The sequence below is a fragment of the Nyctereutes procyonoides genome, unplaced genomic scaffold (genome assembly GCF_905146905.1).
Source record: "Nyctereutes procyonoides isolate TBG_1078 unplaced genomic scaffold, NYPRO_anot_genome, whole genome shotgun sequence".
In the NCBI taxonomy this organism is placed as follows: domain Eukaryota; kingdom Metazoa; phylum Chordata; class Mammalia; order Carnivora; family Canidae; genus Nyctereutes; species Nyctereutes procyonoides.
Genome location: NW_026575121.1, coordinates 13,669,391 through 13,741,479, shown reverse-complemented (window position 1 = coordinate 13,741,479; position 72,089 = coordinate 13,669,391).

Sequence of the window (72,089 nt, the reverse complement as noted above, 5' to 3'; positions counted from 1 at the left end):
AAAATTAAAAAAAAAAAAACCCTCTGTGTTCAAAGCTTTTCTGCCAAATGGGCAGAGACAAGTCTTTTAAAATGACTCTTAAGAGGAGTTAGAGTTTAATTTAGGAGCATCTTAAAAACAACAATAGCAGGGATCCCTGGGTGGCGCAGCGGTTTGGCGCCTGCCTTTGGCCCAGGGCGCGATCTTGGAGACCCGGGATCGAATCCCACATCGGGCTCCCGGGGCATGGAGCCTGCTTCTCCCTCTGCCTGTGTCTCTGCCTCTCTCTCTCTCATTCTATGTGACTATCATAAATAAATAAAAATTAAAAAAAAAAAAACAACAATAGCAGCAACAACATCAAATGCCATCTAACAATAACTGCAATATTAAAAGTTTTATTAAGGGCTACAAATGCTAACACCTATGGAAATAACAAACATTGGATTTAGAATCCAGTGGAAATAGGACAGAAGAGCCAATGGAAATTCTGTGTGGTCTAAAGGAGGTAAAATAAATTACATAAAAATTAAAAGAGAATAATTTGATATTTTCTGTAACATGAGCAGTTTATCTCTTGGACCAAATAAATTCTTTTCTTTGGGACCAATCATACCACCTGGCTCTGCAGTAACTCATATAAATCAATGATGCAAATTCTACATATGTATCATATATATATGTATAAGATATGCAAATTCTATATATGTATCATATATATATATGTATCAGATATATATATCTTATAATTGAAAATTGACCTGTAAAACATTAATAACATAGCTATAGCTACAGAGTTGAATGCAGTATTTATAGATAATATAAACAATAAAATCACCTCATATCCTGTACAAATACAATTTTCTACTATTATTTCAATTAAAGTAGGTATTAATTAAAACTTGAATGCTTTCCCTTATTTCTTGTAGAGAGAGAGAGAGAGAGAGAGTGCATAGAGGGAGGGGTAAAGAGAGAAGGAGAGAGAATCTTAACCAGGCCTTACACTCGGCATGGAACTGCATGCAGTGCTTGATCTCAGGACCTTGAGATCATGACCTGAGCTGAAATCAAGATTCAGATGCTAAGCTGACGGAGCCACTCAGGCACTCCAAGTTGTATGCCTTCTAAATGTTCATATTTATACCCCCTGAATTTTATTTGTGCTTTTTTCCTATATTCAGACACCGCATCACATAGTAAATATTTATTTTCTTTGCCAAATATTCTTTTTTTAAAAAGTTTTTATTTATTTATTTGAGAGAGAGTGAGAGAGTGCATGGGCCGGGGGAGAGGGGGAGGTAGAGAGAGAAGCAGGCTCCTCCCTGAGCAGGGAGCATCACGTAGAGATTGATCCCAGGACCCCGAGATCATAACCGCAGCCAAAGGCTGATGCTTAAAACTGAGCCCCCCAGGTGCCCCTATTCGTCAAATATTCTCTATGACTATAATATTCTGATATTTTTCAACATACTGAAATCGAAAGGTTTTTGTGTCCTAAAATACTGCAAGGCTTGTATGGTATTTATACATGGGAAGAGCTAAATCGGTAGATGACTGAACTCTGGTGCATTTTCCTTCCATTGTGATTGCTTTCTCTATAAATGACTAACATGCTGTTTTTACTTTCTCTTTTTCTCTCATTCCTTTCCTTCAACCCATCCCCACGCCCTAAATTAGGTTAAAATGGTGTAATGAAAGTCACGCCCATGAAAACTTGGTAGAGAATGCCATTAGTAGTTAACTAATTAATCATATTCCTGAGTTTATAGGTCAAATATCTCAATTACCTTAAACTCTCCAAATTCAGTGCAGGTACCCGAGATCAAGCAGTTCTCATTCTATTTCAGTTGACATCTGCTAATCCCTGATTTCTGAAAAAAAAAAAAAAAAAAAAAAAAAAAAAACATAAAACCTAGTTGAGGGATTAATTGTAGTAATGGAAATAGTTGATACTATTGCAATGGCATAAATTGCTTCAAGAAATCCCCCCCCCCAAAAAATAAAATAATAAAATAAAAAAAAAGAAATCCCCAAATGGTCAGGTGACAGAAGGAAAAAATGAATCTGATCATTATTATGGTCACCTACACGTTAGACCACGTTCAGAGCTGATTTACCACATCATTTGAGAACTGTGCCAATTTTTTGGTTGTCTTTTGTTTTGGGCTCTATTCGTAAATATGCAGTCTGTCTAACTGCCAACAAACAGACGCTCCTTGCGTTTCATGACTTTAACACCCTGGGATAGAAGTAGGGTTCTGTCAGGTAAAATAAATGTAGCAATAAACAGCAGAATCTACACCTTTTTAGCAGCGACATGTTGCCACATTAAGCATTCCGGAGCCACCCTCTCCTCACTCAATGAGAATTGCAGTTGAGTTTAACATACCAAAACCCTTTGACTGCCAGAGGCATTCGAATTTGCTCTGCTGAAAATACTTTCAGAATCCACAGGGGGTCTAATTTGGGATGAGTTCCCCCCCATGGTTGATTAATACCTTGGCTCCTCACATACTGCAAGGCTTACATGGTGTTTGTACTAGCCATTCCCCCAAAAAAACAAAAACAAAAACAAAACAAAAACAAAAAACAATGCAGAACCCGCAGAGAAGTTTTGCTTTGGATTACTACATCCAGTGTACAATAGTGGTAGTGACATAGCTTCCTAACATTTCAGCAACAAAAATCTACCATGGGGCACTCTTCCATCACAAGCAAATGAGATTACTTGGTTTTCCAGTCAGTCCATAGTTAGTTTGTGCTGTTGTTTTTGCTGTCGTTTCCTTGGGGAGAGGTAAGAGAGTCCCTGAGAGAAGCTTCTGGGAGAAGTACTCACTAGAGGATAACATCTGCACTACCAGCCATATAACCATTTTATACAGAGAATTAGAATTCCTCTGTTGTGGTTTGATCATAAACTGTAATTGCAATATTCCTTGAACGGAGCTTTCAACTATATCTTGTCCCAGAAATGAAATTTAATAAGTACGACTCTAAAGTGGTGTGTGCAATGTGTTGTGTATTTTGTGTTTCAGTATGAGTACAGAGACTCATATGTAGACATCTTACTGTGCTTGCTTCTAAGAAAATCAAGTTAAAAATAGTGAATATGCTTTCCTGTCAAAAAGAAAAATTAAGCTTATTTTAGGAAAAGAGCCTCACATATTATAAGAATATAATAAATTCCTCATTAAGTATACCAAGTCTCTATAAAAAGTGAATGTTTCGTTGGTTGCTTTTTCATTTAATTGTAATTCATTTGTTCTGAAGGAAGAAAAGCTTATGTGTAGTTTGGAAAGGCTTGAAGTATTAAAGAAAGATAGGAGATTTCTTTAATGTCCTTACTTTTTGCTTTAACACCACTCTCTGTGTTAAATCATGTGATTCTCTTAACTTCCTAGTTGCAAAATGGAAGTCATGGTTTTCACAAGAGGAAATTTATACCTTTTCATGTTAGCTGATCAGTTGAATGGATCCTAAAAATACTATATGTGGATTATTTCATTAGTCAGTTTAGGGTTGTAAAGGAGGTAATTAATTACCTCTCTATTGTAGGAAGAAAACTCTCCCTGTATTTAAAACATGAAAGATAAAGACTATAGGGGCACCTGGGTGGCTCAGTGGTTGAGCATCTGCCTTTGGCTGAGGTCATGATTCTGGAGTCATGGGATTGAATCGACATCAGGCTCCTCGCCGGGGAGCCTGTTTCTCCCTCAACCTGTGTCTCTGCCTCTCTCTCTGTGTCTCTCCTGACTAAGTAAATAAAGATCTTTAAAATAAAGATAAAGACTGTAGTGTATAAAGATGACTTAAAAGTTGATAGAAAAGTGTGTACAGAAACAATAACAATAATGTGTCATTTATTTAGCACCAGTTAGGCTTCAAACACTTTACTTACCTATTCTTTCATGCTGTAATTTATTCCAATAGAGATAAAGAACAAAGCCAAATGAAATCCACTGTCTCAATATGGTCTAATGCAAACACAGCCACATAAACAATTGATTTTAACCACTGAAGTATTGTAGCTGAACATAAAAAAAAAAAAGGACCGTTGGAGTCAAACCATAATTTGAACCCAAACTCTCTCAGATCAAATCCAAATTTAAAAACTATACCATGCCAACATTCCATAATACAAATAAAAATAAAGAATAATATTGTAGCTATTGTTGGATATCATTCGATTTGATTTCAAGTATTCCTTAATGAAAGTCTCCTTTTCTTTATCAAGAGTGCTATTTTAACAGAACTACCTCTGCAGGTGGTAAATACACCCCTTCCAGTTTTATAAGACACACTTGATTAAAAATGGTTTTTAATTCTAAGAAGCTTTGAACTAATTTAAATTTTGCTAAATAATACAGCTGGGTTTATACTAATTTTACTGAAGCTTATCAGGTCCTTAATATAATTCTTATTCTTTCCTCTAGATCCTTTTTTTAAAAAAAAGATTTCTTTTCTGAGTGTTTGCTGATAAACATCTCAGTGAACCATTCTTTTCACAAGGAAATGAGATTAACTCAAGAAAAATTTCATAGAATTTTTTCTCACTTTGGTTTCTTAAAATGGAATATTCCTTTTTTTAGCCTGCTGAGGGGATAATTAACTAATAATTCAGAATGGAATAATTATAACTTGATGGTTTCGAAATATCACCTCCGATACAGCGCCGTCCTGCCAACATGTGTACTCATCCATAGCCTTTTCTGTGTTTCCTACAGCAATTATTCCAAATTTTTACTCTGTACATTTTCCTCACTCACCTTGGCCCAGAGCAAATAAACAGAACAAATATACTGCTCGAAGTTTTAACTTCCATCGGTGCCCTGAGATCAAATTTATCTGTTTCTGAAACTTTCTTTACATTCCTTTTGCCTCGGACTCCCTCCTTATCTATTATTTTCTCTTTTGGTTTCTCTTCACTTCCAGACTCTTTGAAAATAACAAAAACAAGAACAAAAAGTTTCCATTTCCCCAAATCAATTCACATCTTTTGACTGACAGTCCAGAATTCTCTGGAAGTCTTCCACGCAAAGGCGTAAGTTTTCATTTAATGTGACCTCCTGTTAGTTCTTGCCATTGCTACTGATATACCCACTGTTTTTATGAAATTCTCCTCTCCCTAGCATCATAGGAGCTTACTCTTCTGTTTTTTTTTTTTATTATTATGAATGCAACTACTTAGGGTTCTCAACGGATCTCTCTCCTACCATACAATAAATTGTGGTTCTGTCTGTTGCACTTTGGCCAATTTCTTTTTCCAGATGTCTTCCTGGGTGGAGTCATCTTTAGAATCATCTGGTCTTGTGATTTCCAGTCGCGGATGATTTACCACATCTATATTCTTCCTCTGTTCTGAAATCCATTATCTTCAGTGTATCTCATGGATGACTTGAAATTGACATGACTCAACCTAAATGAAGTAGCTTGTTCTTCTAAGTCTTACTCCTCCTGTGCTGTCTTGGTTAAAGATTGTCATCATTTACTTAATTTTACAAGAAATAACTAGAGTCAACCTCTGCTGCTCTCTTTCCCTAAATCTCTACTACTTGTCCTACAATTGATCCAATAATATGTACTATTATTTTATCAGCTAAATAGATTTTGGGATATAGCTTAGGTTTGTCATCTAGACATTGTCTAGACATTGACTTCAATTTAGATTTCAGAACAAGTAGTCAAGAATAAAGCAAAATAAGAAACATAAACTTGGAAGAAAATTAAATGATTCATTTGTCTTTTAAAGAATTAATATGAAGTTACATAAAAATATTTCATTAATCACAAGTTATTTTTACAATTTTATATGAAGTTACAGAGACATATAATTAAAAAAAGAACTAAAATATTAGAATCCACTTTCAATCCATCTATTTTCATTACTTTTACTGGATTCTTTTTTATGTTCAGATTCTCATCACAGTGTACCTTATGTCCTAATTGATCCACCTGCGTTAGAGATTTTCCATTCTGTTTTTTCCCTTCTGCTTTTCATTTTTGTTTCATTCAGGTTTAGTTTCTAAAAGTCAGAATTGCATAATCAACTACACTCTACTGAATACATGCGCAAAGAAAATTGAGCTTTTGTACTTGATCTGTAACTGACTCAATCTTGTAAGTCCTACCGAATATGTAACAAGAAAAAAAAAACCTGTTTTTAAATCAGTTTTGAAAATTTAGTTTCATAATAATTTAAGTAGTCTATTTTACACGTTTACTATTTTTAGGGAAAAAGTGATTGGCTTTTTAAATTTTAGTCCTGCAAACCCTTCTGTCTTTCCTCTTTTCCTGTCCCAAATAGGTGTGTCACAATATGGAGGCAGATATGGTGTAGCTGACCTAGTGACCTCTGCTCTTGTGAGTCTACTAACCCCTGTCTCTCTTTCCTCAGAGTTTATGTAGTTATTGGTGGTGCTTCCTGGTAGACTCAGCTCTACCTTAGTGACACATGTAGATTTCTCAGGTATGTTCTTCTTCTGAATCCCAGGATCCATCTGCACGCCAACCAGTCTTGACTTTGGGGTCAAGTTTCCCTTTGAAATAATAGGCACCAGGTAGGCTACTGGCCTTGATGTCAACTATCTTCTCTGTTTTCTCAATGGAGCACCAAGAAGTTCTTCTGCAGGCTATACAGTCCACCTGGGAGCTCAGGCAAGGAAAGTCAAAACTGGATTCCAACGAATCATGATGTATGCACCACTGTACTGGGATGAGGCCATCTTCAGAGCTGGTATGGGCAATAGCCAAGAAGGTGATCTCCCCCTAGAGTCCCACACTGTGGAAGAAAGTAACTTCTATTTTTGACACAACATTCCCTAACGGAATCATTGAGTGTAAGATAATTTACAGTTTTATTCTGAAGGACTAATGGACATGTTCTAAGCATCTAGATCTGCTTCTCATTACTTCTAATACAATCCTCCAGGAAGAAAGGGGCTAACTTTTCTAAGTTTTATTTCCTACCTGTCCAGGAATTCCCTTATCTAAAAGTTTATTATCAAGTTTGCCAGTTCAAATTATATTTGATTAAAAAATGATAATGAAATTTAGCTTGCTTACTTTTTTTGTTACAGAAGGTAATGATTTCCTCTCCCAGGATACTAAATTTCATATCTTCTGGAGATAGGTGCCTGCAGAAGAATGTTATTTAATAGGTTATAGTGTAAACTCTGACAGTTGGTTTTTCTTTTTTGTAATGCAGGCGCCTGACACAAGCTTTGATTTCCTAACCATTCACTTCAAAGAAGTATCCACATCAAAGACAGCTATATCAAATAACACCTTGCCAGTCACATGACTAGATAAAAAGCCAGCCTCCCTGCCCCCTTCCTCCCTCCCCTTGCTAACCTTTTTTGTTTTATAGAACTTAGTTGATTTCAATCACTGACCATTTATTTGGTCCCCTTGTTTTTCTCCTTCAGTGCTTAAATCCCACTTTTAAAATTTCAATTTACCAATAGTGAGCCTGAGAAAACGTAGCCTCCCCCTTACTGCCTTATACCTCAATAAAAGCAGAACCTCAGGTTTATTCTCCTTTCTCTTTCTCTACCCAAGAACTCACTATGTGACCCACTGTGTATCCTCTAGAACCTGTAAATAATAAAATCTTGTTTCCAAGTGTACTAATATCTATTGCTGCAGATATATTCCAATCATAAGAACCACCAGGGCTGATCCAGCTATACAGTTATCGATAGGCTGAGATCAGCACAAAACAAGGGTAAAGTGAAAGATCGAGTGAATATTTGCAAATTATTTTCCCCATAATACTTTCTTAATAAAACTTGATGATACTATGTTTTTTTTTTACACAGGTGTTAAAATAGGGCTTGGGAAACTACAGCCCATTTGTTGCTTTTGTAAATAAAGTTTTATTACAACAGAAGCGCATCTATCCATTTGCATATTGCATGTGGCTGTTTCACACTACAGTGGTAAAATTGAGTAGCTGTGAATGAAATCATATGTCCCACAAAGCCTAAAATATTTACTATCCAGCCCTTTTAAAAAAAGTTTATTGAGCTCATGCTAAGTAGAGACTAAAATTTAAAAAGTCTTTTGTAGACTGTTTCCAGATGATCAATCCAAAGCCATCACTTGTCCACATTCTTAATAAATTTCTTCATAAAAACCATTTTACATTTTTTCCTGAACAGACTGTAGTCCTTCACACCTGTATAATGGTTTCTTTTATTGCACTTTTGGCCTAAAATATCTTTGAAGTCCATTCATACATCATTGACATCTGTGAAGTCTTCTAGGTCCATAGTCCGTTGTTTCTTGTTCTTTGCTTTTTTTTCACCTCAGGGATGTCATTCTAAGACTTATCACAATACTTCATCATTCCAAAATAATTCATCTCCCTCTATACTATGACCTCCTGCTAAATAGAGAGTCTAATTTACCTTATCACTTCTTGGTAGGCCCTGGTCCTTAGACAACAAAATAAACCTTGGCTTAATTAATTAAATATTTTAAAATAATAATGACTTATAATAATAATGACATATAATGATATATATATCTATTCATTACACAAATATTTTTTTTAAAATAAAAAATAAATATTTATGTTTATTTGCTCAACATTGTGTTAATAAACTAATTCAACAAATATATTTCAAATGTCCATCATAGGTCAGGCATAATATTAAATTTCTTCAAGCTTTTTCAATACAATTAAGGTATTTTATTGATTAATACACACATTTATTTTTAATGCTGGAATGTAACATTTAGCCTGTCCCTAATCCTCATGATTTAACACATTTCTTTTGATAGATCATTAAAGTAATAAACTTTGGTGAATTGTAATGTTTAAATTAGAATGTCCTCTTTTCATGACTTTGTTCTGATTTCATTATTCTTCATAAAATTCATAGGAACCCTTAAAAAAAGGGCTGAGTTAAGAAAACAACAATAATAATGGCAGTTTGAAATTTTTTTCTCTATTTTAATTTAATGTATATAAAATAATATTAAGAACACAAATTTTCCCAGCTTGATTGTTGTTCTTTTCTTAATAAATTAAGTTTATCATAAGCAAGCATAGTTTTATGAAAGTATATTTTTTCCTAAATGTAGTTATAGAGTGTCTACTATTTGCCAACATGGTACCCAGTTCAGGAGATTTAAAGAAAAAATGATAGCCTGAAGAGATGCACTAAACAGAGTTGTAAACATGGATAGAGTAATAAGCACTCAGATCACAGATAGTCTCCTTACAAACATGTGGATTTGCTAATATGCTTTAATGAGCTTTTGAGTTTTTACACTACAAAGCACTAGGAGTTTCAAATCTTCCTTATGATGGTATCATATACATCTACCACTGATCTATTTCTAATCCCCACTTAATGTTAATTACTAGAATTGGGTCACCAACAAGCAAAATGTTCAGTTCTACTTTGATGACAATTCACTTACTTCAAAGTAATTCCACTAATATTAATGCTGTCCTTCAGAATACTACTTATTATTTAACTAACATACTGAGATAATAATAATTAATAACATATTCAGCATTTGCTATGTGGCTTACATGCCATACCTCAGTTAAATCTCAATTATATGGTATTCTTAGGGGCATGCAAAATTTTCAAACCTAGGTTTGCAGGGCCCCACCAGGGAAGCCTGGTGCCTGGGCTGCCACCTGGAGCTCCTAAAGCTGGCAGACACTGGGGAGAGAAGGATGGGATCAGAGGGAGGTGCCCTGTGGTTGTGTTCATGTGAGTATACTGGAAGTCTAGTGTTGCAAAATCCACCTGGAGCCCCTGGAACTAATGGTTGACAGAGTGAGCTGGGGGCCTGCTGGGAGCCTGGTGTTAAAGGAGCTGCCTGTGGCCTTTGGAATGTGCAGGTACAAGGTAAGATAGAAGACTGGGTTCTCTGGAGTCTGTGGGAAGCCTTGTGCCACAGGATCCACCCTGAGCCACTGAAGCATGCCAAGTGCCAAGGTGAGCAGGACATGGGCTAGAAGGATCCTGTAAAGAGTCACCTAGGCTCGCAAGAGTTGGCCTGATACTAGGTGGTCCAACTCTGGAGTGGTCCAACTCTGGGGTGGCCTGGTGTTGGGGTGGGCTGGCTTTGGGGTCCACAGTGAGGTTGAGCTCACTTTTTTCACCTCCCTCATGGAAGATGTCCTTCCACCTTGAACTAATTCAGCTTGAGGGAGGGGTAGTGGAGATAGTGTGCATTTATCTTTCCTACCTTCCTCAATATATTTTTTTCTTATTTTTATGCTTCACTCGGGTGCTGTAATCCCTCACCTGTAATTTTTGGCTCTTGTGAAGGTATATTCATATGCATATATTGTTCAAAGTTATGTTTCTGGGGAATGGGAAGATGAGTAGTAGATATTCCTATGCCACCATTTGATGTATCATGCTCATGTCTCAAATTTGGACTTTAGACTTTAGAGTTGATGCCAGAAAGAGTTAAGATTTCTGATGCTGTTGGGATGGAATGAACAAAGTGTATCTGTGAGAAGGACATGAAGTTTTCAGGGCAAAGGGATGGAATATTATGGACCGAATGTTAGTGTGCACCCAAAATATATATGGTGAATGCCTAACACCAAGTGTGATGGTATTTGGAGGTGTGGCCTTTGGGAGGTAATTAGGTTTAGATAAGTTCAGGAGGAGAGGACATCCATAATGGGATTAATGTCCTTATAATAAAAGAAAGAAATCAGAGGTTGCTGTCACTGCTTTATGAAAACACAGAAAGAAGACAACCATATGCAAGCCAAGAAGAGGATCCTCACCAGAACACAAACAATGCTGGCACCTGACCTCAGATTTCTAGCTTCCAGAACTTTGAGAAATAAACTTTATGTTGTTAAAACCACCTATTCTGTGGTATTTTTCCATTAAAACCTGAGCAGACTAAAACATTATACTCTTTCATTATTGCCCTTTAAGCTTCACCCAATGATAAGTAGAGTCAAATTTATTCTCTCAAATAACAATATGAAAACTAGAGAACACATAATAGAAATTATACTAGCATCCAAACATAAGTAGATGCTTTAGGGGAAGAAAGATCACAAGGGAAATATATGTTAGAAATATTTTTGTTACTAATAAAATTCAGGACATGTTGAAGGAGGAGGAGAAGAATAAAGATATCATGGAAAAATTAGTAAAATAATAAATTGAATTCATCATTGTCCCCCTAAGAAGAAAGGCAAAAGAAAACCAATAATAACAGAGATAAAATATAGATTCAGATAACTGAATCTACACCATTGGGTAGGAAAAATGTAAGAGATTATAAATTTTACTGGAGAAGAGAGAGAATGCTGAACAGGAACAAAATTTGAAGAAACTGGAAAAAATAAGAACATTCTGTGTGAAGATGCTTCTATAAATCAAGGTTTACTTTGTGTTAAAGAAAGTTAATTGAGAATCCATCGTCAGGTAGAAATATACTGAACTAAAATATATTCCCTCATATTGTCATGTAAAAATAGATCAATCTAAAGAGTTTGGAAGTAAAAATGTATCAAATAAATACTAGACAATTTGCTTTTCTTGTAGGGATTGTGGTGGTAGTAGAGTAGTAAAGAGATTTAAAAATGTAAATGGATTCAGCGAGTGTGTCACAGTATACTTACCTGTCAAACAAAACACAGATCTTCCTCAGTCTATGATGGGGTTACGTCCCAGTAAATATTGTAAGCTGAAAATACATTTAATACATCTAACCTACCAATCATCATTGCTTAGCCTCACTGACCTTAAATGTGCTTAGAACACTTATATTAGTCTACAGTTGGGCAAAATCATCTAACACAAGGCCTATTTTATAATAAAGCACTAAATATGATATTTATTGAATATTGTACTGAAAGTGAAAATAGAATGACTATTCATATACAAAACAATTGAAATTGCATTAGCCTGTTTACCCTCATGATTTATCACATGACTGGTAGTTTCAGCTGGGTGCTGCTGCCCAGTGTCACAAGAGAGCATTGTATCACATATCACTAGCCCAGGGAAAGATCAAAATTCAAAATTTAAAGTACAGTTTCCACTGAAACCACATTGCTTTCACACCATAATAAAATTTAAAAAAATGGTAAGTTGAATCACCATGTTGGAGACCATCTGTACTCAAAGACTCAACTAATGAAAACAAGGGTCAAAATTAACCATCCACAAAGGAGAATTTGTGGTGTGAAACAGACAAAGCCAAACAAAAATAGGAAAGAGAAAATAATAGTGATAGAATTAAAAATCAGTAAATAATCAGAATTAAAAACAATTTCTTTTATCAACATTAAATGTAAACTCATAGTTAATTTGAGGAAAAGAAATAAAACCAATGAACAAATCTAAAATAAAAATTTTATAGAATTGCAATTGAACTATTTAGTACACATATTTTCAGAAAGCATCTGAAAAATCAGAATAAATAGAAGATTTTTAGAAAATGAAAATAATCCGTAGGTCTTACAGAAGAAGTGGAGAATGAAACTAGAACTATAGCTCTGCATATAATAAACTAATTTATCTAGTAATTATAAAACATAAATCACCAGAGTCAGATATTTTTTAGGATAAACTCTTTACATTTTAAAATTCCTTACACTTTAAATTTGTTAAGAGTTATTTAAAAATATTGTAAAGGTATTCTAACGCATAGACTAGAATACAAAATTTCTAAGTCATTTTATAAAGGTACGAAATCTCTGCTATCAAAATTTCACAAGAGTTGTACACAAAAACCCCCCATTAAACACAAATGTCATGTTTGAACATTAAAGGGAACATCCTAAGGGCACCTTGGTGGCTCCGTTGGTTAAGTGTTCCACTCTTGACATCGTCTCAGGTCATGATCTCGGGATCTTAGAATGGAGCCCCCCATCAGGCTCCACCCCCTAAGATTCTCTCCCTCCACCTCTACCCCTCCACCCACTCTCTCTCTCTCAAAAAAATAATAAAATAAAGGAAGCATCTTAGTTATATATATATATATATATATGTATAACATATATGTAAGATATATATATTGAACAAAACTAGTAAAAAAATCCAGCAATATATTATCACATGGCAATTTTTTACGTGAATTCTTTTTTTTAATTTTTTTAAAATTTTTATTTATTTATGATAGTCACAGAGAGAGAGAGAGACAGAGGCAGAGACACAGGCAGAGGGAGAAGCAGGCTCCATGCACCGGGAGCCCGACGTGGGATTCGATCCCGGGTCTCCAGGATCGCGCCCTGGGCCAAAGGCAGGCGCCAAACCGCTGCGCCACGCAGGGATCCCTTTTATGTGAATTCTTAGAAGGGATAATGTAATCAGTCTGTTAAGGTTTCAATATATAAACATAATTCATTTAATCATGGGTCAAAAGGAAAAATATAATTATATAGTAGATGATAAAAGTTTGATAAAAATTACCAAAAAATTATCAAAAAAGTTTGATAAAAATTAAGTATATAACTGATAAATGTCATTAATAAAATATGAACAGAAGAATAAGTGTTCATGTCATAATGATATCTACCGTCATTCCCATTTAATTTTAAGAATTTTTTCTGATTTTTTTAATAATCTTGAATTTTCATCCAGTGTAATAAGATAAGAAATAAAATAATACAACTACAATGGGGGAAAATCCTATCATTCCTTTTTTTTTTTTAAGACCACGTATTCTATCTAGAAAGGGCAAAACATTGATTCAAATATCCTCAGGAATAAATGATAGATCAGTAACATGATAGTTTTAAAATAAGAATTTAAAAATCAATGATTTCTCCCATATTTAACAATAACTTGTCAGGTAGAGTAATAGAACAGGACCTTTTTTTTTCACAATTAGCCAAAAATGTGCATTTAAAATGATTGATTATCCAGAAATCTAAATCCCAGGTGGATGAGAGCAAAGGAAAAATTTTAATTGGGTTTTCCCAAAGATGGTTCATTTTTTAAAGTCCTATGTTTGTAATAATGGAAGAATAATTTAATGAAGTGCTCAGTAAGTGATATAGCTGTGATCTGCTCTGTATGGATGAGCAGGTGGTCAGGTCTTTCAGCTCAATTCACATAACAACATGGGCGGTGTGGGTTGTAATTAATGGATGGTAAATGGCTCTGTCAGAAGCTACTTCATGTTGCTAAAAAATGTCACACATTTTCCACAGACATAGCTTTTGAATTTTTGACTAGAGAAACTCCAGATTTATAGACTGAAGTACAAATGCTAAAAACTAAGTTGTAGATAAGTTGATAAGATCATAAATGCATATTTTCAAAAGTGGTATTATTTATTCCTCGTTGTGATTTTCATGCAGATTCTGCCAAAATAAATGTAGCCAAAAACTTATTTTGTATCAGACTTAATGTTGGGATTTTTGGCAAACAAGATGCACTACTGGATTTTTAAATTTTTAATGACAGTGAATTTTACAAAGTCTGAGTCTTTGTACAACAGTGGAGGATATGCATTATTTCTGCCGAAGTCCATACATTCTCATTTTTCATGGAACATGCTATATTTTCCGTTTTCAAATAAACCAAATTATTTTAAATGATGCAAAAATGGGCAGCCCTGGTGGCTCAGCGGTTGAGCGCTGTCGCCTTCAGCACAGGGCTTGATCCTGGAAACCCGTGAACGAGTCCCACGTCGGGCTCCCTGTGTGGAGCCTGCTTCTCCCTCTGCCTGTGTCTCTGCCCCTCTCTCTCTCTCTGTCTCTCATGAATAAATAAGATCTTAAAAAAATAAATGGATGCAAAAATGACAGAATGGTGCTAATCTATTTTTTTCATTGAACAGTATGGTTGTATAAGGGAGGGTGGCCCACTGACTTTCCTTGGTGCTGCCACAGAGTAAAGGCATACAGATTTGGGGGGGATAATTTACAAATAGAAAAGCAGCAGAGAACATGCTGTCCTCAGAATTCTCATTCTTTCACGGTATGGAGGAGCACAGAGCTGTTTTGTACGTGTCATAGCCAAGGTTTCCGAAGGGGGTGGGGAATTCATCCAAAAGCCTTGGCATGGGACCAGAGACCATCACACGAAAGGGCAGGAAAAAACACACCCTCAACACATTAAATATTGACAAGTTAGCAACCTAATATGAGCTAGGGGAAACCTAGCTTCTATACCACAGGATTTCTGGTCTAAGAACAGTGCTAAGAGTGTGAATATTGAAAATCAAGACTGAATACCTAGGTTCTGGGAATAGGTCTGCCAAGAAGGAATGGCGAAGGAGTTCAGCTCATTTTTTGAAGTGCTTTAATAATTTAATATCCATTGTTACTCCAAGAATGATATATTGGTTGAATTTCAGTCTTGTCTTATATATTCTATTAGGTACCATATATTTATAAGGGGGAATTCCCTTTTTCACCATTTTAATGTGATGCTGTAATGGAATAGGAGGTTGGAAGTCTTGGAGCGGGTGATTGTATTTCATGCATTAGAAGAATGGAAATAATTTGTGGGCAGTGGGCCAGCTATGGTGGATTAAAGAGAGCCACAACTTCTTTGCCACTTTTTTGCCCCAGGCAGTTGCATCTAGTTTATTTCCCTTAAATCCTGGCTGGTCTGTGACCTGCTTTGATGGAGAGAATATACAATTCTATTCCAGTCCACGCCTTTAAGAAGCTGAAAGTTTTGGGATGCCTGGATAGCTCAGTAGGTTGAGCATCCAGCTCTCAGTTTATGGCTCAGGTCATGATCTTGGGTCATGGAATTGAATCCCGTGTGTGTGTGTGTGTGTGTGTGTGTGTGTGTGTAGAGGGGGGTGTTTTGTACTCAGCCCGGAGTCAGCTTGTGACTCTCTCCCCTCTGCCCCTATCCCTACTCACACACACAACCAATCTCTCCCTAAAATAAATAAATAAATCCTTAAAAAAAGAAGAAGCTGGAAGTTTCAGCCTCTGTCTCTTGGACCCCTGATGTGGCTTTCATGAGGTTTGAAAACCCTGAAAAAAAATGATATGGAGAGGCCCAGAGATTCACTAGAGTAGGAACTTTGCACCCATCCACATTTGAATTATGGGTATGTGAATTATTAGGTATGTGTATTGTTAGGCATTAGGTATGTAAATAAAACGGTCTTGGAACCTTCAGAGCAGCCCAGCGTCAAATATTAACAAGTTACTCAAATCCATATGGAGCAGAATTTCCTAACCGAGCCCTCTCCACATTCTTGACCTCCCGACATCGTAGAATATAATAAAATGTTTGTCTTTTTAAGTCACTAAGTTTTGGGGTACTTTGTTATTCTCTAATAAGACAATTAATTGATTCTTTAATCACACAAAAATGAGATATTCATTCAAAGGTAATTGTGTTCTAGAACAATAAAATCCTATTTCTTTCAATTGATGGAAATGTCTTACATAAAAAAAAATCACGTGAAATCCAAATAAAACAATATTGTAAAAGAAAATTCATGAAGAACTACAAGGCCAGATAATAAAATATGTTCTATGCTTTAAATAATTTAGGAGAGTACAATACTGGTGCTACAAAAGGCAACCAGAGCAATAGAATTAAACCAAAAATGTAGAAAATGATTTGTTTACATAATTGATTTTATGAAAAATTTGTCATTGGTGCATAATTCTTTCACAAAGTATCCTGTATCACTCTGTGCATGTGATAAGCATTTCTAAATTTAACAAAACTGAAACCCAAAAGAATAGAATAAGATGTGACTGGATATTAGCTTGGAGTTTTCATAATTATTTAAAAAGCATATTTATTCCTGCATTTTAACTTTCTAAGCTGCAAATTCTTTGTGGGCAGAAACCATATTTGTCTTTTTTAAAAATGTCACAGTGATTATCATAGTTTCATATTTTTCATGAAAAATTTCATACCTTCTTCTAAATATGAACATTTCTTCCAAAATGTACTAATGTAATGATTTAGCAATAATCTTGGGTTTTATTATTAAAACTTAGACAACTAGTGTGAGAAAAATTTGCATGCCATCCATTTTTGTTCCCCTAAAAAAATCTTGCTTCCTAGAAATCAAAGTGCAGAAAGCTGTTCTTCCAGTTAGTACATTGTCATAGGGTAAAAATGTATAGTTTCTCTCCCATGAGCAAGGGCTCATGATATTGTCAATTGACATTTAGCAGCATTTACCTCTTGACTGCTAGTTCTTCATTTTGCATAATACATTTTTTCTTACTCAAAAACTGAAGCATGGGGAAGTTTCAGTTGGCGCACCCCTATGGGATGACAGTATGATCGACACCTGTGTAATAGATGCAGACTTACAGAGATGGCCATACTTTCACATTCTGACATTTTCCCACACCTCAGACATACATGCTGAAGTGCTGAACAATTACAGAAGAAAAAAACAATGCATCATGATAAAAAAAAAAGTAGTTTAGGAATAGATAACACTAAGTAGAGTTGCCACATAGTATTCCATTCACTGTAATGACAGTTCTATTCTTTCAGGGTAGGTACCTGAAATTTCAGCTAGTGAACAAGGCAATATATGCATTTTGGAAAAAAGTTGTACTTCTAGGCAATATTATAAAACATGGTTTAAATCATAGAGATTGGCTATATAGCATTTCTACTTGAAGTTTTTCTTATTTCCCAGACATACTGGAAATAAAATTGTGTTTTCTCCAAATTCTCACTGCATAATATTCTTTGTTTCCTGCATAATATTCTTAGGTGCTGTAATGTGAATGTTAGTTGTTTGAGTTTACATTTTATTAAATTCATTCTAGCACCACTACTACCCTTTACCTCCTCACACATATAACAACAAAGTTAGGGATGGAGCTAAGCACAAACCTCACAGACACTGAACAACCACTGAAGAAACAAATACTATTGAGCAAAGTGGTAGGAGTCAGTTCAATAAGGTAGAAGTATATGCAGCAGTACTAGCTAATATGTAATATGTATGTATTATGGTAAAATAAGAGAATGTTTAAAAATTATATATTCTGTGGCTTATTAGTTTCTTAACTACCACTAACACTGGAGCCCACTAATTCACTTACACGATTAGAAGTATTTATTGAGTATCTTCTATCCACAGTTACTCAATAAATGATAGGCCACAATATAGTGAGAACGTAGACCCACTAGACCCAGAAGATTTGTATATTCAAACCTGTTGTTTTACAGATGCTATAGATCATATATGTTTTTATTTTTTAATTTTTTGATCATATATGTTTTTAAAAAGGATATAGAGGGATGCCTGGGTGACTCACTGGTTGAGCATCTGCCTTCAGCTCAGGGCATGGTCCCGGAGTCCTGGATCCTGTTCCACATCAGGCTCCCTGCAAGGAGCATGCTTCTCCTACTGCCTGTGTCTCAGCCTTTCTCTGTGTGTTTTTCATAAATAACTAAATAAAATCTTTAATAAATAAATCAATAAATAGGATATAGAAAGATAGGGATGGAGGGATTTAATCTAATTAATCCTCTCTGCAGAGATTTCCTTGACAATATTCATGAGGTGGACCTTGGGAAAAGGGTCAATAGGAACATGTATATGAAATGAAAGGTGTTCAAGAAATCACAGGCCACCAGAAAAGACAATATTTAACACAATTATGGTAAAAATCAAGGAGCATTGGGTTCAATGTCTTGTGATAAGGCTGTAATATGAACTGAAGTCAGGTGGTGGAAATCTGGAAATTTTCATTTTTAACCTGTATTAAATTTAATTTCTTAGAGGTGTGATGCTTTCAGATTTAGGTTTCGGAAAGAGATGTTGATAAAACCACAACAGATTGTTGAGAATTATGGGGTCCAGTTAGGGAATTATTGTACAATCCAGAACAGAGATAACAAGCATAAAATTTAAAGCCCTGGGAAGTGGAGTTATGAGAAGGGAAGGATTATTGAGAATGTGAAATATTCAAATTTAAGCAATTGAGCAAATCATGTAAAGCTATTAACTAAGAGGTGGTACTCAAGTCTGCAGGCAAAAATGCTGAAGTTTCTTTGAGACATGTTGAGATTAGGGTAACTGCATACTCTGTGTAAGTGCAAAATGGACTTTGGGAGCTAAACCATACATATTTGGAAATCAGCTACAAAAACATGAGCGTGGAAGTCATGTGACAGGATGGAAATGACATGAAGAGTTTGAGGACTGAGGAGTGAACATGGACATAGCTAACTTGAGATGTTAGTGGAGAGAGAAGACTTAACTGAAGGAACCAAGCATTCTTTCTCTGAAGGACTCAGAGACACACTTTAAGATCTGCTCTACAGAGACCAGGAAAGAGGCAAAATGTGGGTGATGGTAAGGGGTGGAGGACACGGAACAGGTTAACTCACAAAAGAGCCAGTGGGCTGAACATCAGAAAAGTCATTTGGTCATCCTTCAAAGGCAACTTTATCAGAGCTTTGAAATGAAAATCAAATGTCAGAAGGTAGAAGAGAAAAGGAGTAAACAGGAAGCAACAGAAGTTGATTTTAGGCTACTCATCCAAGGAAGCCTGAATTTATGAAAACAGGGAAGAGAGTCAAAGTGTGATGCACAAACTGACCTGAAAATACACCTCCCCAATGAAAGGAAAACTCGACTCTATTCTTACGTCAAGGAGTTAGCTAATGAACATGAATTTAACGATTGCTTTGATTTATTATAAAATAAAATTAACCTAAATTGACGTGTGCTTATTTTAAAGTCTACACCTTGCTCTTACTTTCCTATTGTTATTTGGATCTGTTGTAAGTGCGGGGAAAAAAAAAAAAACTAACTCTAGGCGAATCTATATTTTGTAGGTCATATAAAACATTATTAAGCTGTTGTGATGATTTCCGACTTCCTTTAGAAAACACATCGTAATTACGTAATTTGGGTGGGCTGATGGGATGACAACATTGTTTGGTCAATAACCAGGAATAATTGTCCAACTCAGTCCTCATGTATCTTTTCATGATAGGCATTAATTTTCATTCTATGCAGAGGGACAAAGAGGCTGTTTAATAGTAACTTCATCATCTTGGAATAAGAATAAATCTACTTTTTGTCATTGTTTTTAGCCACTTTGTGGTCTTCTATATTACTTCACAGATGTTATCTATAGCAATATATTTCTCATTACCATATTAAATGGGTTTCACAAAGACACAGTCATCCATCGCCACCTCCCAGCATTAATGCTGGGAGTTTAATGCTGCCTAAAGCACCCGAGTCACTTGCCAGATACGGAGTTGTGAGAGACTGAATATTTCAATACTGTTCATTGTGTCTTCTTTTTCTGCACTCAGGTTGTATATTTATTTGTAAGGAAGACATTCTTCCACAGTGCATATAATATGCATCACAGAAGAACTAGATGGCCCTGTAGGATTTGTAGTGTGAGGTATCCACCCATGTAATTATGACTTTTCCTTAATGTTATTCCCATTATTCAGAAGATTGCTTTTGTTGGACTGAATGATAGCCACCGGTGCAGTGAAACTTTATATTAGCTTTCTTAGGATTTCTACACCTCAATGCATGCCTGAGCTGTAGGTTTAGCTTGTTCTATTGTACTGCAGCATATTTGCCATTCCGTGGCTTCTCACTGTTTTGATCATTTTGAAGTATAATGCTTTTCTCCCAGCTAGGACATTTCTTATAATGTTCCATCATCAACACAGTTTCTTGTACTCTCAGAGAAAGTAGCGTGTCTCTATCTTAAATAAATACACACACACACACACATACACACGGAACTATAAAATAATTTTTAAAGCAGGGTCAACCACAGGAGTTTTGTCCATTGTTTCTGCTACGTTGCTCAAAGAAGCACCAGAGATAGTATGTGAGGGTCAATATTTGGGACGTCTTGAGGTCTTCTCTGTTACAGTGTCACACAGAATTAAACCTTTGATATTTTGTGATGAAGAAGATGATGCAATCTTCAGAGAATAAGGTGAGCAGATATTGGTGAAGCAAGGTTGAACAATCACTAAATTTTAAAATTGGAAAACTTCATTCTGATAATCCTATTGGTATAAAAATGTAAGAATTAGAATCTGCAAGAATTTCATAGAAATGATCTTTTTTTTTTCTCCCTTAAGAAGGATGATGGTTCTACTTTGTCTTAACCATGAGCAAATGAAATATCCTCTTTAGGATAATTTTGATTAATTACAGATGACCATTGTTTTAATGTTTGTTCTTGGTAAACATCTGCAAAACATTTATCATCACCTGCTGCACTTAAGGTCTTTAAGGGGAACCCAAAGAAGTAAATGTGTTTGATTTGACATTCTAATTATATTGTAATTAAATGTTGGGTTTGGGCTGGCTAAACTGTAAATCTCAGGTAAAAGTAGCCTACGGAAAGGAATACAACTTAAATGAAAGTGCTTTTATTTTCTTAAACTACACTGGAGAGAATATGTCCTTCATATACATAAGATGGCAATTAGATTGTCCTAATTGTTCAATTTAAACATGAGAGAGTACACTATAACTTCTATTTTGCTTTACTTATCTTTTTAGTCAAAAAATTTACAAATATTCTATTTTCTGAAGATCTGACTAACCATGACTAATATTACAGGTATAAAAATATGTGTTATAAATTATTTTTAAAAGATTATTTATTTATTTATTTATTTATTTATTTATTTATTTATTTAAAGACAGAGAGAGTAGGAATTGGGGAGGTAGAGACAGAGGGAGAGGGAGGAGCAGACTCCCTGCTGAGCAGGGAATCCAAAGATACGAGGCTTCATCCAAAGACCCTGTCATCATGACCTGAACAACAGGCAGCTGCTTAACTTACTGAGCCACCCAGTTGCCCCTGTGTTAAAATTCTTCATAAGAAATAAGTAGTTAGGGGCTCCTGGGTGGCTCAGTGGTTGAGTGTCTGCCTTTGACTCAGGGCATGATCCAGGGGTCCTGAGATTGAGTCCCACATCAGGCTCCCTGTGGGGAGCCTGCTTCTCCCTCTGCCTGTGTCTCTGCCTCTCTCTGTGTGTCTCTCATGAATAAATAAATAGAAATCTTTAAAAAAGAAGTAGTTAAAAATTAAGGATGTACACTCTTGTATGGCTGAAATATTTCATTATCATAAAGAAGTGAAAGGAAAATAAGGTATAGAAGAAGTCAAATAAACATCATATTTATAGGGACAATATGATAACAGCATAATGTTTATAGGAATTTAAAGTGGAAAGAGAAAATCACTAGGAACCAGGATGTGTTTTCTAAAAATGAATCACATTTATAATAGATCAGTACTTCTTACTATATATTACATGTAACAATTCCTTTCTATATTTGTGATTTGTAAATTTTTATCAAGCTAATGGTCGATAATTCCAAAGAATAAAACAGACACATTTTTTGTGTGATTTTAGATGTGTGTTTGATAATAACATGCTGAATATTTGTTCATGTTTATCAAATATTTGTAGATCTGTTTTGGTGAAATTCTGTATCATATTTATCTATTTATAAATTGGAGTTTATTGACATATGTAGAATTTAGGTGGAATTTTTTATATTATAAAGGAATTGGCACTGTTCTTGCTATTTTTACTATGAATATTTTTTCTTTTAAACTATGTATATTTTCTTTTTTTTAAAACTATGTATATTTTCTGAATATTGTTTGCCTTTTCAGTTTGTTTGGTTTGATTGTTTTAAATTAGGTAAGAGTAAGACCTGTCAATATTTTTCTTCCTGGTATTTTCTATCAGTTCAAAGAATTTAAGTTCTTTTTCCATTCACAATTTATAAACATTTAATTTCATTTTTAGTTTTTTTATAGCTTGATTATTACCAAATGTTTCTTATCATAGCTCTTGGTTATCTTACGTGCATTTACAATAGTCTTATTGTATCTGAGGGGGATACATTCTAAGATCTTCAGATGATGCCTGAATTAGCAGATAGCACTAAACCCTTATATGCTATATTTATGCACATACAAACGTTAGCTATGATAAAGTTTAATTTACAAATTAGTCACATTAAGATTAATAACAAAAACTAATAACATAGTAGAACAATTATAACAACATACTGTGGTAAAAGTTATTTGAATGTGGCCTCTTGCTCTCTCTCAAAATGTCCTGTTGTACTGTATTCACCCTACTTCTTGTGATGATAGAAGATAATAAAATACCTGTGTGATGAGATGAAGTGAGGTGAATGATGTGGGCACTGGGACATTGCTCTAGGCTACTATTGAACCTCTGACCATTCACCACCTGCTTCCGGACAGTGGTTGACCACAGATAACTAAAACCTCATAAAGCAAAACCACAGGTAAGTGTGTGTGTGTGTGTGGGGGGCACTTCTCTACTTCTCTTCATTCCTTTGCCATTAAAGCAGTTTAAAATATTGCACTTACCCCATTCTTCTCCTGGGCTCCAGTTTTGCATCTTTCAATCCATTCTCCAAGTTTCAAACTAACAGGTCTGTTCATTTTATCCTGATCTTTAAAAGTCTTTTCTGGTTTCTAGAGCATAAGCAAACTCCATCTTATGGCCTTTATGGTTGCTTGCTGAACTTTGAAACTGTTTCCCAGCACCTCCCTGCTTACACATTTCTCTTCACCCAAGTGGAATGTCTTTTACTTTCATGAATGCAGTAAGTCTTTCTTTTGTGGCTTTTTACACCTTCTTCCTGATAAATGTTGTTTTCATATTTTCCTTGACTTCTTATCCATGTTAGTTTTTTTTTTCCATTCATTCAACCAATATTCATCCAGGGGTATTTTGATCAAAATGGAATTAGTGTCTAAACTTCAGAACTTATATTCTATCTGTGGAGACAAAGTAAAAAAGAAGGAAAGAAAGAAAGGCACACATGTAGATATATGGTTATAATTTGCAACAAATTTTATTAAAAAAATAGGATCCAATGAAATACAATAACAAAGGATAAGTAATGTTTATTAGAAGGACAAAAACAGCATTTGAAAAAGTTATCAGCTAAATTTAGAATTGAGGGATTAGTAGGAGTTAACCAGGATAAAAGAAGAGTAAGAGTATGCCTGTGATTCAACTAATCCTTCAGATATCGCTATTTCTAAGAAATTCTGTAGCTGCCTAAGTAGCTTAAGCTCTGTGCTCACAGAAAACCTTCATCTCTTCTTATCATAGCTGGTTCTTATCATAGGTGGTTATTAAATAATAACAGCAATGTGCTCTTCTATGTGACTCATGGATTTACTACTTTTTTTTCTATTTCTGGCTAAAGCTACCACCCTGTGCAGTCTGATTATTATATACGTATATATATGTATATGTGATATATGTATGTATTTACATACATTATGAATATATGTGTGATATATATATATATATATATATATATATATATATATATATCTCCATATCAATTCACACCTGGAAGCCTATCACATTCTCCTGGAAACCTATTTCAAAACCATATGATTTTGTACAAGAACAGGGTAATATGTTTTCAATTCTAATAGGCTCAACTAACAATGGTCAACGATTTCTTTCCCAGAAAATACCTAACCGTAATTCTTCCAAACTTGCATCTTTGTATGGTTTGAGAGTTTTGTTACCATCCACAGCATTTAATACAGAAGCATTTATGCAGATGACCTTCTTGAATTCTGAATGGTTATATGTAAGCTTCCTTATTTATCACTGATCATTGCTAAAGGCCAGAGACATCATGTTCCCTGCGTTCACTGCAACTCCTGGCTAGCCCCCTGCTGATCTCATGTTGAATGGATATATTTATACCACCTTAATAAAGGTTTGGTTATGTAGATGTAATCTTTCATAAAGCCACTCTCTAAACTCCTTGCTACAAGCATCTTCCGATATTGCATTTGCTGTTTTCTGGGCCCAGCTTGCTTTTTCTCCCAAAATACGAATGGTTCAATCCATCACTGTATTCAAGTGTCTGCTTAAATGTCGCCTCCTCAGTAAGACTTTGCCTGACCACACTATTTTCTGCAATACTCTCTGTCACCATCTATTTCCTTTATTTTTTTTTATATGAGTAATCCTAATACTCCAAAGTTGATAGGATAAGGTCAATAGGTAAAAATCAACATATTTTTATACCTGCTGCTCATCCCTTGATAAAGATGTTATATTCTACATGCTTAACTCAGAAAATGCTGTCACTTGTCCAATGAGAGTTTCAACTGTTCCTCCTTTGGATTCATAATTACCTTTATTTATATCTCTCCTGAGTCCTTTCAAACACAACATTGTCCCACATTCAGATCCTCTAAATAGTTCATTGCCCAACTATTAGAAGGTAATGCCCTCCACCAGATTACCCACTTTCTCTGATATAATGACCCTACTGGCCAAGTGAAGCTTTTACCCTTTCCTTCTCCACAATAGAATGCCTGCTAGTATTCATTTCCTTAAATCAAACTGATTCTTGACTAGGCAATTCAAAGTTTTTTGTAGTTGGGGACCAGTATATATCACTCTATCTTTGTTCAGTATTCTTTAATTGACATGAATTCTAATATTTCAGGCTTTTTTAGTATTGCCACACTCAGATATGAATACAGACTCTCAAAGGAGGGTATAGTATCATATATAATGTTTACTTAATATCATCTCTTAAGTCATTGATCACGGGCCTGTAGGTCTCCTGGATTGTTTGCTACCTTTCAAATCTCCTATGCTGTTCATCTCACTTCCCATTCCAGAAGACAGAAAACATTGCTCCTAGTGCATAATTTTTCCTTCTTCATCCCATTTCATTCCTCAGGCATCACTGAATCTTTAAAATACAACTTTATAAACTTGGAGCTCTGGTGTCTCTTTCCCAGTCTTTCGACTGTGACTTCGGTAATCCTCTCCGAAAACTTCTTTATTTCTCTCTGACAGTTTGAGTGAACAAACTGCATATAGAAGAATAAGCCCACAGATGCCCTCTTGTCTGTTTTGAATTCAAGCAGGTTGAGATTTAGAGCTAACTTTTGACCCTCAACATCTTTCTGAGACTTTGTGCTTATCACAAGGTTAGCAAGATATACATAATTATGGGTAATTTGTCCAAAAAGGCAATGGAGAGAAACACAGGAAATCAATTGTTAGTAAAATTAAGGACTGAAATTTATTGTCACCTGAAGTCCATTGCCAAGGAAGCCTTTTCTCTTCTCTTTTTGGGTTGATGTGCCATCAGGCAAGATAAATCTTTCAGCATATCTTGTCAATCCAAAAAAAAAAGTCTGAAAATCTCCAATTTCAATTGTTATTAATGCCTGTGTAAGACATTAGTTCAGAAGTAAGATGCTCTTTCAGTCATTCTATCCTATGGTTATAGCTGTATGTAGTTTGTATATGCATATAGGTGTGTGTGTGTGTGTGTGTGTGTGTGGGAGAGAGAGAGAGAGAGAAACACATAATTTTCTGTTTCTTAACTACTATTATTTTTCTCTTCTTTAATTACAGTAAATTTTAACAATAGAAGGAATCCCAGGTTAAAGTGTTACATTCTTGACTCTTGAGTAATGTAGGCTGGTCAACCCTCAGGAGTCCATTACCATTCTTTCTCTTTGCATTGCAAGACTCAAGTCATTCTACTTCACCGCCACTGTCTGAATTTCCATTATTCCATGTAAAATTTAATTTTTTAAAGGAATAGATTAGCAAAAGAAAATGGAGTTTTTCACCTTTCCTCTATTGGTGCATCCAGTAGAAACTTCTTTCTCAAAAATTTCTATTTATCAGATAGGTAGAATGTTCAGACCCAAAGTATCAGTCAAGGTCTCTGCCTCTACTCAGGGTCTTATCTTCTGGATAAGGCCTTCTAAACTGCAAAAATCCACCTAGTCACTGTAGTTGCCGAGGAATTTCTATCTTGTAATTGTCCTTTAAAGGGGACCCCAAATTCTTCATTTTGGCAACTCTTCTGTCTTCCTTTGTCTCTGCTCCTTATCTTTCCCCCCAATTCTGAAAAATCAGTATATGACAGCATCAAGCACAACTTCAATGATCGTTCTCTAGATCCCCATGTAGGAAGAGCCATATTGTGATGTCAAGTTGAATCCTCTTTGCAGTTTGACCTTCTAATTATTTCCTACTCTTCAAGGAATAATCAAGTTTACAAAATCATTTTCAACTACAAAGTATTTCAAATGTATAGAAAAACAGAAACAATGTAAGATGCCGCTATATAAATTTTTAAAATCAGTACATATCAAGGCAGGTATTCCTCTCCACGAGTTCGCTTCTCTTGCAATGGCCTATAGAGTATTTTATGATAGAATCATGTAGTTATGTTCACACAATTTCATATACAAAAATAAGTCTCACAATTGTTATTGAAACATCCATTTCTGGACATTGCAAGCTTCCAAAACTATCACCAGAATGAAACTTCCATGAGATAGCAAATGCATGTTCGGGATGAAAAAATTGGTAAATACTAGGTAACTGAACAAGATAGAACATGTCTATCTCTTCCTACTTTCTCTCCCACTTCTCAGTACTATTTTTTTAAATGATCTTGTTTAATTATCATCACTATTCTAATGTGTAAGGTATATTATTTCCATCTTCAGAGGCATAAATCTAGACTTAGAGTGACTTGCTTGGGGTCATATACTACTAGACAGTTTGAAAATAACAAGTTTCAAATAGCCTGTGACTGATTTGGGGGCCTGGGTTCCTTTTATATTGCCCTAGTGGAAATGTACCACTACTTACATTTCCATACAATATACTATTTGATTTTCACAGAATCTGTGTGGTATCATCAGCACTATATTATATAGAAAATAATGCAAGTCTGAAAGGTTAAATGACTCATTTAGGTTCACAACAGGTTAGTGTTTGGGTTTTGTTTCTAAATTTGTTTCATTTCTACTCATACTATGTGGTATAAGTTGGTAATGGGCCCATCAAGAAGTGTTTAAGCCCTGTTTATTCCAGGTAAATAAATTATGTCAACTTAATATTACACCTCTGTTCATCCCACTTGAATATGAGAATGAGCAGATGATGGGAGTTTGCACTCTTGTGGGTAAGATGATGTGGGGAAAATGAGACTAGAAGACACTTACCATATTGTATGCAGAACAGTGCCTATCAGAGAGCCCTCATATAAGACTTCATTTAACAGATGGGAGGAAGAGTATTGATAAAAAGAAGGCGGAAGAAAGAGGAACTGTTTGTTATCTGTGGAGAAAATTATAGAAGAGGAGGAGAAACCTGAAGGGTTTGAAAATAGAAGGGAATCTACCATATACCAGAGAGCAGAGAAGTAGCTTTGACCTCAGCTCAGTAAAGAATGGAAACTATACACTCAAATAGAACTGTTCTAAATTATTTCAAAGTTACCCATTCCACTCTGCATTATAAATTAAACTTTTTGTATATTTTATTCTATGTTAAAATGATTTTTTGATTGTAAATTTTTTTCAGTGTGCTTACTTTTTAAAACATCTTCTTTGACCTGGGAGTAATGTTTGGGCAGATCTTGTCTAAAAATAAAATCTACATGGTATGATTGTACTGAGATCTCTGTAGATGTTTATTAAATGCTAACTGATGATAGTAATCCAAACTTTGGTCATATTTTGATGGTTGCTGTGTAATTTGGAATTTTATTTTAACACTGTTCATGCTTCTGATTGCTTATCAAAGGACCCTGTGAATAAAATAACACTAAAAAATTAAAAAGGAAAAGGAACTAAGCACCAAAGGCTATAGGTAAAGTGTGGAACTTTAAGATTTTAGAGTACATTTACCTTTATTTTCCATTACGGAAAAGTATGTTAAAATAAATAAATTACTTTCTTTTTAAAAACCACTAAACTTTGAACAAATCTACATCTATAAACATATATATCAGAATAGAGTATTATGATTCATTAGCTAGTGGAGTCCAAGTAGTTGTGTTTTTTTTTTTAACAGATTTTGTTTGCATTGCTTGTCATAAAATCAGAAATGATACAGCCAGACATGAAGAGAATGTGCTAAATTATTTTATTTGATTTCATTTGAATAGAAGATAAGACTTCTTTAATTCTTTTTAAAATCAAAGACAGAATAAACATAGATTATGGAGTCTCAATTTGGTAATACTTCCTCTGCTTGTACATCCTCCTGAAAGTATTGGCTAATTATATTTTACATGAAACAAGAACATAATTTCCAATGTTTTGACAAGCAACAAATTGCACATTAGTTAGTTGTAAATAAATTTATTAGAAACAGTTGTCCATGTTTGTAGATTCTCTTTTGAAAGAGTAAATTAATTTAAGGCTCATCATTCAGAAGAAATGTATTATAATATCAAAGCAATAGTTATAAGAGACCAGAAACAGAGACCAAAGCATACCTACTAAATAGCAGGAGAAATGTGATACTGCAACAAGATGAAAGAAGAAAGTATGTGAGGTCTATGATATCAGCATGGTGCCTTCTGGTAATGAGATTTTCAGTCATGATTCATTTGGCTCGATTATTCTGCTAATAATGTTATCTGTGCTATAATATAAACATACTATTGGTTTCCACTGAGAAATGTAAATTACAGATTGTTAAACATTTTTTTTTCTTGAGAATTCTTCAATTGTCAATTAATTGGTGGAGATGCCAGCTTTTCTAGACTTCATGTCGTACTATGGTTCTTTTTTTTTTTTTTTAGTTTTTATTTATTCATTCATGAGAGACACACAGAGAGAGGCAGAGACACAGGCAGAGGGAGAAGCAGGCTCCACGCAGGAATCCTGATCCATCCCAGGACCCCAGGATCACGACCTAAGTTGAAGGCTGACGCTCCACCACTGAGCCACTCAGGTGCCACAGCACAATGGTTCTTTAAGTATATTCACTACAATAGGTATATCCAGATTCTAATTTTTCTACAATAGGATTTAAATAACCTAATTGAACAGATAATTTACGGGGTAATGATCAATTTACAGGGGTAATTATTTAGCTTGTGCATACATGGCACAATTCAGTCATAAATTTTATTTCTACATGTCGCAGGATGAGTCAAAATGTGTCTGATTTTCCTAACAATTAGTATTTGTTGAGTACTTTCTAGTCACCATAAATTGGGTGAACGATTTTATATGAACCTTCTCATTTAATCCTTTCAGTTACCTTCAGAAGTGGGGTTAATAGCTTATGCTAAGAACCAGGAAACAGGCTGAATGAGGTGAAGTTAGGCAATCCAGCCAACTTCACACAAGATAGTACCTGTCTAAATTTCAAATATTAAGGAAATGTGAAGAGATATGTTCATTATCATAGGTTAGGTACCTCAGGAAGTAAGCTCTGAGACAGATCGGTAGGCAAGGAATTAACTAGAAAGCGTTCATGAGATCGTCACCTTTGGAAAAGAGGTTAAGAAAGCTGGACTGACTATCGATTGGAAGCCTGACCGGCTCAGTCAGTAGAGCATGTGATTCTTGATCTTGAGGTTGTGAGTTCAAGACCCACATTAGGTATAGAAATCACTTAAAAGTAAAATCTTAAAATAAAATTAGGATTAAGATGTATGCCTCAGAAAACAACCTCATCGCATTGACTGCATAGATAGATAGGTTAAAAAATGTCTGTTTAGAGTTCAGGGGCACCTAGGTAACTCAGTCAGATAAGGGGTCGGCTCTTGATTTTGACTCAGGTCATAATCTTGGGGACTTGGGATCAAGCCCTGCATCAGGCTCTGTGTTCAGCACAGAGTCTGCTTGTTGCTTTCTTTCTGCACCTGTCCCCTGACCTTAAATAAATAAAATCTTTTAAGAAATAAAGTTCTTCTACTGGTGAAGCTCTGATTCATATTAGACTAATATGTAACATGATGAAAGTAAATTTATGAAAATATTACCATACTGTTGTCAAGGTGGGAAGATAATTTCTCAATTGTATATTATTTTAATTTCAGACTTTAAAATAAAGACAATAGCTTTCATATATTAAAAAAGTAACAGCTTGCTATAGGCAGCAAGATCTAGTGAAACTCTATCTTTAAATTATGTAAGTTGAACAAACTACAATTTCACTATATTTCCTGCTGTTCCTTTCTTGTTTATGAAACAATAACAATAATAAAAAATGTCTTCAGATCACATGTCTGCATGAATACTTGTGGATTCTATATAAATATAAAACATTAATAGAGACAAATATTACTTGAATTGCACAGGATATTAGAGGAAATATAAGTTGCATTTTTAAATATAGAAGTAAACACTTTATGATAGCTAAACTACTATTCAAGCTGAAATAAGAAATGTACATGTGATAGGATATGTATGTATATGTGACGTATATATATCATCAATTTCAAAAAAGTGTGATAGTAATGAATATAAATATGTGTAATTTTAAACTCTATGATATGATGCATATTTTAGAAATATCTTTAGAGGCAGGTGAATTAGAACAAATATTATCTTAGTTATAGTAGGTTATAATGAGAAGTTCCAACAATAAAAAAATGATTCTACCTACTTGCTATTTCCAGGTCAAAATACTGTATGCCTTCTGGAGAAAGACTAAGAAAAAAAAAATCTACGTATAATTAAGTGACCAGATTTTCGAAGTAGAACATAGAGTTTGCAAACTTAAAACTGTGCTTGAAAGCAACAAGATATTATTTTAAAGCAGAGTAATGTTTTATGAATATAGAGATCACATTGTAATATAAAGTGTTCAATTAAAAATGTTAATAATAATTAAAACTATTAACAAGTTCTTGCATTAGCGTATATTCTACAGATTTTATCTTTGGCTCAGAAACCAATCCTGTTCACAAAGATTTTCAGGCTCTTCTAACCTTAATTTAATTTACTTTTTATTTTAAGAATCTACATGGGTCTTGTAGCTACTGTATTGGACAGCACATGTATAGACCTTTTCTAAGACAAATGTAGACATTGTAATTGCAATGGAAACAGGAAAGTGACTCATATACCCAAGAAACTATCAAGTTAGTAAAACATCGCAGATCCCCCGTTAGCTATACAGATCCAAACTACATCAGAAGTCTCACCAAGCAAACTTTTAGGAAGAATAATGCAAGAAGTGGTGTTATGGCCTTTGCTGACCAATAGGAGGCCCTGATCCGGTAACACGTAAGGAACACCAAGAAAAGCCACTCTGTAAAATAAACATGCCAGGTTAAAGAGTCCTGACGATGACAAAACAAGAATAAAAATAAGTATTGTCTGTTTGACCACTCACCCTTTATGTTTAGGTGAATAGTGTCAGTGAGCCAGAATTAAAGGCCTTATGTAGTATGTGTGTCCTCCGACAGGCAATCCTCCTACAATATTTCTGCTTTGAATGCTTGTCATGAACGTGATAGGCAGGAAGCCATGGCAACTAGAAATATATGAAAGGCATCAGAGAGCAAAACTAAGCCACTCTGCTATGACAAATACTATATTTGCATTTTCCTGATTTACCTAAATTAAAGCTTTCAAATTCATTTGTGTAGACTTTTTTTTAATTAATACTTCTTTTTGAAAGATAAGCACACCCTCTAGAAGACTGGGAGAGATATTGGAGGGGAAAAAAGAGAAAAAAAAACCCACATACTCTAATTTAGTCTTGCATAATATTCTGTTTTTGCAAATAATTTCTAAAGCAAAATAAAGCTTTGAACAAATACAATTCTACTTGATTTTATTTATTTCCCAATCGTAATGCATATTGTACACAAAACCTTATGTAAATTAATAAAATAAACATTTAAATGTCTATTAACTATAGCTTGAAATTGTGTTAGTTATTTCTGCATAATTTAACAAATGCTTGATTGGCCTTAAACTCAGACTTACAAAACTAAAACTAAGAAAGGAAATAAATCAAAGATGTAGAATTTCACAGAAATGTTTCTCCTCTCTCTCTAGTCATTTTTTTTTCTCCTATAGCTAAGTCAAAGCAATATCTTGCTCCATTCAACCCCTATTGAAGACGAGACTGATTTCTGATATAATAGTAGCCTAGGGGAATCCCTGGGTGGCTCAGTGGTTTAGCGCCTGCCTTTGGTCCAGGGAGTGACCCTGGAGTCCTGGGATCAAGTCCCACATCGGGCTCCCTGCATGGAGCCTGCTTCTCCCTCTGCCTGTGTCTCTGCCTCTCTCTGTGTCTCTCATGAATAAATAAAATAAAATAAAATAAAAATAATAACCCAAATCAGCTTCTTTTTGGAAAGATTATGCTCTATATTATACGTTAATGAACACTTTAGAGACTACTGAATACTGAATACTGTAGTATTCTCAGTTTACAACTGAAGTAAAATAACAGCATACAAATTAAAAAAAATAAAATCTTTGCTCCAAATATAAAAGTGTTGAGACCTTGGTATAAAGACAGTTGACCCTAGATTTTGCATCTTCCCCTAATTGGAGGACCATTCGACTCTGTTCACTTTTAATTGCAAGTTTGCCTGTTTTTGTCAAAAATAATACAAATGAGGTTCTGATAAAGAACCTATGATCCAGCATCTTAAGAAAGTTTTACCCAGAAAAGAAACACAGATTTTATCTTGGTTGCATAGGGCAAATATGCCAGAGTGATTGAGCATGGGAGTTCTGAATTCAGTTTGCAAGGGTTTGATTTCAGCACAATTTCCTTAGTCATACTAGCTTTCCCTTTATATAATGGAGGTTGGAATCACACCCACCATATAAGGTTGCGAAAGGAAAATCACTTAGCAGATGGCCTGGCACACAGTAAGCCCTTGATAAATGTTGGCTGGTATCTTCACCATCATCATTATCATCATTGTAATCATCCTCATCTTCATCAAAGCAATTTTTAGCCTTAGGAAAGGGGTCTTGAGGGGATCCCTGGGTGGCCCAGCAGTTTGGTGCTTGCCTATGGCTGGGGATGTGATCCTGGAGTCCTGGGATCAAATCCCACATAGGGCTCCCTGCATGGAGCCTGCTTCTCCCTCTGCCTGTGTCTCTGTTTCTCTCTCTCTCTCTCTCCCTCTCTCTCTCTCTGTGTCTCTGTCTCTCATAAATAAATAAATAAAATCTTTAAAAAGAAATAAGAAAGCTGGCTTGAGCTTTTAAAAAAGAAAGAAAAGGGTCTTGACCATCTCAGCTCTTTTTAGTAACTTAGCAGTGTACAAGTAGAAAGAATTTCATTTATATAAGTATTTTTACAAAAATTCATATACTACGTTTTTTTCTAAGTTTTAATTATTTTTTTAATGATCGATTTATTTTGAGGGGGGGAAGAGGGAAAGAATCTTCAAGCAGACCTCCTTCTGAGTGAGGAGCCTGACTCAGGGCTGGATCTCATGACCCGTGAGATCACTACCTAAGCAAAAATCAAAAGTTGGTCGATCAAAGGACTGAGCCATGCAGACTCCTCTAAGTTTTCATTATATTTAATAGGGTAGCATCAATTTAATAGTCGAGGTCCAAATTATCCAAAGAGGCTGTGGTCAAAATTTCTATCCTATTTCCCTTAATTAGCTTAGGATAAATATTTTTAGCACTTCTAACAGAATTCCCATTCTGGTGTTGGAGGCTATTCCAAACTTCAAAATAATTCTTTGGGGAAGTTTGGCAGGTTACAGACTATCATTGTTCTCTGAAAACTAGGACCATGCAGGACAAAATGTCTCCTCAAGTGTACAACAAAATGTTTCCTCAGAAAACATAAGGGATTAATGAATGAAAGTGAGTTTTTTAAAAAAAAGCTATTTGTAAAATCAAGAAAAGTAGAGGAGCAGAGCAGTTCAAAGTTCCAGCTTAGGAGCCAGACTGGATTGGTTCCCCTTTATACAGGTATACTGGTGTACTGGGTCTGTATACCAGTCAGGATAGGGTAGGTGTGACTGTGATAGCAAAACATGCCAAATTTTTCTTGATTCAAGATAACTATATTTATCTCTCATTCATACTTCATTTATCTTTACTGGTCTTTCATGTCTTCCTACTCCTGACCCAAGCTTGCATTTGACACATCCACCATAATTGTAGCAGGTGAAAGAGGACCTGTTGAATTTTATACTAGTTCTGAAAGCTTACAACCCGAAATGGTGGTACTTTTACCTGGATAAGCCAAATTACATCATACATATCTCAAGAGGAGATATATAATTCTTCTAAAGAGAGAGGTTCAAGTATTAATGAAATATTACGTCAGTCCCTCCTTTTGGGTGACTATGTAGCAACAAGTGAAATTGTTATCTCTTGAGTTTTCCTAGCAGTAAAGTGGGAATCACAAAACCTATTTCATAGTGTTGCTGTGGGGACCAAATAAGATAATACTTTTAAAGCACTTAAGAGATTTTGAAGCACATGACAACTGGTTAATTAGTGGTTTTTAGTTACTTAGATCCCATATGAGGAAAAAACATAATTTAAAACCCGGGGTTGCCAAAAATAACTAATATCTTAATAATTATTTTACAAGTGATATCTCCTATTCACGGCATTGCTTTTGAGGCTGAACAGGTAGTATTATTTGACAAATGAGACATTTGATTAATATTGATTAAATCATGGTTCAAATATAACTCTCTGACTCTACATAATGAGACATATAAAAGGTGGGGGAGGGGACCAAAACTAAGAAGGTAGCTAATGAGCCATCTACCCAGAAAAATGTATATATGCAAAATTTTACATAAATTGCAAAAACTTACTGACTCTCTGAGGTTAAGAACCCCAGTTCTAGAAATTGCTTCTGTTGGAAGCATAGGCTTAATCAGAAAACTCTTATTTTAATGTTCTTATGTTGTCAATGCTTTAGAAAGAGAATAGAAATACTTTTCATTATTTTTCAAAACTATTTGAACACAAAATTATAAATTGATGGACTATATAATCGGAGTAGCTTCATTTAAAACAAAAGGCTAAACAATTAGGGGTGTGAGTGGTACCTAGCTTTGACTGGGGTGAGCCTAATCCTACATTCAAACTCTAGTTGTATGACCTTATCAGTGGCTGCTACAACTTACCTGTCTTGTTCTATCAGTAGTCTTCAAAAAGAGTTTTCTAAAACTTCAGTTCTGATGTTTAGCTTTGGAAACGGAGAATTCTCAATTTCACTGAAAGTAAACTATGCCTGTTATATACTGAGTGTAGTAGGAGGTGACCAGACTTAACTAATATAAATCATTTCTTCCTCTCATTCAGATGTGGAGTCTTTACTTCTAATTTTGAATATGAGCTGGCCTTGCTTTGACTTAAAAAATGTGGCAAAAATCATGGTTTTAAGTCCATATGTGCCTAGCTTTTAAGAAGCCCAGAAGCTTGCCTTTATGTGTTTTCTGGGCAAATGAGGCCTCTTGTAAGAATGATCACCCTAGACCACTGCCTTATATGAAAGGCTAAAACAGTCACATGGGGAGGGAGCCCCTATGGAAGAACACTGAGGTGACAGACATGTGTGTGAAGCTAACTAGGATCTTTAACACAGACTGGCCACCCGCTTTATGCAGTAAGTGAGTGACCTCAGCTGATGCCTCATGGAGAAGAGCCATCCAGTTGAGCCCAGTCAGCTCATAGAATTGCCAAGAATAGCAAATTGATATGTTTCAAGCCATGAACTTTTGGAGTCACTTGTTATGCAACAATAGATAATTGAAGCATCTATTAAATATATATAGCTTAAACGATATTTATTTATAGGGATTTGTTATTTAAATGAAATGAAATGAAAAGCTTATTTGGGTTGTTCAGTAAAGTTGTTGATTTATTTCATGTTTTTATTAGTATGTGAATATGGGTCAGCAAGTTCCTTTTAAAGCTGTGTAAAGAGAGGTAATGCACCGAGCCCTTTGGGATCTCAGCTCCCAGAAGAGAGGGCATCGGTTAAGTTCCTCATGTGCTCCCCCACAGCCCCCCAAATTGCTTCCCTATCTTGAGGGCAAATGAAAGTACAGGGCTCAGTAAAAGCTTTAAATACTGCAAAGTGTGGCCAGGGAAAGTTGGGCTTGGGATTAGGTAGATATGGGAACTGAGCATTCTCCTTGTATGCAGCCTGCAGATGCAGGGGAAGTTGTCAAGATGGGTGTGCAAACACTTGTGATGGCCGAGGGATGAGGCCTTGAAGGTGCTTCCATTAACTGGGGTGCCAGGAGAAACAAGGCATTCATGTGTGGGTCCTGCAGACAGGGCAGGCGTTAAAGGACTTTAATGCCTTGACTGACAAAAGCATCAGCATGGGAGGGGTATTCTCATTCTACCGGCTGATGGAGACTTAGGAGAATAAATCACAAAGCAGTGATGAAAAAAATATAAAGCTATATAAAGAATGATTTTTAAAATTTTTACATAGTTGACTTAAATCTTTAAAAACATTCCTGCATTAAGTGAAACATTAAATGAAACCTGGAAAAATATTCTTTTTTTTTTTAAGAAACAGAGTAAAAGAATGGCTTTAGTATATTTAACTCATAAATATGCCATTAACTTATTTATTTCAAATTCTTCTATGTCTCTTAGTTTGGATTCTAGGCAGATCCTCTCACATTTCCTTATATGGATTCCTTTTATTCTAGCAACATTGATTGCTTCCATTTTCTTTCCCTTTTTTTCTTTTCTTTATTCTTTTTCTTTTTTTTTTTTAAGGATTATTTATTTGAGCAAGAGAAACAGAGACAGAGACAGAAACAGGGAGAAGGAGAGCTAGAGTGGGGGGACTGGCAGAGGCAGAGAGAGAGGGACAAGCAGACTCCGTACTGACTGTGGAGCCCAATGAAGGCCAGATCTTACGACCCTGAGATCATGACCTGAGACAAATTCAAGAGTCTGACCCACTGAGCCACCCAGGAGCCCTATGCTTTCATTTTTCTACGCTTTCTTTTAATTCCCTCTCCTTCCACTCTCAACTTTAATATTTCTATTTATTCTTGAAAACTATACTTAGGTTCAGCTCTATCTGTGAAACTTTCTGGAATATCACTTATCTGGGAATGAATTACTCCATTAAACTGTAGTTGTATCATGATCTACTAGCGTGGAACAACATGACCACAAACATACTGGTTTGAAACAACACACATTTATTGTCTCACCATTTCTGTAAATCTGAAGTTTGGGTACAGCTTTGCTGAATTCCTTGCTTCAGGATTACATAAAGCTGAAATTAAGACACTAACTACAGCTACAATCTCATCTGTTGTTAGTCTGGGGAAAGATCTGCTTCCAATCTCATAAGACTGTTGGTAGTATTCAGTTCCTTTCAGGCTGTTGGACTGAGAACCTTGGTTTCTTGATTGTTGTCCAGAAGTTACCCTCATTTGTTTATTATGTGGCTCTTTCCCTAGGGTTCCCAATATGTCACCTTCCTTCCTCAAAGACAGCAAGGAAAAGAGTCTCCACGAAACAGATAATTACAGATAATTATGTAGTGTTACCACTGAACTGATATCTGTCACTATTAGGGACTAAATACTTGTATCCCTCCCACTATTAACTCATATGTTGAAGCTATAACCCCTTGTATGATGGTATCTGAAATGGGGCCACTAATAAGTAATTAACGTTAAATGAAGTCATAAGGGCAGAGCTCTGATTCCACATGATTAGCTTCTTCATAAGAAGTGAAATCAGAGAGCTGCTCCCATCTTCCCTCTGTGCAGATGCACTGATGAAAGACCATGTGAGCATGTAGCAAGAAGACAGCCATCTATGAGCGAGGAAGAGAATCCTTACCAGAAACCAAATGGGCCAGAATCTTGAACATAGACTTGCCAGCCTCTAGAAATGTAAGAAATAAATTTCTGTTATTTAAGCCCTCTAGTCAATGGTATTTTGTTATAGTAGCCCACACAGACCAATTACCTTTACAACATTCTTTTGGTTAGAAACAAGTCCAAGTCCAAGGTTCTATGCATACTTGAAGAAAGAGAATTTACACAGATGTGAATACCATGATGGAGATCATAAGGGCCACATTAGAGTCTGTGTACCAGTCTTCTTTTTTACTTTGAATTACTCATATTATGAATTATGCATATATCCTGTTTTAGGATCAATGGTGATTATTGGAACTACTCATATATATTCCCATGGTGCTTATTAAAACATGGTACATTTGTGCTTTCTGGTCCTGTTTAAAATTAGTCATGGTCATGTGATTTTCCAGTGACATGTGAGTAGAAGATATTATGTCATTTCTGAATGGAAGATTTAAAAGCCAGCAAGTGATTTGCCTTGTTATTTTGCCTCTTTGCCCTGGTAATCATGTAAGGATAACACAAAACGGATCTGTCAGCCTGGATCCTTGAGCCACTAGGATGAGCAAGCAGAGTCTCACTTCTAAATTCTATTGGACATGTGGTGTGAACAAAGCAATATTTTTTCCTGGGTTAAGCTAATAAAATGTTAGAGATGTTTGTTGGTCCAGCATAAACTGGGTTATTCTGATACAGAATTTTGTATATGCTTTTTATTCACATGGGACTATGTAAGATGTTAAGCCGAGTGGGAACAGGAGCCACCTCTGCTTTGTTTATTCCATTATACACAGTTTTCAGTAAGAATTTGAAATATGATTGGAACTCCACCAATATTTGTTAAATGAATGATTTAGTAAATAAATGCATCTGGCTCTATTTAAGTAATTCCTTTGACTTCCTTTTTTCTGGAATGTAGTAAAGTAGAATAATATTAAATATGGCCACCAGTAAATTATACATACATTTGTTCTGGCATGTAAATGATTAAAAACGTGTTCTTAGAAGCTTGTAATTTGATAAGTCTGGGAGAAAATTTAAGCAGGTGAAGATAAGCTATTTTTTCACTTACTAGATTATCTTGACCTTGATCAATTTGTGTAGCTTCTGTGAGCTCACTTTTCTCATATATTAAATAGAAAAAAGTAATATTAAATATCACTATTTAATGTTAATATTACCATTTGGTTGATATCAGAATTAAATGAGACAATATTTTGCACATACTTTGTGAACTGCCAAGTCCCAAATAAATGTAAAGTAGCATAAACCAACTTTTAAAACTTTCTGCAGAAAACAACTGCCTCCTGTGTTTAAGTGTTTTTATTACTATTGTTCTAACACCTATGAATTTTCTGTCATCTCTTTCTGTTGTTGACTGGAAGACACAAATAGTAGACAATAAAAGTGTTTGTCCCCGAATTTTGAAGATCTGGAGGTAAAATTTTAAGAAAATGTATATGGAAAACAAAATATGACAGGATAATTATATGCACTCTAATACTAGCTTCAAAAATATGTCAGGAAAAAAATAAGCTTAGGAGAATAGGCCTATAAGTTCAAAGAGGTGGTTATTTTAATGCTGTATTTTGAAGAAATTGTATAGAAATAGCTCATTTGTGAGAAAGTGTAATCCCTCTTATATTACAAAGGTTACAGAATCTTTACACAGTGTTGTAACAAAAGTAGTTTTATTTCCTGGAGCTCCAAAGGACTGTTTTTGCTATCTTCCTGATTATCCTAAAACTCATAAAAAATGCTAACATATCCCTTTCTAACTATCCTGGATTTTCAAAATTACAAACAAAACCCCATTCTATCTTTGTTTCAGGGACTAGATAAATTATCCATGCCTTACAAAAGAATTTTAAAATAGATTACTGAATCAGTTGCTGATGTGAGAAGATTGCATATAGAAAGTTTTATTTTGATATATTTTCACTATATCTAAGTAATAAAAACTGCTTAGGGATACAACCTACCATTTCATACTGTCAGGAATTTTGAGAGGCTATTGTGACAAGTTCTTGATAGCTTTCTCTAAAATGTGTTAAGGAAATTCAACTTAGGCAAATTTTAATGAGCTATATTCTAAATTATATATTTTATCCATACATTTATATTTGATTTATAAGTATAAGCTTAGTAGCTATATAGCTATGTTTTTTTAAAAAAACATAGCTATATAATATATTGTTTCTCATATATTGGTTAAAGATGAAAATATAGTATCTTCACCATATTGGAATAATTCTCAAGTTCCTTGTTTACCCTTTAGGGTACTACAAAATAACTATAATACATGCACACAGAGAAGGTAAGGAATATTTAAAAGAAAGTGCAGTAAATCACTTCTGTGGTAACCAAGACCAGGCTGAGCTTACATAATTTTATGTAACAAGTTTAAAGATATCAAACTTCCTCAAAGTTTCAGTCAGCCCAATTCCGAGTGATTTTGTGTTTTTAAAGTACCAAAAATTATTTTTTTTAAAGATTTGATTTATTTATTCATGAGACACACACACACACACACACACACACACACACACAGAGGGGGGTCAGAGACACAGGCAGAGGGAGAGCAAGTCCAAGCAGGGAACCCAACGTGGGACTCAATCCCGGGTCTCCAGGATCAGGCCCTGGGCTGAAGTCGGCGCTAAACCGCTGAGCCACCCGGGCTGCCCTAAAGTAGCAAGAATTATACTGATTTTAAGATAGATGTTTCAACACAAAGTAAGTGAAGGAACTCCAAACAACAAGGTGAGAAGCAAGCACACTAATTCCTGCTTTGTCACTATCTATGTGATTTGGTGGAAAAATATTTCTGGACTTCTTTCTTTAGTTACAAATCAAAGAGGTTATTCATGCTTCTAATGATCCGTTCCTTTCCACTAATAATCCACTGCTTTCAAATTTTCTCAATATTTTGGTAACTACAAACCACAGAAAGTATCGTGGTTGTACATGCAAGGGGAAGTTGTCAGATACCTCCATCCAGTCTGATCACTGTTTACTATGGTGGGAGGCAATACATGTCATAGGTGTGAAGGAGGAGATTAGAAAGGTAGAGATCATGGAAATAGAGGAAGAAGTCACTGTTAAGTCTGAGTCTGGAGAAATGAATTGTCTTTGGAGACTGACAAAACTGGCCTCAAACAGCACCACGAGTTTCCATAGTTAACCATTTCACCTCTTTCAGCTTTATTTTCCTGATCTTAAAAGTCAATATGATGGTCTCTAATGGTGTTATATTGAGGGTTTTATGGTACAAAAATGTCTGTATATCCTTATGTATGTTGTATATGGGCAGAAGATGTTGCCTGTAAGCACACATTATTTTTGTTTTGCTGTGTAGACATTAAACATTTTAATTTGGATATTTGATAGAACATGGCGAGTGATGAAGGGAGCCATTAATTTAAGCCATGATCCCAGTACTTTTTATTTGGAATATCCAAACTATTTTCAAGTGTTGTAGGCACCATAGAAGATATAAAAACAACTCTTTATAGATCATGGAAACTCCCTCTAGGAAAGTTAGACTTTATTTGAGAGTCAAAAGTAATTAGGGTCTAGAATTAGATTGTTAAATAGTAAATTATCTCTAGATTAACTATAAAGAGCTTTAGCAACCTTAAAGAATGGAATAATTGTAGCTGCAAGTGACTTGAGATACATAGACTCACTGAGCAGTAATAATGGTAATTGAAATAATTATTATTTTATATACTGCTTAATTAGCTACAATTCGACATCTAAAAGAGATACTTGAAGGATGAAAGATGGAAGGAGATAGTGGCACTGAGGTTATGTCAAAATTTAGCCTTCATACCCTTCATTATTCCATTCTCCCAGACACTGATCACTCTTCAGGGCTGACATTTCTATGCAATTCATACACTACTCTATTCTTAAGATTTATTTATTAAAGGCCTTGCATGAAACCACATAAATTTCGTCTCTTTAGAAGCCAGTCAGATTGAGGAGGGCAGTTAAAGGGATAAATGTCATGTAGTAAGTTTTAGAAGGCATTGTCCCTGAGAATAAATAATTTTTAAATTTATGGTTATAACTATGCTTTCCACTCAAGGTTAGGTTTTCTCTCCCTCTCACCTCTCTAAGTTCCATTATAATTTACAAATATTTGCTGGTATGAAGTACTGTCCATGAGCATGGTTTGGAGTGATTGTTCCCTGTTCCGCCCCCACCGCCACCCCAAAGCGTTTGCTTTCTTATTTCTTTAACTGAAGATTGTGGAAACTGTAAGCTCTTCTTAGTTTCAAAAACTAAATACTCAAGTGGAAAGTGAGGCCCAAGAAAATCTTCATTGTTATTTTTGATCGAGGCAATGCACCATTTTTATACATTTTATCTACTTTTCCACAAAATCCAAATTGGTCAGTATCGGGTTTCTAGAAGGGATACATAAACAAAAATCAAAGTAAAATGAAAGAGACTTGTGAGAATAAGAATCAGCATATTTAGGGCTCTATATGCTTTATGGAACTCTGAATAAAGTTTGTAAAAGGGTATCATTGACAATGGGAAAAGAGTGAATATAGGACCAGGGAAATTTTTTTTTTTTTTGGAATAATTGATCTTCTGTAAGCACAATGATTTTTTTTCATTTTTTTTTATTTTAAAAGTTGAAATTTATTTTCCCTTTCTTAAATAAGCAAAATTTGTTATATAGTACCTACAAACAACGAAATCCTATGTCGTTAGACACTGTGGGACTCTTATTTTTATTTTTTATTATTTTATTCTTATTTTTTTAGAGACTCTTATTTTTAATTAAAGTTATGAGTGTTATATGTATTCATCTTCATTGTGATTTTTGGAGGGTATATGGCTTTACACAATTTTGCTTTACATATTTTCTCAGAATTGTATTAGTATTAGTCATTTGAACAGACAGTGTTTTTCTTAAAGTATAATTAGTTCTCCTTTTTTAATTTTATTTATTTATTCATGAGAGAGGCAGAGTCATAGACCGAGAGAGAAGCAGGCTCACTGCAGGGAGCCCAATGCGGGACTCCATCCCAGGACCCCTGATCACGACCTGAACCAAAGGCAGATGCTCAACACTGAACCACCCAGGCGCCTCTTAAAGTATAATTCTTATTCTAAGTAATCATCAAATGACAACAGTTTTATTTTCTTTTAGAATACATATTTATGATGATGGCTGGCTGAAATGTGAAAGTTTTTCATAATCTTTAGATAGATAAATCTTGCTCTATTTTTATATTTTATTAGATCTTTCATAAATTATAGTAAGAATAATTAGAGAAGGCTCTAACTTAAGCACACAAAGCTAGAAAATTCATAGTCAGACTTACCAGTGCATTCTAAGTCATACAATGTGTTAATTAGGGTCATTTGAGGAATGATGTACTAACTGAATTTACCTGCATAAATATTGCACTATTTCATTGAAATATAAAGAGGAAAAGAATAAAAAAAATAAAGATCTCATTTATGTGGAAATGTACTTTTTTTTTTTTTAGAGAGAGAGAGAGAGACAGAGACAGAGACAGAGACAGAGACAGAGTGTGATGGGGGTAGGGTTGGGGGAAGGAGCAGAGGGAGAGAGAGATTCTTAAGCAGGCACCATACCCCGCACAGGGCCTAATGTGGGGCTCAATCTCATGAACCTGAGACCATAACCTGAGCAGAAACCAAGAGTCAAGTGTTTGAGCCACCCAGGCACCTGTAAATATATTTTTTTGTATTCACTTAAATAGTATTACTCATAGCTAATTATTTTCTTGAGGTAGCCATAGGTACTTATAGTTGGAGAATTAGGTTGACAATTTATAGTCTTACTGGTTTGTGATTTAGCAATATTTCAATCAAATTGCCTTTCAACTAATTTCCATTTTAAAAGGACTTATTTAATAAAACAACTCTCTAATTTCTGTGCTATAAGATTCTGCTCTTGCCCTCTCAATGACAGGATGTTAGTATTAGCACATCGTAGAACTTTATTTAAACTCTTTGAAATTGTTTTAAAAGCCCCAACAGAACTGATGCAGGCTATTTCCAGAAATTCTTATTATATCTGGAAAGGTCATTAGCAGCAATTTTATTTCCAAAAAGAAAAACACATGTATGTTTTGTATAAATCACTGGGAATATTCATTAGGGGTCAAACAGAAATATATTCCACACTTTTATTATTGTATCAGTAACTTTGGACAACATTATACTTTTAGAGAATTTTTTTCTTAATTTCTGCATTTTTATTTACACAGGGTCCATTTATTTTATATTATACTTTAAACATAGCTTAGTAATTTTATTTTAAGATTGGTGACTATAATAGTACAGTATGATTTTTTTTTTATGATTTAGTTCTTTGCATACAATTTCATGGATTGTGGTAATTTATACTCCAAACATTTGAAAGGTGAAAAGTTCCTTTATAATCATTTAATGATAGAACTGGGAAAATTTTGAGAGGATTCGTTCTCTATTCTATGTATAAGTCCTTAGTGAACAGATTATGACAACTTTTTTTTTGGATGCCAAGCCTTGTTATTGATTATCTTTGAGTAATTATGAGAATTATTATTTGTATCATGTAATTCAGGACTTCATTTTCAAACTTCCTTGTACCATTTTGTTTTGGAAATATCTAAAGTGATAGGACTGAGCAATTTAACCATAGAAACCATGGCTTGTATATTTTCTCAGGAGCCCAAAGTTTCTTACTCATTACCTAGATATATAATACTTCTGCTGCATAATATAAGTGACTGATAGACTCTGAAGATAGAGGACAAAAGACAAGATGATAGCATATAAATCAGCATGTTCCACATTAAAGACTCTTGGAATTATAATCATATGAGATACTTCATCAAAACAGTATTCTGTGGTCTGCCAATTTTGGAAAATGTTGCATAAAGCATGTCTAATTCGAAGATTATTAATGGATAAACTGGAGGTGTTGAGTATTGCTGTTATTAGGAAAACTATATGCCCTTCATTAATCTAGCATTTTCTAAACTTGTTTGTTCATAGAGCTTCTTTTTCATGTAATTTCTAATCACAGTAGGAAGGCTCTGCATAACATCTTTTAAACATACTAATAAATTTATGAAGTATTTCATCTTTACTTTTTTTCCTTTTTTCCTAGAGCTAAATTAAAAAGTAATAATCTTCTTTCAGCCTCATACTCTTCCTTTGCTCCCGCTATTGAAACTCTCTCTTTTCAGGGGCAAAGCAAGGAATGCTATCTTCTCCACCTCAATCCTCATGCCTTTGATTTCTCTATCTCTGTTGGGTCCTTCCGTTTAGTCTGCAAACATACATAAGTCCTCTCATTCTGAAAACAACCACTGAGCCTATTTTTCTCTTGCAGGTTAATTCACTCTTTTGTCTCCCACACCAAAATTTTTAAGAATGAGTCTAAAATTATCATTACCAATTTCTCACCTTTTAGTTCCCTCTTCACATTTATTTGATTTGGATTCTTAAAAATGTTTCACCAAGATGACTAATGATGTTCAATTGTCAGGCTTTCTTGAATTAATTAATTTTCCCCTGGTGTCTGAGAGACCTCTTTTCTAAGTCTTCTCCAACGTCTGAGGTAACTCATTTCCCCATTTCTACAAACTTTTTTTCATCGTTTTTCCTTCAGTTCTCCAGTCTTCTTGTTCTAGATTATTCCCAGCTTCTCTCATCCACATCTATAAAATTTCCCTTCATCTAGCAGCTGCTTCTCTCTACTTCAGACTTTGTCCTCTCAGTGATAGTTAGGTCTGCACTTACATATTGGCTTCTCTTTAGAGTACATGCATTTCTATGGCTATACCTCTTTTCTTCCCCAAACTATTTCATTTTTTAAAAAACTTTCTAAGTAATAGCATTATCAGTTTATCAACCTAAGTAACTTAGGAACCTGCTTTAAATCTGTCCCTTTCTTTTTTTTCTACAAACAGATACTGTCATTTTCTTAAAGGCCACAGAATGGCTTTAATCATTCTCCTTGCTCTATAACAGTGGAACAGGCAGTCAGTTAACAAGTACTTACTAGGGATCTGTATGTACTAGTCACTGGAATAGTTTAGATACTTTCTTTTTTGCTGGACTACTACTATTTCTTGCCTGGACTACTAAGCTTCCCATTAAGGAGGTTTACTAAGGTTTCCTGCTTCCCATATCTTTCCATTTCAATTCATTCTAGAAAATACTTCCAGAATTATTTCTCTGAATTTTTTTCCAAAACATAAGACTGATTCTATAATTTTCTTACATGTAAAATGTTATTTCCCAAATTATCAAAATAATAAAGTCTAACTCCTTATCAAATACATCCTTTTATAATCTGCCTTTCTAAAGTTTTGCCACAATCCTTCATATTCCCACGTTATAATCACATAGCAATATTTCCCATATACCTTGTAAATTTCACTCTCTCTTTTTTTTTCCTATACTATCTCTTCTTTCTGGAAAGATCTCGTTTTCCTCTTTCAGATGATTCAATACTACTCATCAATCAAACATGTGCTTATATTTAACCACTTTTAAGAAGACTTCTCTAAACTTCCTTTTCACCAGGAATGATAAATTACTTCTTTTTTAATAACTTACAGTTCTTAGGACATGCTGTTTTGGTATATATATATATAACTTACAGTTCTTAAAACATGCTGTTTTGGTATATATATATATATATATAAGAATTATTCAAATATCTTATCAATTAGAATTATCTTCAGAGGAAAGAACTATAGCTTACTGTTTGTAAAACCCACAATTATTTCTGAATTTGACTCTTGTAGATCAATAAAATTTTGTCAGAGTTTTTTTTAAGGTTAATTTTAAAAAATATGCTGTTTTGGAATCCCAAAGATGTCTGTTCTATGGACTATATGAGAAAATAGCTAACATCTGCTCTTTTTTGTGTATTTTCATTTTTATGTAAAGTGCTCTTTATTTCAGTTCATTTTTTAAGTTTATAAAAAAATAACTCAAAATGGATTATAGATGTAATGCTATAAAACTTTTAGAAGACAACATAAGAGAAAATCTAGGTGACATTGGACATTGAGATGACTTTTTAGATACAATACCAAAAGCATGATCTATCAAAGAAATGGTAAACTAGACTTATTAAGATTGAAACTTCTGTTCTGGGAAGACGGGGAGAAAGTACTTGCAAAAGACACATCTGATAAAGGACTGCTACTCAAAATATACAAAGACCTTTTAAAACTCAATAATAAGAGAACAACACAATTAAAAAATTGGCCAAAGGCCTTAACAGACACCTCACTAAAGAAGATACACAGATTGTATAAGAGCATGTGAAAAGATGCTCCACATCATATATCATCAGAAAAATGTAAATTAAAACAACAAAGAGATACCACTAAACACCTATTAGAATGGCCAAAATCTGGAATACTGACAACACCAAATACTGGTGATAATATGGAACCACAGGAAATTTTATTCATTGCTGGTTGGAAATGTAAAATAGTGCGGCCACTTTGGAAGACAATTTGTTGGTTTTTTACAATTCAATCTCACAATCACACTCAACGGTATTTAACCAAAGGAATTGAAAACTTATATCTATTAAGAAATGCACACAGATGTTAGCAGTTTTATTTACTGCCAAAATGAGAGGCAGCCAAGATGTACTTCAGTAGGTAAATAGATAAATAAACTGTGGTACATCCAGCCAATGTACTATTTGTCAGAAATGAGCTGGTAAGCCATGGGAAAACATGGATGATCCTAAAATACATTTTACTAAGTAAAAGACATACTTTATAATTACACTTCAGATTTTAAAGAACTTTTATATACCTTATAAATGATAGAGGACTCATAAATGTCCATAAAACTAACAAATACAAGTAAAAATATATTACCAAATTTTCAAAGAGATAGTATAAAGCCATGCATTTTATTCCTTATCTGGAAAAAGTAATACATATAGTGTGCTTGATCTGGGAAGGCATATCTAATACTAAATGCCTCTATGTTTAAACATAGTCATTTTAAAAATCAATATTGTTAAGTGTCTTAAGTTGGGTTCCCCCAAAACAGCCACTGAGGCAAGAATTTCTGTGTAAACGATTTATTAAGGAAATGATCCCAGTCAAATCCAATGGGAGTGGAGGAAGCAGGACAGAGAGAGAGAAGAAGCCAAGGTGCAATTTCAGTATATACCTTATGGAGCACAGCTTAAGCCTGATTCATCTGAGAAACTTTAATGTGTAAATTAGGCCATGGAGGCTGTCTCAATCAAAGGCCAGTGTTTTCGTCTCACTATACTCATCCGCTCTCAGCTCAGAGCTGCTAGGTTAGTGCTTAGGGGGTGATGGATTGTATCTTCCAGGGGTGATGGATCACATCTCTGGGCTCTGAGGGACCAAGATCAGGTCTCTAAAGAGCCACAGCAGCAAGTCATAGGAAGCAAAAGCAAAATTACACCAAAGCTCAAGGAATTGAATACAAAAGTACTACAGTGGACCTGAAAGAGTCTGTGTGGAACAAGTGTCTACTATAGAACAATGCCATCCACATTTATAGGTGGGAATCTAAGACATTGAGAGAATTGTTAGTGATTTCCTCACAACCATAGCCTCATAAGTAACGGGGTAGGTACTAAAGCATCAGTGTTCTGAGTCCTCTGTTTTATTCACACTACCTAAAAGTATAACCTTTACGCATTTGACTATGTGATTTATGCCCATATGTAGGAGGAAAGGGCCGTGCATATTAATTAAGCACACTAGTAATACCAAAAGCTCTGTACATCAAACTCAAAGAGGAATGTCACTACGTTGGCCATTAAAAAGAAACAAACATTCTGATGCAAGTCTTGAACTCTCTGGGCTGAGAACTTAGTTTCAGAAACCACTCTCCCTGGGTTTGTGGAGTGTCTCTGTCCTCAAACATTGCCCTCTCCCCACCGAATTTCTGGTTTTCACATGGTACCCGGATTCTCATAATTTCATGCTTTCTAATCACATATTCCTGACATAGAGAGAAGATACCAAGTTAATAAAGCTTTTAATATATTGTGAATGGGAAATTTAGGCAACATACTTTTGTTACTAAGTAAGATTTATATATATATATATATTTTTAATCTAGTGGGTAAAATATTTATTTCACTTGCAAGATAAATTGAGTCTTTAACAGATTTGGCATTGCACAAATTTATTTGAACATCATCCCCCCCCCAAACATAGGGAAACATAAGATATTGAAAAGTTTTAAAATGGCTCCATTTGATATAGAACATTTCCTGATTACGTTGTCTATTTTCTCATCCCCTGCCCCTAGAAAACTATAATTTTAATATTTGCTATTTGCTCCAGGTCTGATGTTAAATTTATTGTTTCATACAGTTTCTGGTATAGTTCGGCTATGCTGTTTTATTTGTCTCTTTCTTTCACAAACCTTCAATGAGTTCTGCTACCGCTCATTCATTTTGGTCCCATTATTATCTGGAGAATGAAGCAGAAGTGATTTACAGGGTGACTGAAGGCTCAGGCTTGTGGCCTTCTTCACAGTTTTCCTCTGCCTGCTATATGTGTATATATAGATCACACTGACACTTTTTACAAGGCTAGGCATTTGTTTATTAACACCCTGTTTAGAATCTCTCTGTGATGGTTCTGCAGCAAGACTGAATTAATTAGATTTTTAAAAAAACTATTAGTGTAAAAAAAATGATACTGGAATTTGCTACTGCTTTTTAATGTCCTTAAAATTGTTCCCTGTTTGTATTGGAAGGTGGAGCAAAGATGAGTAAGTTAATTGTCATGCAGCTAAATTTAGTTCATGTTGTTTATGTAAATCTATAATAATTCACTATACTTTGGTGTTTCACTTACATTTGAAAAATAAAGGCCTCTAATATTTAATAGTCATAAAATATTTTTGCTGCTTCCAAAGCGGGTTTTTAGTTATAACTATTAATTATTTATGAGATCAATGAAAAAAAAGTTATTTGAAAGCATCTTTATGTACGTAATCTTCTCACTTTACAAACAAAGAATATGAAAGAGCAATTTTGGTCTAATTTAAAATAATCTGAGTGAAAATAATTGTTCCTTTCACAGATACTTTAAATTATTTATTTATTTATTTAGGATAAGAAGCATCGATATGAGATGAATGTAAAAATTGAAGCATTACATTCCCATTGGATGTCCACATCCAGATTTAATGATTGCTCCAAATGAAGATTAAATTAGTAGATTCCCTTAATTCAAAATGATAAATTAAAATTATTAGTAATCATTCGACTTTTTCCATTTACAGTTTTAAGAGCACTGACTATATCTTAGTCTACTTAATTTCACCAAATAAAATATTCAGTGATAGGTATAAGGTAAACAGAAATAGTTGAAGTCTTTTGTTGGGATATCTTTTGTTTTGTGATATCTTTTGTTTTTTGTACACTAGATATTGAACTAAGAAAAAGAAAGAGGTAACTAGTAGACATAACTGTATATTTACCACTTATAGCATTTTGCTTTCTCCTGGTCTATTTTATCCAATATCTTTTAATGACTTACCAAAAAAATCTGATTTCTAAAGGCAACTCTAGTACAGCAGAAGTTTCCAAATGTTATGAATAAGATCACTTTGGAAGATTGTTAAAAATAGAATTTACCAGGCCATGCATGCCCCCTAAGTACCGTCCCATTCTTATTTAGTACTTGGGGACAGTCCCAAAGATCTATATTACTAACAATCACTCCAAGCTTTTTCTATTGTAGGTGACCCAGAAATTAGACTTAAAGAACACTAGGCTAGAGGCTGATAAAAAATAAAAATTCTGAGTAATGTCATGTGAAAATTGAGTTTTTGGCTTTTAGTTCCTATATAGAAGAAGTAGAGGAAATAGATTATAAGTAGAGATGATCTATCAATCTTCACCCTTTGCCATAGGTATATTTTTTAAAACTATTTTATTTATTCAAGAGTCAGAGAGAGAGGGAGAGAGGCAGAGACACAGGCAGAGGAAGAAGCAGGCTCCATGCAGGGAGCCCAATGCAAGACTTGATCCTGGGTCTCCAGGATCACACCCTGGGCTGAAGGCAGGCACTAAACCGCTGAGCCATCCAGGGATCCAGGGATCCCCTGCCACAGGTATTTATGGAGTTTTTGACCTTTCAAACCATGACCATGACCTTTGGTTACGTTTCAGGTTCCCTGTGATAGAGGCAAGTGTCCATTCCTACTTTTAAATGTTGTCTTATTTATACCTATTTCCTTTCTTATTCTTATGCTTATGACAACTGGATTGGCTCTAAAGATGTTCATGCCTAATCACCTGAACCTGTGAGTAGATTATGTTTCATCTCAATGGAATTTATATATGTAATTAAGGTTAAAGACTTCGAGATGGTGAGATGATCACTGATTATCCAAGAAGTCTCAATCAATCACGGGATTCCTTAAAAAGAAAGAACCTTTCCCTACTAGGTTAACATAAAGACACTGAAGAAGGAGAAAGCCTGTTAGAAATTCAACCTGCCCTTGCTGACGTTGCAGGTGGAAGAAAGGGGCCATAAGCCATGGAATATTGGTGGACTCTTGAAGCTGCGATTGGCCCTCAGACTTACAGCACAGGGAACTGCATTCTGTTAACTCAAATAAGCAGGAAACATATTACCCTCTAAAGCTTCCAGAAAGGAACACAGCCCTGCTAAGACTTTGATTTTAGTAAAGTAAGATCCTTCCGGCTTACAAAATGGTAAGACAATAAATTTGTGCTCTTTTAATCCACCCAGTTTGTGGTAATTTGTTACTGTAGCTATAGAAAACTATACAGAAGGAAAATAAATCTATTTTTCCTTGATGTATGTTCATTGTATTTTTTCTGTTAAATTTACAAACTAATGTCTTTTTTTCAAAAATTGGATTTCACTAGTTTGTTTTAGGGTCTAATAGCCTTTCCACCTGCTTATTCCAAAGATATCCCAGAACACCATGGGACAAATAACTATCAACTATCAAATACAACTTATTCAGGGCACTAAACTAGGAGCTAACAATGATTTCCTGTGAAGTATTTTTAGCAATTTATTGGCTAAGTTAGTTGCTAATTGTTTTTCCTGCAAAATTCACGATTCCGCCTGCTGTCTAAATGAACCATGGTGACTGAGTTTCACAGCCCCCATTGTCTTCCTTCTCCACATATAAACCCAGCTTCAGTATGTTGGCTGTTGACATCACATATTTCAGCCCCTGACTGGTGTTCCTGTTCTCAAGTTCTCTTTGCACATATTATTTCTTCACATATTCCTCTAGTGCTTTAGGGAAGCCTTCTTATTTTTAGCTCTAAATGTTTCCCAATAGAAAGCTCAGATGGTTAAAATCTTGCTTGCACTTTTGCTTAAATATGAGACCATAAATCTCTGTTACAACTTTTATTTCAGGTTTTAGAGCTCAGCATCATTAAGAAGTTATTTTTCTTAGGAATAACTAAGTTTTCATTTGTAAGATGTTGGTGCTATTAATGATCTCAGAGGGCAAATATAGTACAGATGGTTGGAAGGCATTGTTTGTCCTCACTTATCAAAAGTACAAAAAGGCCTATTTTTCATGTTTTATGATTATTTTCAAATACAAGCAATTTGATCTTCCTATCTTCAGTTAAAAAAAAAAAAACAAACGTAAAAAACAAAAACAGACAGTGGCTTAAAATAACCTGTCAGATACAAGTTGCCTATTATCTTTCTTCCATGTGTGTTCTTTATATCACAGATTATATAGAATAATCTACCTTTATTAGGATAAGATGCTCTTGTGATGGAACTATGGAAAGACTGGTAACTTCTTTCATGAAATCTTTTTACTTCAGAATAGTTGACATATGATGTTACATTAGTTTCAGGTGTATAACATAGTGACTCAACATTTCTATACATTATGGGATGCTGTGCTCACCACAAGTGTAGCTGCCATCTGTCACCATACAATATTATAGTATCATCGACTATATTCCCTTTTATTCCAGTTATGGAATGACTGGAAGCCTGTATCTCTCACTCCCCTTCACCGATTTTGCTCATCTCCTAATTCTTCACCCCCCCCCCCGGCAACCGTGAGTTTGTTCTCTGTCTTTATAGGTCTGATTCTGCTTTTTGTATGTTTGTCTAATCATTTGTTTTTGAGATTTTCACATGTAAGTGAAATCATATTGTATTTGTCTTTCTCTGAAAAGACTGGTAACTTCTGAAATATAATTTCATTTCATCCACATTTTATTGGCTAAATCAACTCATATGCCAAAGTAAAACATCTAGGGGGTAGGAAAGATCCCTCTCATAGAAGGCACTGGATATCCCACGGCAAGGGGTTGAGATGTTACAAGAAGGGACTAAATAATTGGTACAGCAATAAAAATCTAGAATACTATATGATACATTTATTATATTTCTATACAATGCCTATTTTTCCCTCTCATTCATGAGTAAATATTTAAATACTTCTCACTTTCTGGAATGAGTAAGCCCTGTGGTAGCTTAGATTATTATTTTCTGATAAGACAGATACTTCTCATCCCATTTTCTCAAGTTCTCTGAAATATATAGAGTAATAGCTACAAATGTGAAGCAAAGTATTATATTAATCAATGTCATTCTTAGCTATTATTAAAATTATTAAGATTTATTAGATGTCCCTTATGTGGATTTCCATGCATATGTTGTTGGCAAAGTCCAAATTCCCCATTTCTTTGGTAGGAGTGTGGAAGAGATAGAGAAGTATTTATACTTTTCTCCATCTTCATTTTATAGGGGAAGAAATATGAGCAACAGAGCAGTGTGCAGGAGATTAAGATACACATGGACACTTGGGAAAGCAGATTATATTTTTCTTATTTTGATTAAATAGATATGAGAAAATTGGGATGAAAATATGTCACTGAAATTCAAAAGTCAAAGAAAACCCAAAAGTCTAAGATATATGCTGAAGTCTAGTTCATTTGCCTTTTGAGACCCTTGTTTTGTTACATGAATTAAAAAACTGGTAATTTTTTTCTAATAAAGGCTTTTTTCCAACCTCATTTTCCCTTGTGGGAATGATTAGGTTGAGTGCTTATGCTCTGAAAATACCCTTCATGTGAGGCCCAAACAAAATTCTCCTATTTACTATCCCACAAATATATACAAATTGGTGGTACACTGCTCAGCCAAAAAATATTTACCACCTTTTTGATTCCATTAGTATATACTCTATGAATTAATAAAGCACATTAATAACATCAATGTGCTTATAATAAAAATTACAAAGTAGATCTTTAAAAATTGTTTAAAATGTCATAACAAAAAATGTCATAACATACTTCATTCATTTACTTGTTTTTGTTTAATTTTTAATCTTCTATAACTCTTTATGGGAGAATTAGAACTCTATTAGTCAGCTATATTGTTGCCTTACTGCATAGCATGGAAAAGAAAAGTTAAAGCAAGAAGACAATGCATTTCCTAAATCTTTCGAGAAAGTTCTTTTTTAACCTAATAAACTTAATATTGCATTAAATATTCCAATTATACTTTCCTTGCTTTAAAAATAGTTAAGAAAAGGAAAATTAAAGAGAAAAGTTAACTGAAGTGGATATGTCATATTTAAAGTCAGATCTCACTGTGATAAATGCTGTAAAGGCAATGCTTATTTTTTTTTGTAGTTTTATTTTTAGGATAATTGAGGACGTTTTGAACTATATTCAAGTAGTAATATATTTTGAAGGCCACAGGAAGGAAGGAAAGAAAGAAGGAAGGAAGGAAGATTAGTTTTTCTTTTCTCTGTAAATACTTCTTGGGGAAGAGGGAGAGGAAGCAGAAAGGAAAAGGAAAAAGAAAGGTGGGGAGGAGGAAGAATGGAGCATGTTTGGGATGGGTGGGGAAGGGTGGCACGTAGGCAGGTCTCAGAGCCCCCCCCCCCCTTGGCCAGGCAGGCCTGCTGTACCCACAGCCCAGCCTTCCCAGCTCACAGGCTGGGTCCTGCTCCAGTGGGCGGTGGCAGGGCTGGATAGTGAGCATCTTTGGGGCCACCCTCAACTGGGAAGCCAGGCAGCGGTCTCAGAGAAAGAGCGGTCTAGTGGGCAGGGATGGGAACACGAACTAGGTGTATCACCCAAGGGGGACGGCAGCATGACAGAGTCAGATCATTCGAGGTGCAGCTTGCTGCCCACCGTCAGGCTCCAGAGTCTCAGGGCTGACTCTCGGAGCGAGGCAAGGGGCGGGGCGGTCACCTTCCTCCGTCCCCAGGTGCCCAGAGGTCCTCGCGGGCCGCGGAGAGCCACGAGTCCTTGCGCATCCAGCACCACCCCTTCCTAGGAGGTGTGCCTGAAGTGGGCTTCCACTTGGGGCAGCCTGGTCCCATCTATCCTCTTCCAAAGAGCTTTGGCCGCGTCCGCAGCTCCCACCACGTTTTGCAGGCCCGCAGGAACCTGCACTTGAGGTGACCTTGACCGGGCCGGTGGCCCGTGGGGGCCCGGGGTGGACCGCGCCGGCCCATCCAGCGCAGCTGAGCTGCGCTCCCTGCTGCCCTGAGGACCTCCCCGTGGCTCAAGGCACCCAGGGGGTCTTTGCAACACGAGAGCCTTGGGTCAGCCGGGGTGAACCCATGCTTCTGGAAGCTTCCCGTTTGCCCTGGGCGCCTTTTCAGCATCTAGTCCTCCCGCAGGTGGTTCCTGAAGAGGAACTCCACCCACAGGTTGAAGAAGGGGCCCCGCCAGCCCTGATGCAGCGCACCGTCTCCTCGTCCTCCCTAGACGAAGATGTTGCGGGTGCTGCTGTCCCTAAGGTAGGTGACCTGCAGGTCATGGGCTGCCATATCTTGACTGGCTTTGTGTGTGTGTGTGTGTGTGTGTGTGTGTGTGTTGGCTTTTATTGAGATAAATTAACAAAAAAAGATCATGATTTTACCAACCATCTTTTCTAGACTTTATACACTCATTAGAGACCCTGGTCCATAACATGTACATCTAACACAACACAGTCCAACAAAATTAGAACCCCACTGGAACAACAACACCAACAAAACCCGATAGTCATGTCTTTTGTTGTTGTTTTTGCTGAGGTCAAAAATGTGGAAGAGAACTCTGAAATTGTAAAGCAGCGTATGTAAAGATGATATGGTCCAGATGTTCTTGTTTATTTCGGATATTTTACTGTACTATCAACCAAACATTAAGTGAGCAGTTGACTTTGTGTTTTAATGATGTTTGCCAGTTACAAATGTTGTATAGCAGGGAATGAAATAAACTGTCTTGGATTTTTTTGGAGATTAAACGAAAGAGAAGTGGTTTTAGATACTGATTAATAGGAGTTAATACCAGTGGTTAATATTTGATGGATATATTTGGATGGTTAGTGCATGAATTCATTATGCATTTTTTCTACATCTGTGTATGTTTGAATTTCTGCATATATTTTTTTTTAAGTTACACAGAGTTTACCTCTCAGTTTTACTCTGGGCAAAAAATTCCAAAATTTGTAAGATTAAAAAAAAAACACTACTTGTTATTATTCATTTATTATGGTTCATGAGCCTAACATCAGAGGAGTAGTTCTGCAGATTATTGGGATAAGACAAAAGATCTTCTGCCAATCTAGAAATTCCTCTACACAAAATACAGGAAAAAAAGAAAGTGGTGTTACTATTATTGAATAAACATTAAACCAGACTGAGATGTTTATCACAGGCAATTTGCTAAAAAAATATTTCAAAGATAGAAAGAAATCTCGCCCTTTTATATAGCTGGGTGGATACACCTAATTACATTTGTGTTCTCAAAGTTAAACAGAACTAGTCAAGTAAGAGGGCTCAAGAAAGAGCCCATGTGTCACTTGTAGAGCGTTGTAAATTTGCCCGGTAATTGGAGTGGCCATCTGTGTTGGTTAATTGCCTTTATCCAAAGGGAAAAATAAACTTCTCATAGCTGGATGATGATGACAGGAGGTAAATATTAAAACTTGGAGCTTGGAACAGAGGTTAAGCTAGTTAGTCCCTTTTCATCCAACCTCTCATTGGAGACTAGGAGGTAGGTGTACTATTTTCCTTAATGATTATATTTCAAAGAGGTGGCTTGTACGTCCTTAAGAAACATATGCTTGAGTGGTAAAACTGGAGTAGACTTAGGTAGCATTTTTTTAAAAAATATGTATATATATCTCAAAGGGCACAGAATTTACAATTAAATGTTTCTGAAGGAAATACTGTAAAAAAGAGGGGGGGAAGGGGGAGCTCTTTCTTGTTTTGCTTCAGGAAGAATTAAATTGTTTTCTTACTTGTCATTTGTAATTATCCTTACAAGATTGAAGTCAGGTTTATTTGATCGTATCTGGGCTGGCTCATGATTCTTCAGTAACCTGACAGCTGTGTTGGGGTCTGACTCATCTGAGGAGTCTTCACTCTTATGTCTAATGGCTGGCTTTCTGTGGGGGATAGCATGTGTTCCTCTTGCCCAGGCTTCTTCTCAAAGCAATTGCAGGCCTCTAGGAGCTAGCAGAGCATGCACATTTCCTTGAGACTTAAGTTGAGGACTACCACTACATTTCTTCTACATTCTATTGGTCATAGCAAGTCACAAGGTCAGTCTAGATTTAAGAGTTGGGGAAATATATTCCATCTCTTGCTGGAAAGAGCTTTGAAGTCACATTCTGAGGGGAGTATGGATCCTGGAAAGGGAAAAAAAAATGGTTGCCATTCTTTTGCAAACTACCGAACACATAGAGAATATACAATTTTCAAAGAGGTTTCATTGTGGTAGAGATAGTGATGACAGTTGTTTTATGTGATTCTCAGAATTCTCAGGCTTCCTTGCAATGAGATTGAAACTACTTACTTAATTCTGTTTAATGGATCGTTTGAAGTAACATACATCTGTCAAAGACTGATAGAGTCAGGATGAAGATATCCCTTCTTCATCCCTCTCTTTCCCTACCATGGCAATTTTGGAGGGCACCTGGCACGTTGAGTATAGCATCATAATTGAAAGAAGATTTCCAACTTGTCTGAATAGGTGAGAAATAATTTTTTATTGTGAAAGCCACTGAGATTTCTGAGGTTCTTTTTGCTAACTAGTGAGATATATATTTCAAAAGTAGAACAGAAAGTGTAAAATTTTCAAAATTTTTCTAAGCATGAGGTTTATTAGACCTTTCCCCTTTCTGTTTCATAAAGATTCACCAAGAGATGTTTAATAATGGAATCCCACCCAAATCCCACTTCAGTATTTCACTTAGTCAAATATATGACTGTGTTGGTTACTGTACTATACAATCTAGTGAGTCTACAGAATAAAATTCCTGTCTCCCTTTTTCTGCCTAGTAAACTCTATTTACCAGATTTTACTTCTTTACCTGTAGTTGTGCAATCTTGTAAATAATAGTTTTATGGTCTCTTCATCCTGTTTTGTATGTATGTGTCTGTCTCTGTGTTATAAACTCTGAGAACAAGAACCAATCTTATTACTCTTTGATCTTAATACTCATTAATTCCACATTACATAGATCAAGACTGTTATGTAGGAGATAAAATACCCAATAAATGAATACATTATTGTGTTTGAAGGTAGTTGTAAAAGTGTTAGACAATACATTTCAGGTTAGGCTAAAACATAAGTATAATAAAGTAACTCTTCTATATGTGCAAGATGTTTAGGTGTATATTTATATGTATATAACTTTGTATATAGCCTAATCTAATCTACATATATTTAAATATACATATATAAGTGATTTTAAAATAATTTTACTATACTTGAATTTAGAAAAATGAGTGTTAATGATGAAGCTATTAATTATATGAATAAACAGTATTCTATATAATAACCAGAAATTATGAGCAGCCATTAACATATGAGGCATCAAAGGGGTGCCAGCTAAAGGAGCAGTGGTTAAATAGATTTTATCACTAGACAGATAATCTTTTAATAATCACCAATATATTGTTTGGATAAAAGCTGAATTAAATATTAAAACTAAGGCTGGGAAGCTCCCTACTTTCTTTTCCCTTGCTTCTTTGCAAAGAGTAAACAAAAGAAATGGTTAGCCTTTTCAGGTATTCTAAAACAACCTAGGTCTGCTGACTATGTGGGGGATTCAGTGATTTTTTAATATATTCACAGAGTTGTGCAACCATCACCATTATCAATTTTAGAACATTTCATAATCCAAAAAGAAAGCCCAAAAGGCCACACTTATTAGCAGTCATTTTCCATTTCCCTCTACTATCCTAAAAGCTTTATGCAACCATTAATCCACTTTCTGTCTCTATTTATTTAGCTATTCTGGAAATATCATGTAAATAGAATCACACAGTGTATGGTGTTTCGTGACTGGCTTTTTCACTTAGCAAAATTTTTTCATGGTTCATCCACCTTCTAACTTTTAATAGTACTTTATTTCTTTTTATTTTCAAATAATATTCTATTCTGGATATGCCACATTTTACTTCCCATGCATTGATTGATGTATATTTGAGTTTAAACTTCTGGTTATTAAAATAGGTGTTTGAGAGGTAGATTTTTTTTTACCTTCTGACCCCAGCCCCAGGATATCTTTTCTAACACCACTTCTCCAACTCTGACACCAAGCAGGGGTCTGACAATTCAGTTCAATTCTAACACTATCTGGGGTTAACTTCCAACCCCATAAATTAAAGGGCTCAGTCACATCACATTGCCCCCAGTTCAGGATGCCTTTTGCAAGTCTCTGGCCCCCTGAACTGACTGGCTAGAAATCAGGGGTTCACATGACTTGCTCATCTGGTTAGTAATTTGCTAAAATAACTCACAGAACTCAGGAAGGGACTATACTTATGTTTACCATGCTTCACAATGGATACAGATGACCAGCCAGATGAAAAATTGAATAGGGGGATGGCTGGGTGGCTCAAGAGGTTGAGCATCTGCCTTTGGCTCCAGGCATGATCCTGGAGTTATGGGATCGAGTCCCACGTCAGGCTCCCTGCATGGAGCCTGCTTCTCCCTCTGCCTGTGTCTCTGCTTCTCTCTCTCTGTATCTCTCATGAATAAATAATTAAAATCTTAAAAAAAAGGAAAAAGAAAAATTAAATAGGGTGTGGTCCCCAAAGGTCCCAAGTGCAAGAGTTTCTGTCCTCACGGAATTGGAGTATATCACTCTCCCAGAATGTGGATGTCTTTGCCTCCTTACAGACTTCCCAAACCCCATTGATTAGAGGAATTTATGGAGGTTTCATTAGGTAGTCATTATGTAGATTAATTAAATCATTGGCCATTGGAGATTAACTCAGTTTCCAGGGCCTTTTCTCTCCTTGAAGATGGGGGCTGGAGAATTAGAAGTTCCAAGCTTCTATCGAGGGTTAGTGTTTCTGGTGACCAGCTCCCATCCTGAAGCTGTCTAGGGGCCCATCAGGAGTCACTTCATTAGGGGATCCCTGGGTGACTCAGCGGTTTAGTGCCTGCCTTCAGCCTGGGGTGTGATCCTGGAGTCCCGGGATCGAGTCCCACATCGGGCTCCCTGCATGGAGCCTGCTTCTCCCTCTGCCTGTGTCTCTGCCTCTCTCTCTCTCTCTCATGAATAAATAAATAAAATCTTAAAAAAAAAAGAGTCACTTCATTACAACAAAAGACATTTCTATCATCCTCATCACTCAGGAAATTGCCATCACTCAGGAAATTGCAAGGGTTTTAGGAGTTTTCTGCCAGGATCTGGGAACAAAGACCACGTATCTTAGACAACAGTGCTGCTTTGAATGTTTGTATATATGTTTTTTTTTTCTTGCGTCAATGTGGTTTTTATTTCTTTTGAGGATATACATAGTTGAATTGTTAGTTTATTTGGTAATTCTATTTTTAACAGATTGAGGAACTACAACATTTTTTCCCAAAGCAGCTGTATCATTTTATAAACCCACCAACAGTATCTGAAGAGTCCCGGTTTTTCCACATCTTTGCCATCACTGGTTAGTGTCTTTTTGATTGCATTCCCCTAAGTGGCTATGAGGTGGAATTTCTTTGTTGCTTTGATTTGTGTTTCCCTAATGACTAGGATGCTGAGCATCTTTTTATGTGCTTATTGGCGATATACATTATCTTCTTTGGAGAAATGTCTATTCACATCCTTGCCCATTTTCTATTGGATTATTTATCCTTTGATTATTGAGTTGAATTGATTATATTTTCTGGATATAAGCTCCTTATCAGATATAAAATTTGCAAATATTTTCCCTCATTCTTTTTTGCCCCCTCATTCTGTAGGTTGTATATATATATATTTTACTTTCTCAGGGATATGTTATATAGTTAGTATAAAAGTCTTCTTTTGATGAAGTGTGATGTATCTGTCATTTTTTTCTGTAGCTTGTGTCTTGGTATTGTAGTAAGAAACCATTGCCTAATCCAAGGTTACAAAGATTTACTCCTATGTTTCTATTTTAGCTCTCACAGTTATGTCTATGATCCATTTTTGTGTTAATTTTAGTGTATGATATCAGGATGGGACCCGATTCCACTGTTTTGATTGTGTATCTAGTTGTCCAGTATCATTTGTTGAAAGTGCCATTCTTGGCATCCTTATAAAAAAATCAGTTGAATGAAAGTTCCTCAAGAAATGAAAAATAGAACTCTCATATGATCCAGTAACCACACTACTGGGTGTTTATCCAAGAATACAAAAACAATAATTTGAAAGGTTATATGCACCCCTATGTTTATTGCAGTTTTATTTACACTAGCCAAATCATGGAAGCAGCCCGTGTCCATTGGTAGATGAATGAGTAAAGAAGATGTAGTATATATACTATTCAAGCATAAAAAAGAATGAAATTTTGCCATTTTCAGCAACATGGGTAGGTATAGAGAGTATAATGCTAAGCAAAATAAGCCAGAGAAAGACGAATACCATATGATTTCACTCATATGTAGAATTCAAGAAACAAACCAAAGTAAACAAAGTGGGGAAAAAAAAGGGGGAAAGCCAAAAAAGCAGACTCTTTACCATAGAGAACATGCAGATGGTTACCAGGAGGAAGGTGTGTGGGGGAATGGGTAAAATAGGTGAAGAGGATTGAGAGTATAATTTTCTTGATGAGCACTGAGTAATATTTGGGACTGTTGAATCACTATATTGTACACCTGAAACTAATATAACACTGAATGTTAACTACACTGGTATTAAAATAAAACCAAATAAGGGATGCCTGGGTGGCTCAGGGGTTGGGCGGCTGCCTTGGGCTCAGGGCGTGATCCCAGGATCTGGGATAGAGTCCCACATTGGGCTCCCTCCTGGGAGCCTGCTTCTCTGCCTCCTCTCTCTCCCTTGTCTCTCATGAATAAATGAATAAAATCTTAAAACAAAGCCAAATAAATCAATTGACCATAAATGTAGTCTTTTATGTCTGAATTCACAATTTCATTCCAATGATCTCTGTATTTATTCTTTTTTTTCTTAAAGATTTTATTTATTTATTTGAGACAGAGAGAGTGAGCAAGGGAGAGAGCATGAGTGAGGCGGAGGGGCAGAAGGAGAGGGAGAAGGGGACTCCCTGCCGAGCAAGGAGACCAGTGCGGGGCTTGATCCCAGCTCCCTGAGATCATGACCTCACCTGAAGGTAGACGCTTAACTGTCTGAGCCACCCTTGTATTAAATTATTTAATATTGTATTAAATTATTTAAATACTTAAATACCCTTGTATTTATTCTTTTTTTTTATGAATTAATTTTTATTGGTGTTCAATTTACCAACATACAGAATAACACCCAGTGCTCATCCCGTCAAGTGTACCCCTCAGTGCCCGTCACCCATTCACCCCCACCCCCCACCCTCCTCCCCCTCCACCACCCCTAGTTCATTTCCCAGAGTTAGAAGTCTTTATGTTCTGTCTCCCTTTCTGATATTTCTCACACATTTCTTCTCCCTTCCCTTATATTCCCTTTCGCTATTATTCATATTCCCCAAATGAATGAGAACATACACTGTTTGTCCTTCTCCGGTTACTGTGGCCAAGTTCAAAAAGGGTGTTGCCTGAGTTCTTCTCTGGGATTTTGATGGAATCTTGTCTCACATTTAGATCTTTCATCCATTTTGAGTTTATCTTTGTGTATGGTGCAAGAGAGTGGTCCAGTTTCATTCTTCTGCATGTGGATGTCCAATTTTCCCAGCACCATTTATTGAAGAGACTGTCTTTCTTCCAGTGGATCGTCTTTCCTCCTTTATCGTATATTAGTTGAGCATAAAGTTCAGGGTCCACTTCTGGGTTCTCTGTTCTGTTCCATTGATCTATATGTCTGTTTTTGTGCCAGTACCACACTGTCTTGATGAACACAGCTTTGTAGTACAACCTGAAATCTGGCATTGTGATGCCCCCAGATATGGTTTTCTTTTTTTAAAATTCCCCTGGCTGTTTGGGGTCTTTTCTGATTCCACACAAATCTTAAAATAATTTGTTCTAAGTCTCTGAAGAAAGTCCATGGTATTTTGATAGGGATTGCATTATATGTGTAAATTGCCCTGGGTAGTATTGACATTTTCACAATATTAATTCTGCCAATCCATGAGCATGGAATATTTTTCCATCTCTTTGTGTCTTCCTCAATTTCTTTCAGAAGTGTTCTGTAGTTTTTAGGGTATATTTTGAGAACCACTTGAATGGTAAATGGTTCTCCAACCTTTTATTTTCAGGTTGTAGAAAGGGCTGGCAGGATATATTCAGGGTCCTAAATGAGAAGAACATGCAACCAAGAATACTTTATCCAGCAAGGCTCTCATTCAAAATGGAAGGAGAGATAAAGAGCTTCCAAGACAGGCAGGAACTGAAAGAATATGTGACCTCCAAACCAGCTCTGCAAGAAATTTTAAGGGGGACTCTTAAAACTCCCCTTTAAGAAGAAGTTCAAGTAACTCTGAACGTGAATGGGCTTAATGACCCCATCAAAAGGCGCAGAGTTTCAGACTGGATAAAAAAACAGGACCCATCTATTTGCTGTCTACAAGAGACTCATTTTAGACAGAAGGACACCTACAACCCTTGTATTTATTCTTATATAAGTAAAAGGCTCTCTTGATTAGCTTTGTAGTAAGTTTTGAAAATGGGATGTGCTAAGTCTTCTAATTCAGTTTTTTTCTATTTCAAGATAATTTTTTTACATAGATCCTTTGTAATTCCATATTAATTTTAGAATCAGCTTCTAAACTTCTTCAAAAAGCCAGTTGGATTTTGATTGGGGTTGTGTTAAATGTGTATACCAATATGGAGACTATTGCCTTCATAACAAAATTGAATCTTCTTATCTATGAAAAATGGAAAGTTTTTCCATTATTTAGATCTTCATTAATTTGTTTCAACATTTTATTTTTTTGAAGATCTTATTTATTTATTTGAGAGAGCAAGTGAGAGTGAGAGAGAGCACAAGAAGGGGAGAGGGAGAGAGAAGCAGACTCCCCACTGAGCAGGGAGTAGGATTAGAACTCAGTCCCAGGGCCCTGAAATCATGACCTGAGCTGAAGGCAAATGCTTGACCAACTGAGCCACCCAGGCACCCAGTGTTTTGACAATATTTTGTAGTTTTCAGTATATGAACAATCTCACTATGTATCTGTCATTTATTCTTTTGTTGCTGTTATAAATGAATTATTTTCTTGATTCACTTTGAATCATCAAAAATGAAGTATTCATTTCTAGTGCATAGAAATATTGGTTTTTTATATTGGTCTTCTGTCCTGCATACTTTATAAACTTTCTTGTTTATTCTAGCAGCTTTCTTTATAGATTCCATTAGATTTTTTGTAAAGATAGAAAGCAGTCTGCAAATAGAAATCTTCAGGGAAAGCTTTCACTCATTCACTAACCTTAAGTATGGTGTTAACTGTGGGTGTTTTGGTAGACACCTTTTATCAGGTTAAAGAAGTTCCTCTAATTGTCTAGTTCTAATTGAGTCAGTTTCGGTTTGTGTCTTTCCAGAAATGTATCCATTTAATCAAAGTTATCTAATTAATTGGCATGCAATTTTTCATAGTATTCCTTTATAATTTATTTCTGTAAGGTCAGTATTAATGCCCCTACTTTAATTTCTGATTTTAGTAATTTAAGTCTTCTACTTTCTTTTTTGTTAAGTATAGTGTAAAGTGTGCCAATTTTGTTAATTGTTTCAAAGCATCAGTGTTTGGTTTCATTAATTTTCTTAATTGTTTTTTTTAATCTCCATTTTATTATTTCAGTTATGATATTTATTTCCATCTTTCTGCTTGATTGCTTTTTTTACACTCTAGTGTCCTAAGGTGAAGGTGAGATTGTTCATTGGGCATCTTTCCACTTTTGTGATATAGGCATTTATAGCTATAAAGTTCCCTCTAAGCACTGATTTAGCTGCATTCATAAATGTAATATGTATCCATAAGCTGTATCTATTAGTTTTGAAAATGTCTTCATTTTTATACATCTGAAAGCATTTTATAATTTCTATTGTATTGCTTAATTTCCATATATTTGTGAGTTTTCTAAATTGTTTTCTGCTACTGATTTCATCATGTTTGGATGACATACTTTGTATTCTTTCAATCCTTTTTATTAAGGTTCATTTATGATGTATAATACTGTCTATCCTAGAGAGTACTCCGTGTGCTTTTGAGAAAAATATGTATTTAGGTGTTTTAGGGTATTGTGTCCTATGGATGTCTGTTAGGTCTTGCTGATTTATAGTATTGATCAAGTCTATTTCCATGTGGATCTCCTGCCTACTGAGGTAGTAAAGTCTTCAACTACTATAATTGTGCTATTTTCTTTTTTATTTCTGTCCTTTATTTTAATATATTTTGAGGTGAATATTGTGATTTTCCTGATGGGTTGACATTATTTTTAGAGCTTATCTAACAGTATAGACACTTCTACTTTCTTATGATTGCTGTTTGCATGAACATTTTTTAAATCCTTTCAATCTGTTTGTATCTTTTCATCTACAGTATGTCTCCCATAGACATACTGATAGTTAGACTATGTCTCCCATAGACATAGTTAGGTCTTTTTATTTTTATTTTTTTGATCCAGTTTGATTATCACTTTTTTGATCAGATTGCTCAATCCAGTCACATTATCATTGATAACGTTGGATTTATGTTTGTCTTTTCACTTCAAAAAATTTTGTCTCATAGCTAATTTTTGATCCTCTAGTCTTCCTCTAATGCTTTCCTTTGCATTAAGTGAATGTTTTCTAATGTAATATTTTAATTCCTTTAATTATTTTCCCTGTAGTTTTTTTTTTCAGTTATGTCTTTAGTGGTTGCTCCAGGGCTTATCACATTTATTTTAATTTATCAGAATCCACTTCAAATTTATACTAACTTAATTCTAGAGAGATACAGAAATGTTGCTCTTACACAATTCTATTTTCCTCCTTTTTTGTTCCATTACTGGCACAAATAGATCAATGCATTGTCTTATGTATTAGTTTTATATTATTAGTCTTTTAAAGAAGCTAAGAGAAGAAAGGAAAGTATATATTTATAATGTTTGTTATATTAAACTTATTTTCCATTTCTTATCTCTTCATTTCTTCCTAAGGATTTAGCAACTGTATGGCGTCATTTTCTTAATCCAAAACAGCTTTACTTTCACCCACCTTAAATAGCTTGAAGGTTAAGCTGTTAGTGCTAAATATATTACTTATATTACATTTCTATATGTTATAGGTCCAACAATATAATAATATATATATTAGAGCTGTGTGTATAGGTACATATATATACATATATATACACACATATACATATATAAAATTACTTTTTAAATAGGAGAAAAGAGGTTCAGTAATAAGCATTTATATTGTCTTCTAGAATTACATAATTATCTTTACTGGTGGTCTTTGTTTTTTCCTGTGGATTTGAATTTCTGTCTGGGTTTACATGATTTCTACCTGAAGAACTTAGCATTTCTTGGAAGAAGACTCAGCTAACAATGAACTATCTCAGTTTTTATTTTGAGAAGTGTTTTCAATTCACCTTAATTTTTGAAATATACTTTTCCTGGATGTAGCATTCTTACTTGAAAGCTTATCCCCCCTCCCCAACCCCGTCCCCGTGTAGGGTAGTTATTGATTATTTTACCCATTATCTTCTAGATTGTGTTCCTCAGGAGAGGTCAGTTGTTAAATCTTATTGGAGGGTGCCCATTGTAAATGATAACCTATTTTATCTTACTGCTTTTGAGATTTTCTATTTGTTTTTACTTATCGACATATCAATTATCATGTATCTGGGTGTGCATCTTTTGAATTTATTCTACCTGGAGTTTGTTGAGTCTCTCAGATGTGTAATTTAAACTTTTTAATCACATTTGGAATTCAACTATTATTTCTTCAAATATTGCCTTTCTCTCTCTCCTGTACTTCTGGCACTCTTGTTACAAATATATTAATTTGCTTACTGGTTTTCTACATTTCTCTGTAGCTAAATTTATTTTTCTTCTTTCCCTTTTCTCTTTGTTTTCAATGTGTAATCTTATAGATCTTCCAAGTTCACAAATTCTTTTTTTCTGCCACAACTCTTCTTCAGTGCAGCATTGTTAGTGAATTTTTCATTTAAGTTTTTATAATTTTCAACTCCAGAATTTCCATTTTATTCCTTTTTAAAATTTCTACTTCTTTATTGTTATTCTCTACTTGGTGAGACGTTGTCATTATGCCTTCTTTTGATTATTTAAACATAGTTTTCTCTCTGTTTTGAACATATTTATAAAATCTACTTTGCATTTTTGTCTGTTAAACCAGCATTCGGGTTCCCCTGAAATGCAAAGCTGTATTGCCTTCTCTTTTTTTTCCTGTGTATGAGTCACATTTACCCAATTCTTTGCAAATCATATGTTTTTGTTGAAAAATGGACACTTCAATGCATTTTAGCAACTCATGACATTCATACCCTTCCCCAAGCCCCTGGGACATTTTGTTGTTGTTAGATAATGTATTGTAGCGGCTTTTTTGCAACATGGAACTGAGTAAAATGAGACATGCTGCTCATCTGCCCCACCTAGAGTGAAACTGTAGCCCTAGACTGGAAGTTGATGGAGAAGCGAGCCCCATCTTTGTGATAGAATCTATTCAGAGTGGAGTTTTTGTCATACAGCTCTGGGCCTGGGGATGGGAATGGCTTATGGCTCAAATACTATAAACTCACAGTGCTCTTATTGAGATTTATTTGTTTTTTTTTGAATGAAATTTTATCCATTTCTTATATGTCATTAAGATTACTTACAGAGATTTCAGTGGTTGTTTTATTATAATATTCCCCACAAAATAATTGCTTATCTAAGAACAGTATTAGCCCAACTCCTGTCACTGTTATTCTGGACATCCCACTACTTTACTCTTCTTATATAAAAGAAAACAAATATAAAATTTAAAGGTATCTGCACTATGATATTTTTCTTTCCTTGCTATTATAAAATAAGTTAACTGACTATTATTTAAACTATTTTCTTAAGTATTATTAGTTGCTACACTACAATAGCTATTTTAGTTTGCTAGGTAGTCTCTGGCAAATTAATATTCTAATATGGGAAATATTGCTTATTAGTACAGTTGATTGTTTAACCCACACAGCATTCATATGGGTTTCATAAATTTTTATTAGAATGAATACCTTTTGGTCTTTGGCTTAGTTTTCTAAATAAGATTTTTTTTTCATTTTTGTGTTTTTGGGAGAGCTTGCTCTTATTACACAAAGAAGTAGAAAAAAGATTAAAAGTATTAGATGTTTACTTAAAATGTTTACATTCTTATTTTCAGTATGTGTCCATTTAATAGAAAATTCAATAGGTAAAATAGAATGTTTATCACAAGAACATATGCTAATCTTTTCTAGATATGAATGTGATATGGGAAAAAAAGAGTTCTTTTGAAACCTCTTTAAAAGTGTTCATATTTTAATCTATTTGAAATTAAGAAATAGTCCTCTCTAAGGCTACCTTCAGGGATTTCTACCCTCTCAGGATGTGAATGACAATTTTAAGGCAAAACGATATACACAAATTTCCTAAAGGAAAAAGAAAAATTGTAATTAATTAAAATGGCTAAATTATTTGACAGCTTCAAAAGGAATTTCAATTAAAATGATAAATTAACAAGATTTTTGAGCAACATTACTTTAGAATTCAATGTAATTACTGATGTGAGAAACAAGAAACTTGCCTGTGGTGCCACTTTAACATAGATTGTGTATTTATTATAATATAGATATGTGGTTTGGCAAACTAGAATATCAGATTCATAGAATTTTAAGAACCATTAAATGCTAGATAAGGTAATGTCTTCAATGGTCAACTCTTTAACAGAAAAATCCAAAAATTTCTGTGCTCTAACAAAATAGGTATTTATTTTTTTCTTACTCCTGTGAAGGTGGCCAAAACAGGAAGCTGGTGTTCCTTCATATGGTCATCCTTCCATATTGTTGTTTTAGTTCTTTATTTTTTTTTGACTCTGCCCCCTACAGAACTTCAGTCTTGAGCTTAAGGGGAAAAGCATGGCTAACCATGTTGGAAGTTATATGGTCAGGCAGAAAGTGACCCATTTTATTTCTGGTCACATCCTATTGGTACATCGTTATATCTAAATTCAAAAAAGAGGCTGAAGTATAAATTCTATTTATGTGCCCTAGGGGAAAAGAAAATAGATCTGGTGAGCAGTTTTCCAGTCTGCCACATACTATGGTATCTGGCTGCTTGACGTGTAGAAAGAAAAATTTTAAATCATCCACAATTCAGAATTCGCATTCCACAGAAGCCTGGAAAATGATTGTGATATTTCATTTTTGTTCTTTACATGCTTCTGCATGCTTTAATTCGAAACTGTTTCTTGATTTTGGTAATTAATAACCAGGGGGTCATAAAAACAGGAAATGTGACCACTGGAAGACATGTTCCCTCCTTCTGCAGAGGTGAACAAGAAAGAAAATGACTAAGTCACAAAGCTAATTAAAGATACTAATTTTTTAAATTCCCAACTGGCAATAAATAGTTAAGACAATATAAGAAAATACGTAGATAATCAGATTGGTCAGAAAAACATGAATTTTACATTTGGATCTACCAAAAACTTGGTGCATCAATCTGGATTATGATCTTAATCTTGCATCTGAGACCCCACCTAGGGACAAGAGATCAGAATTTGTGGGAAATCTCCCTTATGAAATTGAGAATCTGCGATTGAGGAATACATTTTGGGCTCTGAGAGTAATTGTGGCAGTAAAAATTGTGACAGATCAAGTTACAGAACTCGGTTGAGGGTTTGATATGTGCTCTGAGGAGTATACAGATGCTATTCATCTTGCTCAGGAATGAAGTGATTCTAAACTGATAAGAAGAAAACTCAGCTGTGTGTTCTTTTAATAAAAATGTTAAAACAAATTTCAAATCCCAGGGTGAAGAATGTCAGTAAATCTAAGCAGATATTTAATTTTATTTCAAACATGTAGAGGGTCTTTCTAAAAGTTTATTTTTTAGAGAAAGCTGTTCTCCTTAAGAAGAAAAAGAAAGGGGACACCTGGGTGACTCAGTGATTGAGCATCTGCCTTTGACTCAGGTTGTAATCCCAGGTCCGAGATCGAGTCCCTCATCAGGCTCCCAATAAGGAGACTGCTTCTGTTTTTGCCTATTTCTCTGCCTCTCTCTATGTGTCTCTCATAAATAAATAAATACAATGTTTAAAAAAAAAAGGAAGAAAAAGAAAAAAAACAGAGGAAAAGTGGACAAACAGAAATAGAAAAATGGAAGTAGCATCTCGAGCTTATTTTTTTCCTCATTGAATACAGTTAATAAAAGTGTGGAGAATCCCCCAACTTCCCAAGATAAAAGGTTATTTTTGAACCTTATCTTCTTCATCAGTAAAATGAAAGATTTGAGGAGAACTTCTAAGTTTCTCTCAAGATCTCTCATTTTCTTATCTCTGAACCTAATTGCCCATATCTTAAACCACAAAAATAGAAGAAGAAAGCATGAACATAAAGCAAAATGTATTTATATTCTCAAAAATTACCTTCTAATTTCCCTTATCCCTTAACTCCTCCTGTGCATTGGTATCCTTTGAAAATCGAAAGTATGTTTAAAATAGGATTACTTTCTCAGTTTGTTCTTATTTTCCCATTGCAAATGGCCAGGATAACCCCAATTCCTATCCAATTCCTGAACATGAGGAATACTCAGTCTGTTGCTTTATGAAATTGTCCCTAGCGGTGTTCCTGGTATCAAAGAAATACCCATTGAGTCACCTTATCTTTTCTAAAGTCTGAATTTAAAGATGGGAAACATTTATAATAGTATATTCTATAGGAAAATATAGGTTTATGAATCAATATGGACTAAAAGCTGAAAAATGAATAATCTGTAGTGAGTTTACTATAAAAGCATATTCAATAATGGTATTTTTTTATACGCTGTTCAATTTTATATTTAGATTTTAGTATTGACTAGCTTCTGTAGCTTTTAGAAAATTACATAGAGGGTAATACCTTCTCCTTGATCTCAGGCTTAGGTCTTAAGGCTTGAAATTTGATTA